Source organism: Myotis daubentonii, chromosome 5 (assembly GCF_963259705.1).
Source record: "Myotis daubentonii chromosome 5, mMyoDau2.1, whole genome shotgun sequence".
NCBI classification, from domain to species: domain Eukaryota; kingdom Metazoa; phylum Chordata; class Mammalia; order Chiroptera; family Vespertilionidae; genus Myotis; species Myotis daubentonii.
This window is the reverse complement of record NC_081844.1, coordinates 108,781,002-108,841,015: the sequence shown is the minus strand read 5'-3', so window position 1 is coordinate 108,841,015 and position 60,014 is coordinate 108,781,002. Positions and strand designations below refer to the sequence as shown.

Below are 60,014 nucleotides of genomic sequence, written 5' to 3'. Positions count from 1 at the left end.
AAAGGGAGAAACAGAGTAGAAGATGAACCAGTGATTTAGGAAAGTGAGAGCAAAGATCAGTTTCTCCAAGTTAATATGGAGATGATATGAAATGCCAAGAAAGTCTCTGAACAGCCCTGACCAGTTTTGCTCAGTGATTAGTGCGTCGGCCCACGGACCAAGGGGTCTCAGGTTTGATTCCTGGTCAAGGGCACAAACCTAGATTGCAGGATCCCCACCCCGGTGCGTGCGGCAAGCAGTCAATTGATGTGTCTTTCTCACATTGCACATCCATGTTCCTCCCTCCCTCCCTTCCACTCACTCTAGGGATCAATGGAAAAATATCCTCAGGTGAGGATAAACGACAAAAAATCTCTGGAAAATACTTATAGTTTGCAATTAAATGGTGAAATTAATCTGAAACAGCAGCAGAGAAGGATACCAAACGTTTTTTTCTCCCAAAATTCAAGATGGAGCAAATACGGCAGATGTTACCCCTCATTGAATCTGGATGCTGGGGCCTTCGGTGTCCCGCATCTCTGTATGTAAACATTTCATCATAAAAAAAGGTCAGGACGGTCACTTACCCTTTCAAGAGCTGTGCTTTGCCGTGGAGCTTCATTTTGGAAATAAAGTTATTTTTAAAATAGATCCTTTTTAATAAGTCTACTTTAAAATAATCTATTTTTTTAAAAATATACTTTATTGATTTTTTACAGAGAGGAAGGGAGAGGGATAGAGAGCTAGAAACATTGATGAGAGAGAAACATTGATCAGCTGCCTCCTGCACACCCCCGACTGGGGATGTGCCCGAAACCAAGGTACATGCCCTTGACTGGAATTGAACCTGGGACCCTTCAGTCCGCAGGCCGATGCTCTGTCCACTGAGCCAAACCAGTCAGGGCAAATAATCTATTTTTTTAAATATATTTTTTATTGATTTCAGAGAGGAAGGGAGAGGGAGAAATAGAAACATCAATGATGAGAGAGAATCATTGATTGGCTGCCTCCTCCATGCCCCCTACTGGGGATCTAGCCTGTAACCCAGGTATATGCCCTTGACTGGAATCGAACCAGGGACCCTTCAGTCACCATGTTGACGCTCTATCCACTGAGCCAAACCAGCTAGGGCTAAAATAGCTGTTGTTTTTTTTGCCTCTTTTTTTTTTTAAATTTATTTTTTTTACAGAGAGGAAGGGAGAGAGATGGATAGTTAGAAACATCGATGAGAGAGAAACATCGATCAGCTTCCTCCTGCACATCCCCTACCGGGGATGTGCTCGCAGCCCAGGTACATGCCCTTGACCGGAATCGAACCTGGGACCTTTCAGTCCGCAAGCCGACGCTCTATCCACTAAGCCAAACCGGTTTCGGCAAATATCTGTTTTTAATAGCAGGAAATTGAAAAACCTGTGTTTAAAATAAGGGAATAATATGCTTTTCACATGTGCATTTACTAACAGAAGTTTATGTAGAAGCATTAGCTTACTGCTAAGCCTTACAAATCCTGTTTTCAAAAGGGAACAATTATATTTAAGAATATGTGTGATCACAGGTGTAACTTTCTAACTTCTGAATCACCCTCTCACCTTAATTCGGGGTCCTCAAAGTTTTTAAATAGGGGGCCAGTTCACTGTCCCTCAGACCGTTGGAGGGCCGGACTATAGTTTAAAAAAAAAACTATGAACAAATTCCTATGCACACTGCACATATCTTATTTTGAAGTAAAAAAACAAAATGGGAACAAATACAGTATTTGTATTTGCATGTGGCCCGCGGGCCGTAGTTTGAGGACCCCTGCAATTCCTACTTTTCCTTCAGATCTTATTTCAATATCTTCTTCAGTGATACCTTCCCTGACCTCTCATTGTTTAATCAAGTGCCCAGTAAATATTTTGTGAATGGATGAATGGCTTTTTTCTATAAAAACCTCGTAACTTCCCTGTTTACAATTCCCTGAATCATTCTGACAACCATCAGTACAATTTCAATATTATTTTTAGCCCTGAAATTATGCCCTTTAGAAGAACCCTGAAAGAACTTACGACTCGGAAAGCTTTAATAAGTCTGTTTATTCAGTCATGGAATATTCAATGTGTTCCATTATGTGAAGAGCAATGGACAGGGTGCCCATGCTCATACCACTGACACTGGAGGGTGGGAGGAGGGAGGGAATAAACATGAAAGACAGGGAGTGCAAAGTGCTATGAAGAAAGCCGAGGCGTGGGGAGGGAATGGGACCTGGGTGTGCTGTTGAGAGAGGGAGGCGGGGAGGTCTGTCTGAGGCAGCGACAGGAGCCTGAACGAAGTGAGTGACATGGAAATGCCTGCGGGAGGAGCATCCCAGGCAGAGGAGACAGAGAATGTACGAAGCCCTCGGGCAAGAACGAGTTTCAGGGAGGGATACCAGGAGGCAGGTAGTGGGGTGATGGCGGGAGAGAGGAGTAACCCCACCTCGGGGAGAGGGGAGACGGTAAACACTCACAGACGTGTGATGTGCGATACCAGGGAAAGGCCTCGGGCTGGGGGTCGGCGCCCGTTTAACACACAAAGCGAAGACCTGCAGGATCCAAGCGGAGGATGGGCTCCGTCTGACGGTGCGACAGGGTCGCTGCGGGGGAGGCAGGGCAGAAGGGAATGGGCGTCCAGGCCGGGCTCCAGATGCAGAGGCTCGGACCCGGGAGGAGGAGAGTGGAGGTGCTGAGACGGGTCAGGACCCGAGGCGCTGAGCCGGCCTGCCCGGGAGGCTCTGCCCCCTCCCCCAGCCCCCAGCTGCCAGGTGGTACCAGGTCCTCAACTCGAGAAGGGCCACCTGTCCCCTCCTCCCGCCCGCGGGATGCACAGAGCGGGCAACGGCGCCACAGGCCTGGAGCCCTGCGGGCCCGGGATGAGCCTAGGTCCGCATTAACCGCCCAGGGTCTCGGAGCCGATCCCTCGGGGCCGGCGGAGTCCTTACCTAGAAAGTATGAGCAGGACGGACTTCACCCGCCAGCACACCTGCCCTGGAGTCGGCCGGCGTCTTCCGGATCAGCGCACTGCGCAGGCGCAGAGGCCCCCCGCCCGCGCGCGCCAGGCTCGGCCTCCCCGTGCGCATGCGCCCGGCCTGGCTCCCGTGCGCCTGCGCCGAGTCGCGGTCAGTTTAGTTGTGAAACCGGGAGGGCGTGGGGCACAGAGTGGTGACCGGCGCACGGCGGGCTGTCCGGGGCCGGGCGGCGCGACCTTCGCCATGGCCGGCATGGTGCTCTTCGGCCGGCGCTGGGCCATCGCCAGCGACGACTTGTTCTTCCCGGGGCTGTTCGAGCTGTTCCTGCGGGTGCTGTGGTGAGGGCGCCGGGCTCCGCCGCGGAGGGAGAGGGCGGGCGGGGGTCGGGGCTGGCGCGCCGTCCGGGAGGAGAAGCCGTGTCCGTGTCGGCAGGTCCCCGGTGCCCAGGGCGTGCCGTGTGTTCCCTGGTCTAGTCCTCTCCACCGCCCGCGGAGGGTGGTGCTGTTATTCCCCCCATTTTACAGCCGCCAAACTGCGGACGGAGGAGATAGGCGTGCCGGGGCGCCAGGTGGGCACTGGCACTGCGGGGCACCTGCAGCCCCCCAGCCCCCCGGCCCCTGCGGCGCGAGCCCTGGCCGAGAGCCGCCGGGACGCCCTCGCCTCCCGAAAGCCATGGCCTGGGGCTCTGCTTCCTCGGCCCGAGGGGGCCGCCTGCACCCTGCATCCTCCCCGCACGCCGCGCGGGCACGCCCAGCACCTCGAGGCGCACCTGCCCCGCGAGATGCGCAATTGCACGGCTCAGCGCCTCCCTGAGCCCCGTGGCCGCCCGCGTTCCGCCGCCAGCAGACAGGCTTGGCGGAGCCTCCCTCATCTTTCCTGCGTGGGATCGGGAGGAAGTGGATCGGGGCCCTGAGGGCTGTTCTCAGAGGGTCTGAGCAAGGAATAGTAATAATACCGTTGGTATTTTTTAAAAAACGTAGATTCTCGAGGGGAAAGAAAGAAAAACACAAAACGTTGGGACCTGCTCCTGCATAGTTTTATAGTTTTCAAAGCTAAGCCTTTCGGAGTTCAGTTCCCACCTTTTCTAGACACGGGGTCATCCTGTCACAGAACTGACAAAAGCATGGGAAGTGACCCCGTCCGTTTCCACTGGGACTGGAATCCTTGGGCTTGAATCCTAACACCGTGTTCTTGCCCGGCGGGCGGTGCCCTCTGCCGCGATAGCCCCAGTGGCAGTCGCTCAGTGCCACCTTGCGTTGTGGTGCACTGAACGGCAGAACGTTGGTGAGTCCACAGTGCGTCTCCTTTCACGTTCACCAGTGTTCACCATCGGTGCCTCTGCAGGTTTGCTGTCTCCCCGCTGGGCCTTTTGTATGAGACACAGGAGGTTACAGTGTGTGCGTATCCGTTTCCTGTTAATCCACAGAAGTAACATTTCTCTCGTTAATAATTTAGCACGCACGCAGTGTGTTGGTTTACCAGGTGTGTGTTTCTGAGCCGTGATATTTGCTTGCTTACGGCTGTAAAAGCCTGTCATGCCTTCTAGCCGACACAGAAAAAGAAGTTGTGTAAGCGGGGGAAGTGTAAAACTCATTTTAAAAAGTCATAGGCTTGGTTGACTTTGTAGATCGTTTATTGGTGAACGTTGTGTTTCAGGGCGAACCTCACCCCGTTTACGGGAACAACCCACTCCTTTGATTTCTTTCTATCGCGTTCGGCAAAGCAGCTCCTTGGGTGGACCTCTGACGCTCCTTGTGCCTCGACAGGTGGCTTGGCATCCTGGCCTTGTATCTCCGGTACCGAGGGAAGCTGGACTGTGCTCGGGGGGTGCTGCTCGGCAATTACATGGTCGTGCTCCTGGTCCTCCTGGCGGTGATCGTGTGCACCATGCTGGCCATCGTGTGCGTCAGCATGAGAGGTAAGAAAGCCGCCTGTGTGGCCGGGGGGCGCGGTCCTGTACACGGGAAGGTGCAGGCTCAGTTCCCGTCAGGGCACACACCCGGCTGTAGCGGGTGTCAGTACTTCATTCCTTTTCGTGGCTGAGTACTATTACCTGGTATGGATATACCTCATTTTACTGATCCATTCCTCAGGCAGCAACATTGGCTGGTTCCCACTCTTTGGCTGTTGCAAATAATGCTGCTGTGAACACTCACAAACATGTTTTTGTGTAGACGTTGGGCCATGCCGTTCAGGGAGTTGACTGGGAGTTCTCCTGGGTATGTGCCGAGGGTGGGATTGCTGCTGAGAACTGCCGGGCTGTTTTCCCAGCGCCTGCACCACTTTTCTTTCCCACCAGCAGTTTATAAGGTTCCAATTTTCAACACTTGTTCTTATATGACTTATTTTTTTAAAAAAAGTTTTTATTGATTTTGAGAGAGAGAAAGAGAAACATCAATGAGAGAGGAAAACGTCCATAGGTTACCTCCCTCATGTACCTCTACTGGGACCCACTCCCCCTGGGTATGGAGCCCCAAACCTGGGCAGGTGTCCTGCCTGGGAATGGAACCAGTGACCTGTTGGTCCATGGGATGACACGCCAACAAACTGAGCCACACCGGCCAGAGCTCTGTGCCTCCTGGTCATCGCCTTCCTGGTGGGTGTGAAATAGCACCTCACTGGTTTTGATGTGCATCCCTGATGAGGAACGATAGTGAGCATGTCTTCAGATGCTTATTGGCCATCTGTTATCATTTTTGGAGAAACGGCTATTTAGATGCTTTGTCCAATTTTAAATTGGGGTATTTGTCCTCTCATTAATGAGTCACATCTATTCTTAATGATAGCTTCCCCCTCCCTGTCACCGTTCGCGGCAGACAGACACTCGGCTGAGGTGGTGGAAACCTCCCCTGTCCATTGCTCCGGTCACAGGAGGAGCCGAGTGCTCTGGGGCGTCAGTAAACTGCTCGTCGAAGGCAGGGCCTGCCGCCGCAGTCGTGGCCCAGGTTTTATCTCTGCTTCATCAGGATGCTTGCAGATTGCAGATGATGGTGAAACCGGGAGGCGTAGCTAACACAGTGGCGAGATACTGGCATTTTGGAATGATAGATTGAAACTTACAAAATGGTAGTTCACAATGAGTGACACAGAGAGAAGTGTTAGTGGCAACGTGTTTCACGGGGAAAGTCTTGGGGTTTGGGTGACCAGGAAGCATGGCATGTGCCCGCTGACGGGGGCAGGCGGCAGAAAATAGGGCTCAGAGGACGGAAGCGTGGGGTGCATCAAAGCAGGGCTGGTCCTGTGGCCGTCAGTCCCCAGTCTGGGCTGTCCATGGTGCTGAGCTGGAGAGAAGGAGCTGAGTGAGTGTGTGCACTGGCTCGAGCGGCATCATGAAGTCAGTGAGCCAGCATTTCTGGGAGATGAAGTATTGAGATTGTTCTCATTTCAGATACCATTATCTAACTGCTTTGCCCTTTCTGTTCAGGTCACACTCTGATTAATACACCATGTTTACAGCTGTAATCATGAGTTCAGATTTGAAGCAATAAATATAAGTTTTTTCCCCAGAAATGTTTTCCTTCGGGTAGTTCTTGGGGAGTCAGGGCCCATTCACACCCCGGTATGAATGGCCACATCCCCCCTGCCCCTCCTAGGCACTGGCACAACGGCACCGTCACATCATGGGAGGGTCGCCTACCCAGCAGCCTCCTCCAGACAAAACCCAGTTTCATTCAGGACATCCCCTCGCCCCTGCACATCCAGTGGGCGTGTCACAGAGCCTGGCCCTCTGCCCGGCTCAGGAACGATGTCCATGTGTCAGGGATTGCTTCAGGAATTGACATGTGACCTGATTGGGGTCATGACATTTGGGGAATTTACTGGGAATTTCTGGAGAAGTCCTTCCTTGTCCCCTAGGACTATCACCCCTACTGGATGATGCTGTGCATGGATGAGCTGCTGCATTCCTTCTGCGGTCAGGCCAGGGATGAGCCAACGCCCAGGAAGGACAGCGGGTGGGGAGGCAGTGTGGTCGGGAGGGCAGGGCGCATGATGCCCGTCCGCAGTACAAACCTCCTGGTTTGTAGCCTCCTTGAGTTGGGTTTTCTGGTACTTGTGTTGAGAAACATCACAGCTGAGCTGAAAACAGTGTGTATTTTATAAAAACATGCTAGTTCAGTTGCCAATTTGTTCCAGATTATTACCATCATATGCCGTAGTATAAATATGTAACTTTAGTGAAACATACCACACAGAAAGTTTTAAAAAAAGGACAAATGAGCCCTGACTGGTTTGGCTCAGTGGATAGAGCTTCGGCCTGTGGACTGAAGGGTCCCAGGTTCAATTCCGGTCAAGGGCATGTACCTTGGTTGTGGGCACATACCCGGTGGGGGGTGTGCAGGAGGCAGCTGATCGATGTTTCTAACTCTCTATTCCTCTCTCTTCCTCTCTGTAAAAAATCAATAAAAACAAAAACAAACAAACAACGACAAAAAAAGGACAGATGGATAAAATATGAGGCTGAGAGCCAGACTCTTTCATTATAAACGCTTTTGTGACAAATAAGGAGAAGACCAGTAGTTGGTAGGAACACGGGCAAAGATCACGAACAGTTAAGTAAACATAAGTAACTCTGACATTGTTCAGCCTCCATCACAGAAGAGAAGTTCGCGTGGATAAAACCTGGCGCGGGCGAGGCCTGCAGCTCATTGTGCTGGCGGGGTGTCGTTTGGCTGAACCTCTTGGAAACCCAGTTGGCTGTGTGTGTCTGTGCCTTCCTGTACGTAAAGGCGGCAGGTGCCTGTGGGGATGGTCACTGCAGGTCGTTTGTAGGGACGAAAGGTCGGAACACGCTCTGCCTGGCGGGGCCCCTGGGCAGGTAAAGGGTAGTCCGTGTCTGTGCGTCTGCTGTGCACCTGATGGGAAGGCTGAGAACGGCTCGGACATAAGGGAAGTCTCCCCTCGGCTAAGGGACAGGACGTTGCGTTAACACATCGTTTGTGGGTAGTTTTTATCGCGCGCTAACAGGTGGCGCGGGCCATTTTTGCTAATTTTTTGCGCAAATGGCAACGATCAGTAAAATTACATAACTTTAGTTCACGTATTTATACGTTACCCGCATTCTACCGCTAGTCTGTAAAAGACGTATTAATACGTGTCCGCGCTCTATTACACTGGTAGAACGTGTAAACACGTTTCCCGCATACAATGTGTTTGCTGCTGCTTCCTAACGCGGATGGATACACTCATGTCTTGTTCACCTGCGGGCTCTGGGAGGCTACGCAAGTCCCTGGTTCACTTTCAGGAAGTTCACTGACTTCGGGCCATCGGTGGAGGCAGGTTCTTTTTACCTATTTGAACTGTTTGCACTTCGTACCTTTACCTGCATTACCTCCACAAAAGCAGGTGTTTTACAAATTGTAAAGTTTAGGTATATATATTTTTAATGTATTTTTATTGATTTCAGAAAGGAAGGGAGAGGGAGAGAGAGAGATAGAAACATCAATGATGAGAGAGAATCATTAATCAGCTGCCTCCTGCACGCCCCCCACTGCGGATGGAGCCCACAACCCAGGCCTGTGCCCTGACCAGGAATCGAACCGTGACCTCCTGGTTCATGGGTTGATGCTCAACCACTGAGCCACACCGGCCGGGCTTGACTGCCACGTTTTTGATAGGACCCTCGATGGAAGAGGTCTGCCCTTCACTGTGTCTGACTGATTCATCTCCAAAGCTCATTGCTCACCTCGTGCCGGAGAAGACTGCTACGGGGTAGCCGTGTTGAATCCAAAGATTTGTGCCTGTGAAGGGTGATAGGGTCACTTCGCCAAGACTGCTGGGGACATCACATTCAGGGGCGTAGCTTTCCTGTTAACCATGACGTGTTGCCTCTCGAGGCATTGCCTCACGCGGCCTCTGCAGCAGCCAGGGCCACACCAGCTATGCTTTTTCTTGAGAAGAAAATAAAAATCTCAGTAAGATAAAGATGTTTTTCTGGGCAGGCATGACTATAGGGGACTTTCTCAGTGTCTCATTGCTTTTCTGGAACCTTAACCAGAACTCCATTTCCTGGTTCCTTGTTCATGGATTTGTTTTATTCACGCAGCAGCCACAGGTTGCCTTGCAGATCTGGGGCTGCTGGGTGTCAGGCACTACTCCCTTATTTGGGACCCCAGTTCCCTGGAAGCCGTGGGTGTGTGCAGATACTAACTTCCTGTTTTCTCCTCGGCGATCAGCTATTGTTCTACAGTAACAGGCTCCAAATAAAGAACTGATTTTTTTCATGCTGCACCCACCGCCCCTCGGAGAGATGCCGATCCAGTTCCCTTGTAAGATTGGTCTTTGTGCCCAAAATGAGACCCGATGGTGCCTAATATATTAAAGGTGACTTTAGCCCGGCTGGTGTGGCTCAGTGGTTGAGCATCGACCGATGAACCAAGAGGTCATGGTTCAGTTCCTGGTCAGGGCACATGCCCGGGTTGCGGGCTTGATCCCCAGTAGGGCCGTGCAGGAGGCAGCCGATCAGTGATTCTCTGTCATCATTGGTGTTTCTTTTCCTCTCTCCATCTCCCTTCCTCTCGGAAATCAATAAAAACATATTTAAAATAAAATAAAATGTGACTCTACATAAATCATTCTAATGGAAGGTAATTTTTGGATTTTAAAAGTGATTTCCTTACCAAATCATTCTTTAGAACTTAGATTTATTGTATTTGTTTTAATCATACGGTATTTTGATGGCACTTAAATTAGTGTTTATCGTAACATTTTCTCAAAGGGAGAGGATTGATGATGCACGCAGGCCTCTATTGATGCTTGGATGTGTTTCACAAACTCAGTAAAAATGTGTCCAAATGCCAGGCTTCTCTGCGTGGTCTCTAACATCGGAATTCCTTCTTCCCAGAAGGGGGGCAGAGAGCCAGGGTCATAGTCACGGGTTATATTTTAGAAAGTAGGTCTAAGCTCAGAGCCTCAGGTTTGTCATTTGTAGCTGGGATGGTGGCTTCTCAGTCATCTTGATAAAGAATAAAGCGCCGATGGTGCCTGTGGCCACGGAGGCTCCGAGAGGTGGTACAGGTGCAGCTGTTTCTTGTCTGTCAGAACGCGGGGACTGCTTAGCTGTGTTTGCCTGGAATCGTTCTGTTTACACTCGTCCCAGCATAAGTATCAACAGCACCTTCTGCTCTCAGAAGTATCCCAATTTGGACCCTGGTTAGGACCCCGAAGCGTTCTTAAACCCTGGTGAGTCTCAGAAGCGAATCTGAGGCTGCCTCTGCCTGTCACGTCCCCCCCTTACGTTGTCACGTGCTCTCAGTCTCAGGCATTGATCAGTTACGAATAGAAACAGCAGGTGGGGGTGCGCGCAGTGTGGACGCGCTGCCGCCTGTGCTGCTGTGGAAAGGAAGCCCTGCGTCTCCGAGGAAGCAGGTGGCCAGCTTGGGTGTCTTCTGTCTTAGGAACCATTTGCAACCCTGGGCCACGGAAGTCCATGTCGACGCTGCTGTACATCCGCCTGGCGCTCTTCCTGCCCGAGATCGTCTGGGCCTCCCTGGGGGCCATGTGGGTGGCAGAGGGCACCCAGTGCGACAAGGTAGTGGTGAGCGCCATCATCGCGACCGTCATCGTCAGGTGAGCGCTCCTGTCATCTCCAGCTTCTTGTCACAGTGCATGTGAGACGTAGGTCAGCAGACTTTCCTGCGTGACGGCAGACAGCCCAGCGTCACTCAGGCCCCCAAACGGCTAGAAACGACCGTGTTGAGGAAATGGTAAACATTCAGAGGCTCCTGTTTATACACGAGAAACCGTTCATCTTCCATTATGCCTTTTTAAAATCGATTTTTATTGATTTCAGAGATGAAGGGAGAGAAAGAGAAGCATCAATGGTTGGCTGCCTCCTGCATGCCCCACCCTGGGTATGTGCCCTACCCTGGCTGGGTATGTGCCGGCAACCCCGGCATGTGCCCTGATCAGGAATTGAACCATGACCTCCTGGTTTATAAGTCGACGCTCAACCCCTGAGCCACACCAGCCGGGCTTATGCGTCTGTTGATGGAGTTTTCTTTCTTACCGGTTCTCATTTTTCTATTCCCTCCCTTCTCATACAAGAAGGAAGAGAGTCTGAAGGCCAAAACAAGGGCAGGCACTAAAGGCAGGATGAGAAGAAATACACTACCCAGAGGGTAATGCGCTCGAATAAGACGGTTGCATTTCCCAGGCTAAAAATGTTTTGAAGGGATCTTGCTCTATCCCTTGTGTTACAAATAAGGAAGTGGACAGCCATGCTGACGGTGCCTTTCCTGGCCTCGCCACCGGGGGCAGCAGAGCCCCTCAGGGCCATCTCCCGTAGAGGCGCCTTGCGCATGGGGACAGCCTGCAACTATTTAAACACCGAACAAAAGGCCTGTCAGTGCGGCGCTTTGGCAAAATTCTTTTGGTTTTACCGAGAAGAACCCTGAGGCCCTGAGGAGTGAGGGCGGGTCCTGGTCGGGCTGCACCTCTGCCCACAGCCCCTTTTCCCTTTGTGACCTTCACTGTCGGCTCTGATCTTCCTGGGCCTCACCAGGGACTTCCCGGGGAAACAGGTGGCTCCCTCAGAGGCTCTGGCCGAGCTGCTGGGCGCCCTCATCGCCTGGTCCTCTCTGTTTTGCAGCTGGGTCATCATCGGCTTCACGGTGGTCATCATCATGGTTGTCTTCGACCCGCTGGGGGGGAAGGTGGCGCGGTACTCCTCTGCCGGCCCCTCCCTCGCGTTTAACCCCGAGGCCAGCCAGTTCGTCGGGGGCCTCAAGACGGCAGCGACCAGCGTGTGGGAAAAGAGGATGAAGCTGCTGTGCTGCTGCGTGGAGCGAGACGACCAGGCCCACATGGCCTTCTCCAGCACCGCGGAGCTCTTCTCCACCTACTTCTCCGTAAGCCGCAGGCTCGGCCCGGCCTCTGGGGAGCCAGTGCTCTGACGTTAGGACGAGTGCTCTGCACTGGGGCCCCCCACCCCCACACACACATAAATGGGCACTGGAGGCGATGGGGGGGGGGGCACTGCTCCCTGGAGCGAGGACAGAGCACTGGGCGCCAACCGGGGGCCCTGCGTGTACAGACCTGCCTCTGGTCAGGGCGCCTGGTGTTGACACCTGTTCGTGAATTAGTTTTTAATGAACTGAACACGTTTTTAAGGGCCTTTACTTGTTGCGAGTGATTTGCCAATTGCTTTTCACCCCCTCAACCAGCTGGTATGAGCAGACGCCAGGGGACACTGGCGTCTCGCTCTGTACAGTGTGGTACAAACATCGGTTTTTCTGCTTCCAAAGGAAGGGCGGGCGTCACCACCCGGGAGTGGTTTCTCAGTGTCTTGGATATGTTCGTTTTGCTTTCACACTTAATGAGTGTCTTTTCATAAAAAGATCCGAAAAGCTGCTCTTATGTTCACTCCTGAGACCACGTCAGGGAGAGTTCTCTTGACATCGCACGCCTGGGGCCTTTTCTTGGCTCTCTGTGTGGGCTGACGGCCCTGTCCAGGCTGGGCCTGTACCCAGCAGCAGCCTCTGTGTGGGGATCAGAAGTGTGTCCCCTAAGTCATCTGAGAGGAGTGCTCCAGCCTCATCTGAGACAGGTGGAGGGAGGAGAGAGGATCAGGTCTTCTTAGAGGAGGCGGTGCCTGCATCACGGGCAGAGCTGAGAGCTGAGGGGCCAGCGCCTGGTGGGTCCCTCCTGCTCCCGGCCCTCGGGGAAGGGCGGGCTTAGACCACTCTGCTGCTCCCCCAGTGGACGGCTCTTCCTGAGGCTGCTGTACCTGGGAGGTGTCAGTCCAGTCGCATACACCCCTCCCACGGACCTGCCACAAAAGCAGCATCTTCAGCTTTGAGAGTTTAACCCTGGGCTAACATTGGCCATCACTGCAAAAGTGGCAGATCTACCCACTTACTCCCCCTTCATCAACGATGGGAAGTAGATTAAAAATAGCAAAGTCACTTGAAGAGACATTTTAAAACGGAGAGAGAACCACACACTACTTATGTTCTCCAGCAGAGTTGTCCGGGGGCAGGAGAATAAAACACACTGAGCTCACATATAGGAGGAGTCCCGAGAGGAAACACTTCTTAAAGCACCTTTTTACATGTGACTGTGCTGTGTGTGTTTGTGTGTGGGGGGACCGTGTGAACTGGGTGTGAGAACTCACAGGCCATCCTGCTGAGCTTTCTGACAGGCCCTGTGGCTCCCGTCCAGGATACAGACCTGGTGCCCAGTGACCTCGTGGTGGGCCTCACCCTCCTCCACCAGCAGCAGGACAGTGTCAGGAGAAACCAGGCGCCGACGGAGGTGGTCAGCCATTCCCCAGGGCCCTCCCAGGTGAGCCCACGCCTCTGTCGGGTGGTAGTTACGACACTGACACCCATTGGTAAATCTTTTTAAAAGAAAACAAATACACAAAAACCTAGCCAGCAGCAGTCCCAGCAGTTGGCTGGGAGTCAGACCTGTGCCTTGTGCTGCTTGTGACTTGGCACCTGTCAGGTGCGGCAGCTTCTTGTCACCTGGAGGCAGGTAGAGGGAGCCATTCCCGGCCCCTGCGCGTCCCCTGTCATCTGGAAGCATTCTCTCCTGGGAAGTTGGCCGTGAGCCTGCATTGCAGACATTCCTCCTGGGCTGGGCCTGACTCCCCTGGGTTACGTGTTGCTCTCTGCTCTGGGCCTGGGGAGCAGGAACCGCTCAGCTTTGCCTGAGGAGAGTTTTCCTGCCGCGGATTTTATGCTTTTGAAAGAGAACTTCCCACGTAAACACAGGGTTTCTCGGCACCTCATCCGGCACCTAGTTCTCAGCTGGTTGGTCCCAGTGGCGTGAAACTCCGCGGGTCTTCGCCTGCATCGGGCAGGAAGTCGATGGCCCCTTGCACCGGCGCCAGGAAAGCCTCAGGGGCTTTGCCGTCCGCTGCGCTGCGCTTGCTGTCTGCCTATAATGAGGGTCCGGCTCCGGCCGCATTTAAGGGCTCCTCTCCCTGTGGACGGCCTCGGCGAGGAAGGGGAGGTGTCAGTGTGTGGACCTCTGGAATGGGGCCCCTAAACCAACAGCTGCTTCTCTCCTCCTGTAGAAAGATGACCTGGACGCAGAGCTAGAGAACTGCCGCCATTACATGCCGATCGCAGCCGCTGCCTACGGCTGGCCCCTCTACATTTACAGAAACCCGTTCACGGGGCTGTGCAGGATCGGGGGTGACTGGTAGGTCGGCAGGGGTGACCTCCACCCTCCTCGATGTCGCTGACTGAGGCTCCCATACGTTGTTTTCTAAAAATAACCTTCCTTCCCTTTAAAAAAGCTTTCTGTTCTGAAATCTTTGAAAACTGCAAGAGCAGCATGAGTTCATGGGTCCGTGACGGGGAGCCACCAGTTGCACTCATTTTTGTCACGTGTGCTGTGGCTCTGTCTGCATAGTTCCCCTGAGCATTGGAGATACAGTTGCAGACACCACGTCCCTTCATCTCTAGGTACTTCAGCCTGGATTTCCTAAGAACAAGAGCATTCTTTTATGTAACTTCAGTGCAGTGATAAAACTCAGAAAATTTATCATTCATCATTAGCTCATTTACAACTTGTATTCAGGTTTTTCCAATTGTCCCAATGACATTTTTTAAAATATATTTTTATTGATTTCAGAGAGGAAGAGAGAGGGAGATAGAATTATCAATGATGAGAGAGAATCATGGATCGGCTGCCTCCTGCACGCCCCACACTGGGGATCGAGCCTGAAACCCGGGCATTTGCCCTGACCCAGAATCGAATCGTGATCTCCTGGTTCACAGGTTGACACTCAACCACTGAGCCGAGCTGGCTAGGCAAAAATATATTACTTCCTAAGGGCCATTCTACGTTCGCCAAACATTTCTGAAAATTGTAAACTTTGGTCCTCTAGTTTGCTCGAAAAACAAGATGGGTTGAGACCCCTTGGGGAGTGGCTCAGGTTGTCTGTGTTTTTAGTTGCAGAAGCAGGACAACAGAATATGATGTGGTTGGAGGCGATCAGCTCCACTGCCATTTTGGCTCCATCCTGCGGATGACAGGGCTCCAGCACAGGGACTTCATTCACATAAGCTTCCACGACAAGGTAGAGTGCACAGCACCTCCAGACTTCTCAGGGTCCAGAGTCCTTTGAATGCTGATGGAAGTTATAAATTACTAGAGGCTCGGTGCACAGATTTGTGCACCATGGGGTCCTTGGCCTGGCCTGCGGGGATTGGGCTGAAGCCAGCTCTTTGACATCCCCAGAGGGGTCCTGGATTGCGAGAGGGCGCAGGCCAGGCCAAGGGACCCCACCAGTGCATGATCGGGTCTGGGGAGGGACCGCGGGAGGGCTCCAGGGCTTGCTCAGCCCATCTCACCCAGTCCTGATCAGCCAGACCCCAGCAGCAAGCTAACCTACCAGTCAGAGCATCTGCCCCCTGGTGGTTAGTGTGCGTCATAGCGACTGGTCGAACAGTCAAACAGATGGTCAGATACTTAGCATATTAGGCTTTTATTATATAGGATTCCCCCCCCAAAAAAAATATGTGTAGATGCCCCTACCGCACCCTCTTCCCAGGTTTTGCATGTCGTTTCGGGGGCTTTTGAGCCCCTAAAGCCCACACAGGGTTAGCCCGAGGTGGAGCAGGAAGCCTTCAGCAGAGCTCTGCTGTGTCGACCGGCCCACCGGTGAGTGAACAGCAGTGAGTGGGTTAGTCCCGTGCGGCGCCTGGAGCTAGTTAACCCTGTTTCTGGGCCTCAGCCCACCCACAGTGGTGGCGTGCAGTCAGGGGACCGGGAGCCCTGGACATTGGGGACTCTGCAGAAGCCTGCTCTGCCAGCTTCTGTGACCTGCACTTGCTGTGGCTCGCAGCTCTGCAGGTGACCGTCGGGTGGTCCGGTGCGGTGGCTCTCAGGTGTGCTGCCGCATAGGGTCTCCGGGAGCTTTCCAACCCCCGGGGGTCCAGGCCACAGGGTCAGGGAACTCCGAGTCCCTGGCAGTGGGACGCAGCTCAGGAGCCCCCGGGTCGGCGTGTTCCTCTCCTGGGAACCAGGGAAATAGAGACGGCAGTCTGTCTGTCCTGCTTGCTCCAGACACCGTAAGCCAGGGCCGTCCTCACAGTATTGCTGTCATTGGCCGATGCCGTGCGAGCCGGCGCTGTGTCTGCACTCCAGCCCGGGGTCAGGCCGGTCTCCTCGGGAAGCAGCAGCAGCAGACCCAGAGGACTGGGCGCGCCCCGTGCCCTGGCAGGGGCCGGAGTCCCAGCTTCACCTGCGCTTGGTGTTGGCGAAAGGGATGCTTGCCTGGCCCAGACCTCTATCTGCTCGCCCGTCAGGGAGGGGGGCTCTGTCCTGCCCGCCAAGGCGTCCCCCTCCCGCCCGGGCAGCTGAAGTCATTGGCGAACAGCCGCTGTCGGGCCAGGCCTGGAGGGACGCCCTCTGGTTGGTTAGAGCGGAGCTGGTGCCGGGCTGCGGGAGGGAGGCCCCACGCCGGGCAGCACATGGTGGGTCAGAGGCGGGGAAGGAAACAGGAACTGGGGCAGGTTCACAAAAGCTTCTGCATCCAGAATAGCATTGAGTGGGGCCGGGGGGCGGGGGGGTGGGGGAGGGCGGTGTGGGCCTCATGCCTGGCCTCCCGCAGGTCTACGAGCTGCCCTTCCTGGTGGTTCTGGATCACAAGAAGGAGAGCGTGGTGGTGGCTGTGCGGGGAACCATGTCTCTGCAGGTGAGGAGCCGGCCTGAGGCCCGGAACGAGGGGCGCGGATGCCGGGAGCCCCGCAGTGACACCCCAGGAGCAGCAGCCCTGCTCCCCTCGGACAGGAAAACCCCGGGAGGGAAAAGGGGAAGCGAGTCCCGGCTTGTGAAATACTCCCTTTGACAAACAGACCAAGTTATTTCCTTTTCGTTGAGAAATTCAGAAACGGACACCAGTGGGGTGGGTCCCCGCGTGAGGAGCTCCTGCAGGCGTGCCCGCTTGACTCCCCTGGCCTGGCCCCCAACCTGGGTGACCCCTCGAAATATTTACTCCCAACACCAGCATGGGACAGTCGGTTCAGCAGCGCTGGCCCAAGTAGCACACGCTGTCCGCACGCCCTCGCGGCCCTGAGTTCCTGTTCGGATGTGGGAGCTGCGAGAACCTCCCTTTGTCCCCAGCCCCGGCATCCGGCCGTGCTGACCTCTGCCCTGTTGGTCTCTTGGCCGTTCTGCCTCATTGCCTGGCCCGTGTCTGCTCTGCTGGCCCAGAAAATGCACTGAACGCAGGAGACTCCAGAACCCCAGCCCCTTCCTCTGCCCTCTGCCCGGCTCTTGGGGCGCAGCTTGTAGCTCGGCTGGTGGCCAGGACGTGGCCCAGAGTCCAGAGCCTTCCCTCCTCCGCCTGCTCCCCGTGGGCCCCCCTTTCTACTAACAACGTGGTGTCCTCCCGCTGGCCTGCAGCGTCTCCTCACTTTCTGCCGGGCGTCTCTGCCCATCTCCTCTGCGTTCCCAGTGCGCGGCCCTTGTTTCTGGCCCAGGCCTCCCGGGCTGGGACATGGTTTCCCACCGTGGTCCCTGCCTCTCGTCTTTCACCGTCCCAATCTGTCCTGAGTGCTGTCCTCAGATCCTCTCTCCAGGACCTGGTCAGATCTCCCCTCCTTCTCGGGAAGCCCCAGCGAAGTTCGTGTTTCTCATCACAGCTCGCTGGTGCTTTCCGACCTGACCCAGCCGCCTTTCCGGCCCCTGGGCGCCGGGAGCTCAGGGGCCCTCAGCTCCGAGCCCCGCAGCCTCGGTCGGTCACCTGGGCAGCATGGGACGTGCAGATGTGGGGCGCCTCGCCCCGTGGTTGGGCTCCCTGGGTCCTAGGGACACACCCGCCTCACAGGCCCCTCTCTGCCCGATTCCCTGGACGTGTCCGCTGCTGGGCACCCCTGAGCCAGGCCCACCACCTGCTTTTGACCCAGGGGGCTGCCGTCCCCACCGTCCCTCAGGGACCCGCCGCCCCGCCTGACAGTGCGACACCCCAGCCGACGCCCCTCTCCCCACGCTCTTACAGGACATCCTCACCGACCTGTCGGCAGAGAGCGAGAACCTGGACCTGGGGTGTGAGGTGCAGGACTGCTTGGCACATAAGGTAGAAGCCCGGGGTCTGCTCTGGAAGGTTCTGTTCAGGTGGAGGGTCAGGACTTGCCAACTCTGAGGCTCCTGTTACCCGCCTAACAAACAGCTGCTCACGCCAGGGGCTGCGCACAGTGGGTGCTTACGTGCTCACAGTGCAGGTTCTCTGGGCAGCCTGTCAGCGGCTGGCGGGGCAGTATTTGTAAGAGGCAGGCTCAGAGCCAGGGGTGACTTGCCAGGAGCCCCCCAGTTCCTGGGGTGAGTGTGGGAGTCCTCCCTTGTCATCAGAGGGGTGCTCTCAAGGTGGGCACCTCACCACTGTCCGCGGCCCTGAAGCTTTTGATGCCCAGACGTCACTTTTCTTTCTTTTTTTTTTAAAATATATATTTTATTGGTTTTTTACAGAGAGGAAGGGAGAAGGGTAGAGTTAGAAACATCGATGAGAGAGAAACATCGATCAGCTGCCTCCTGCACACTCCCTACTGGGTATGCGCCCGCAACCAAGGTACATGCCCTTGACCAGAATCGAACCCGGGACCCTTGAGTCCGCAGGCTGACGCTCTGTCCACTGAGCCAAACCTGTTAGGGCCAGACGTCACTTTTCATTTGAACCGTCTGGAAGCGCCGTTCAGTGCATTAGACGTTCAGAGCGCTGTGGCCATCACCCCTCTATGGCCCGAACTTCTCGTCATCCCATCCACCCTGGTGCCATCGAGTCCCAACTCCCCTCCCCCAGCCCCTGGCCCCCACCATCCACTGTCTATGAATTTGGTTGCTCTTGGGGCCTCCTGTCAGAGGAATCGTTGTTCCTTTCATGACTGGTTTGTTTCCCTGTGCACCATGTTTTCAGGGACCATCCACACTGTAGCATGTGTCAGAATTCCTTTCCTTTTCAAGGCCGAATAATATTCCACTGCACATACAGATACCCCTCTGGCTCATCCATTCACTCAGAGATGGGCATCTGACTACAGTAATGTTGCTGTGCCCGTGGGTGTACAGGGGTCTGCTCAAGTCCCGGCTTTTTCTTTTGGGTGTAGGTCAGAAGTGGGATTGCTGGGTATTTAACTTTTTGAGGAACCTGAACAGTTTTCCAAAAGATGCACGCTTTTACACCCACCAGCAATGTGTGGGAGTTCCTGTTCTGTTGTGGCCACCTCCTGTGGGTGTGGTGGCCTCTCACGTGGTTCCATGTGCGTTTCCCTGGTGACAAGTGAGGCTGCGAAGCAGAGGGTTTTAACACTTGAGGGGAGTTGGAAACGATACCAGGATGTCAGGGGTGCAGGGCAGTGGGCTGGTGCTGTTTCACACGCTTCAGTAGTCATCATTTTAAAAACCAGATGCCTGGCTTTTACAGGTACGTGTTCCAGCAGGAGTGTGGCCGCCGCCTGGGTGGCGGTCTGTAAGGGGGCAGTGGAGGCTTTCGTCCGTCACCATTAGAGCTGGGCGGCGCTGGGAGTGTGAATTGCTTTCCTTTAACCCTTGGCTATTTGTGCCCTGATTCACGAGAGTCTAGTTGAAGCACCGTTGGGCGTGTATGAAGGAAGTTTAAGCCAGAGTCTGGGCTTGGCTGCGGCTCGGTTCCCGCAGGACTCGCCTACAGTCAAGGCCGTGTGACCACAGCTGTGGCACTTGGGCCTGGCTGTTACCACCTGAGGCCTCGGCTCCGGCTACTCTGGCGGCAGCCCTTCCCCTCTGGTGGGAAGACAGCTGCTCCAGGCACAAGGCACGACCTGCCCTCCGCTCTTGGCTCGTCTGTGCCAGCGTTGGCTCTGGCACTGCCCACAGTAACTGGAGTGGGAAGCTCTGCGCCTCAGACACCCTTGGCACCTTGTCTGTGAGGCATGTGCCAGGGAGACACCAGCAGCAGGTGTGGCCCAGTGGTTTGGCTCTGACTGCCCAGAACCAGACAGGTGACAGGTGCCCCGTAAGCGAGGAGGAAGCTGACTGCACTCGTACCTGTTGGGGGAAGGGGGCCGGGTGGTTTGTCAGCAAGTGCTGTCAGCCTTCCCCAGGCTTCTCCTTACGAGGCGGCGGCCGGCCTGTCTGTGGGAGCATTGTCTCCCCGTCGGAGCTGCTTGCTTTTCAAGACGCTGTGAGGTAGCTGTATTTATTAGGAAGTTTTACATTTTATTTTTTGAAATTAAATCAAAGCCTGACCTCCCTAAAATTCACTTCTGATGGTCTAAGTTTTGCCTTTGCAGGAACAGTGGACACTTAATCAGTGTCACTGATTCAGAACTTTAATGCCATTTTGAAACCTGTCATTCATGATCTAAATCTGACCAACCACAGGGACTTGACCAGACTAGACTGGTACATCCACATGGCAAAACACTACGCAGCTACAGAAAATGCCATAGAAATACCCACCGATAAGGCAAGAGGTTCCTGATGTCACCCGCTTGTTCACGTGCCCACCTCCGCACCAGGTGCCAGGAATACAAGAGCAGTGGGCACGGCCACTGTCCGAGACGCTGCTCTCGCTGGGGGCAGGGTCACAAGCAAGTGCAGGGCACCCTGTCGTGACGGAGCCGGCCCTGCCTGGCCATCACTAGCTGCCGCCTCTGTTTTCAGGGGATTTCTCAAGCTGCCAAGTACTTGTACCGACGCCTCGTCACCGATGGGATTCTGAGCCAGGCCTTCAGCGTCGCTCCCGTGAGATTGTCCTTTTCCTTTTCTTTCATTTTCCGTCATTAGCTGTTTGGTCTGTGGCCTCACCTCATTCTTCTGTCCTTTAGGAATACCGGCTGGTCATTATAGGGCACAGCCTGGGAGCGGGCGCTGCAGCCCTGCTGGCCTTGATGCTCAGAGGCGCCTACCCCCACGTCCGGTGCTACGCCTTCTCGCCGCCCAGGGGGCTGCTGAGGTACTGCTTCATTTTCCTGAGTGTAACAAGGCGCCACGCTTAAGTCATGGCGTTAAGACTGGTCTTTTGTTGGCGATTTAATTTTTCATTCTCAGAAGTGTTTTCAAATACTATTTAGTTGAAGAAAGACTAAATAGCCTTTCTTTTAAAAAAAAGTTTTATTGATTTGAGAGAGATGGAAACATCAATGATGAGAATCATTGATCGCTGCCTCCTACACAATCAAGGATGGAGCCCACAACCTAGGCATGTGCCCTGACTGGGAATCGAATGTGACCTCCTGGTTCATAGGTTGATGCTCAACCACTGAGCCACCGCAGCAGGGCCTAAATAGCCTTTCATAGGTCTGTCTGACCATGGCTTTGATTTCCTAAACGATGTAATGCCAAATGGCATGCAATATTTTATTCATTTCAGGCACACAACACAATGATCCAGTATTTACATATATTGCAAAATAATCTCCACGGTGTCTAGTTAACGTTACCATGCATTTTTTTCTTGTGATGACAACTTTGATTACTGTTAGCAACTTTCAAATATGCAATACAGTGTTAATTATAGTGGACTTATTTAAAACTGGACTAGAGGCCCAGTGCACGAAATTTGTGCACAGAGGTGGGGGTGGGGGGAGACATCCCTCAACCCGAACTGTCCCCTCTCGCAGTCGGGGAGCCCTCACTCCTTATTGCTCGCCTGCTTGCTGCTCCTTACCACGTGGCTCACTGCTCCTTAGCGCTGCTGCAGAGGTGGAAAAGGCTCCCGCCACTGCTGCTGCACTCACCAGCTGTGAGCCCAGCTTCTGGCTGAGCGCCCATGGGAGCGCGCTGCCTGCCAGGGAGCAGCTCCTGCATTGGGCGTCTACCCCGATGGTCAGTGCGCATCATAGCGACTGGTCGTTCTGGTTATTCTGCTGTAATGGTCGCTTAGGCTGTTATTCTATAGATGTTTCTACCCTTTGAGTCTCTTCATGCATTTTGCCCACCTCTGCCACCAACCCCGCCCCGGGCCACCACCAGTCTGTTCTCTATCTGTGAACTTGTTTTTTAGATTCCACATATAAGTGAAGTCATGTGGTAGTTGTCTTTCTGTCTGAATTATTCCACCTAATACAATGCCCCCAGGCCTATCCATATTTTATCAAGTGGCAAAATTTCACTATTTTTGTGCCCGAATAACACTTCAGTTGTCTCCGTGTCGTGGCTACTGTAACTAGTGCTGCACCGAACGTGTGGGTGCGTATCATCTTTTCGAGTTAGGGTAGAGAAGGGAAACGTTATTTTTTCTTTTTTTTTGAAATTTCAGCAAATCCCTTTATGAATACTCTAAGGACTTCACTGTGTCACTTGTCGTGGGCAAGGATGTGGTTCCCAGGTCAGTCTGCTGGTGCTTCGTCTGGGGTTGGGGTAGCTGAAAAGACTGAGTACTGAGCATCAATCTGATCTTTCGATAAACAGGCTAAGTGTGACCAACATGGAGGATTTGAAGAAGAAAATCTTGCGGCTGATTGCCCATTGTAACAAGCCCAAGGTAATGTGTGCCTGTGTGACCTGGGGAGGATGTTTCTAAATTCGAAGCCTCAGCCAGTGCAGGTGACGCTACCCTGGGCAGACTTCTCAGACTTCGTTGTGATTTGCTGTTGTACTTCTTAGCCCTTCTTGTGACCCACGATATCCTGATGCCTTTGGTCCCAAAGCTCAGAAAACAAGGCTACCAGCTAGAATTTATGACACAACGGTAGGACTGTCCTGTGGAATATTAGGCAGCCTTTAAGAATGGTGACATGAGCACTAGCTGATGAGCTCAGTGGTTAGAGCACCGGCCTGCACACCAAAGGGCTGTGGGTTCAATTTCCAGTCAAGGGCACATACATACCTGGGTGGGTTCGCTTCCCACCCCAGGTTGGGGCACATGTGGGAGGCAACCAGTCTATGCCTCTCTCCCTCCCACTCGCTCTGAAAAGCAATGGGAAAAGTATCCTCTAGTGAGGATTAAAAAAAAGGAATGGTGATGTGAGCTTATATTTACCAATAGCGAAAGCTATCCATGATGTATTGAAACGTTAAAAAACAAACAGGATATAAATAACAGATATATGAGGTTCGATGAAAAACTTTTTAATCTCCCTTTAACCTTGGTTTTCTGACATTTTTTTTGTTGCTAATCAGAAAAAATACTAAGAATTTAAAATAAACTTTCTCATCAGCTATTCCCCACCCCCAATTTAAAACTATTCGTAGCTAACATTTTTGAGGGAAGAGTAAAACTGGTTTGCAGAGTTACCTGAAAAGAAGTAAGGATAATTTTGCCTCAAAATCTGCATGATTTGGTTTTTAAATATTGCTTCTATATGATGGCTTCTTTGCCTAAGAGACACCCGAGTTTGGGCCCACTGGCCTCCACTCCTAAGATCCGACTAAGCAGCGAGGCATCTGTCCGCGCTCCGAGAGCTGCTGCCACCTCCCCCAGCTCCGGGCCGTGAAGCCTGGAGTAACAGTGCTGCTGCTTCTCGGTCTCGCCCTCTAGTACAAGATTCTGCTGCGCGGCTGCTGGTATGGGCTGTTCGGAGGGAGCCCCGATGACCTTCCAACAGAGCTGGACGGGGACGACCACAGAGACCTGACACTGCCACTTCTCGGGGAGCAGAGCCTGCTGACACACAAGTCCCCAGGATACAGACCCAACGACTCCCCCGTGGGGTCCCCCACCAAGTACCCTCCTCTCTACCCTCCTGGCAGGATCATCCACCTGGAAGAAGAGGGTCCTTCAGGGAGGTGAGCTGGGGGCTGGGACCCTGACCTGGCTCAGTCCACACACCATCCGTAATGGAACACGTCTGTGGAGTTCCACTCGAAGTGCTGCTTTGCCAGTTGATTCCTGTCTTTTTCAGGTGTTCCTGTTACACTGCTCAGTACACTGCAAAGTGGGCACATGAATCAGAATTCAGCGAAATCCTCATCGGCGGAAAGATGCTCACAGACCACATGCCGGACGTCCTGATCAGGGCCTTGGACAGGGTGTCCAACAGGGATGCCTGCATTTCCTGTCCCGCCCCCGGAGGCTCTGCGTAACGGGGACGTGGTGTGGCCACAGCTACTGGAGATCTCCAGGACTGCAGACGCGGACCGTTCTTCTTTGACTTCACATCCAAGCGAACCCCATGATGCCAATGCCATGGTGGGCGTTTGGCAGGCACTGAACGAGTCTAATGACTGACGGTCTGAGATGCCACTTCACCAGATGATCAGCCAGCAGGCTGAACGTGCACAAAGCTTCGCAGGAGCGTCCCCGGGACCTGCGGATCCCACCTGAGAATGGCCCAGGACGGCGTGGGACTTGGGCAGCCAGGTCTGGTCTGTACCCCCACCCCCGCCACTTCCCACTGGCAGGGTCTTGTCCCTGTTCAGAGGAGCCCGAGCTGGGCACACAGGTGTGCAGTTTATTTAGCAAACAGATTCCTGGCTACACACACACAGTTCTCAGCTGGGAGGGCAGAGACTGGGGTTTACTCCTGGTGGCACTAAGGACTAAGGATTAGCCCCGAGCTCCTGTTGGGAATCAAGACAAAACCAGGTCAGGAAAGTGAGGGGAGACAGCTCCTGCCCCACGGCCGCAGCCCTTCCTTGTTTACTCGCTCACCTCGTTTCATCAACCCAGTTGATGTGAACATCCTGCTGGCCCTCGGAGCCGGCCAGGGCATTAATAAAGCGCTTACACTGTCACTGGTGTGTGTACAAATGATGTGCTCGCCTACTGGGCGCTTCCACGGCTGTTTTCCCGGGTGGCTTTAAGCAGTCACCCTTCAAGTTTTTTTTCTGTCCACTGTAACAAAACGGAGTCTTCTTGGCCCTGTGGCTAGACTGAAGATTGCATGGACATCTGATTTCACTCCAACCCACAAAGCCCATAAAATGACGGTAAAGGGATTTCTTTAAAAAGCATAAGCCTGGCCCTAGCTCGTTTGGCTCAGTGGGTAGAGCATCAGCCTACAGACCAAAGGGTCCTGGGTTCCATTCCGGTCAAGGGCATGTACCTTGGTATTAGACTCCTCCCTGGCCCGGGCTTGTGCAGGAGGCAACCAATCGATGTTTCTCTTTGCCTTTTCCTCTCTTCCACTCTCCCTAAAAAGCAATGGAAAAGTACCCTCAGGTGAGGATTAACAACAAAAAAACATAAGCCTGCCCTGACTGGTGTGGCTCAGTTGCTTGAGCATTGTCCCATGCACCAAGAGGTCACCGGTTCAATTCCCAGTCAAGGCACATACAGGAGGCTCAGCTATATTTACACAGTAATAATACAGACACTAAATAATGAGCACCAACCACAATAACCACACTGAGGGAATGGGGAAGGTGCTGGGCCAGAGGTATAGCTGGAAACAAATCCCTCAGATCTCCCACGGTGGGAACGTCGCTGGTAATGGCTGAAACGGAAGAATCCAACCACCAACAAAAGCACAGGATTTAGGCTGACCCCCGGAGAGGGTTTCATCAGTCCTGCCGTGCGATGAGGCCTCCATAAAAACCCAGAGGATGGTCCTGAGAGCTTCCGGGCTGGTGAGCATGTAGCTATTTGGGGAGAGTGGCCCTGGCAGGAGGCATGGGAACCCCGAACTCTCTCCCCACACCTCATCCCATGCATCTCCTCCGTCTGGCTGAGGTACAGCCTTCTATAATAAGCCGGTAATCTGGTGAACAAAAAAAGAAAGCATTTAGAAGGATTTAGATTGTGAGGGCAAATAAAAAAAATCTGTTAAAAGTACTCAAAGTAGTTGCCTCTGGGGAGGGTATAAAAGGGGAAGACTGCTATTTCTGTAGCAAGCTTCTAGAACTATTTGGCCTTTAAACAGCATATTTATCTTTGGTTAAAAAGAAACTCAAAAATAAAAGTCTTCCAAAGCAATAAACAAGAATATCCAGGAACCGGATTCCAGCGTTAACTACTGATGGCACAGCTCCAGGCTCCAGCCAGGGTCTTGAAGGCAGTGTTTCTGCCCCACCACCATGCCAGCTGTGATCCCAGCATCTCATTTCAGCCCAGAGCCCTGGCCTGAGATGCACATGCAATGCGCACACGGTGCCCCAAGGTGGGCATCACGGGAGTATCTCATAGGTCCGAAACTAACCACCCCCATCTGCTGACTCACCCATGTCTCGTCTCTGCTGGAGGGCCCTCCCTGTCCCCGCATGAAAAGGGGATTGAAAATGAAGGTCTTCCACAGCCTAGGAATTTAAAGGCAAGTGAAAACGGACACGCCAGGGGGTCGTTCCCCGAGCTCTCAAGAACTCAAGTATGACCACTCATAGGATTCAAGGATTTATTAAGTCATACATGCAAACATACTGCTAACCGCATTAGCAAAGATCAATGTAAAAACACTCCACAAGTCTGCAAATGTCAATTTAAAAAATGTTGTTCTAGTGGTTGAAAGGTCCAATTTGTGTTCTTGCCAGTGGGTAAGCTACACAGAACGTCGTTAGCACAAGCACAAGGTCACAACCTCCCACCCAAAGGAACATGGTTAGGCAGAGCAACAGGAAGCGTGTCCACACAGGGAGGCGGAGGGGCCAGCCGCGGCCAAGGTACCGTGCTGGGGTCTGGCAAGACAGTGGTGGTAAGAAGGCTCGTAGTTTAAGAATATCTAAAATACTTAAAAAACTGTAGAGATGCAACACGTGATTTTTACATCTAGTTTCTAGAAAACTAAGGAAAGCACTTATTAGCTTTGAATAAAAGAACGTGAAAACAGGAATGCACTTTGACTAACCTACAGAAAAACTAATGCATTATCAAGAAAGATTTTATACAAGGAGGCATATTGCTCATTGAGAAGGGGGTCTATAAGAAAAGCACTAAGTTAGCAACTATGGGAATGACCAGTTCCAAGATGAATTAAATGCCCAATTGTGGGAGGGATTACAGGTTTAAGAAAAAGTAAAATGTTAGAAAAGACTTACTGATTAATACCAACTTTCACCATCAACTGCATTTGACAGAAACTAACCTTTTTCAAATCTTACCCGAGACACTTACTCAGTTTGTTACGCGTACAATGTAGTGTAAATTAATCTCCACTTCATATTTTGTCAAATACTGTCTTCATCCTTTGATCACATCAAGTGTTCCCTACACTCCACCCCAGTGTGCCCGAGAACGCAGAATACTTCATCAGAGGAACACGTGAGGAAGAGTCTGCTCACGATCCAGCAAAAGCTAATCTACTAATTTTTAAAAATCTCACTACGAAATAAAGATCAATCCGAAGAGCTGAGTTGATATGCAGTACAGTTAGGTAGGGAGCGTGGGTTGATAAATTATGAATGGCAACACTTCGTAAAGGAGGCTGCGTGGGGAACTCGTTAGCAAGTGCCCGCCTTCCCTAACTTCAGAGGCTAGTCTTCTCCAAGACAAGGCCTTGAGCAGTTTAGTGCTTAGTGTTCTTAGCACAACAACGCAACTTAGTTCACAAGGAATTTTGGCAACTCTTTATCTGAGCAAAAATAGGGGCTTTTGAAAAATAAGGCTTTAAGAAAGCTTGTCATTTTAGGGCTAAATTTTAATAGAATGTGAAAGTTTGAATCCTTACACTTATTTAAATAAAACCTAAAAATTACTGATTGGTTCAAAATGGTTTTATGGAAAAGCTAATTTGTAACAAAAACTTGGCATTGAGTGCGAAGGCTCCATCGTTTTTGAGCAAAGCATACAAAGGTTCGCAGGGCCAGGGCGCGGGCAGGCCCAGACATTCACAGCAGCAGGCATTTTCTCTTCCTCTTCTTGACGGGCGGCGGGCAGAGAACGGCTCGGATAGCTTCATCGAACACTGTCTTGAGGCCTCGCTGTGTGAGAGCTGAGCACTCCAGGTATTTTACAGCACCTGCCGAGAAACACAGCCTCTTACAGCCACGCGGCCACGGTTCCGATCAGAACAAGGGGAGGCCGCCCCCCAAGACACAGCACAGCAACCCCTAACCCCACTGCTTCTCCTCAACACTATGGGCGGGCTCACCTAACTGGTTCCCCAACAGTCAGCCAGTCCCTGAGCTGGAGGAGCACACGCTCCACTTCCCAGGCTGCACTCCCGTCTCCATCAGGAAAACGAAAGCACGTACAAAGCAAACACGAGAAACGCAGCTGCTCATACCGATCTCCTTGGCCATGGCTAAACCCTGCGGGTAGGTGATGGGTGTCAGCTTCTTCTCCTTCAGTTTCTCAATCGTGTCTTTATCATCCCTAAGATCAAGCTTGGTCCCCACCAGGATGATGGGAGTGTTGGGACAGTGGTGTCGAACTTCAGGGTACCACTGGATGGGAAGAAAGGAAGAGAGTTATGACTCTCCTTTTTGAGCGTCCTTCACCTAAGTCATATCCTCAGTTGCCAAAATGCCAACTGCCCTAGAGTCACTGTGTCCCGACAGCCTTCACGCAGAAGCCACCTGCTCCCAGCCGTGCTCACATTCCACTCACTCCTTCGAGGACCCAGGCGGCCAGGACCAGGGGACTGCCTTGGATATCTGACAGCAAGCAGGACTCCAAGACTAAACCCACAGTAAGCATGGTCAACTCGCGGCCCTACCGGGCAGGCACTACTCATCAGCAAGAGAGAGGGGAAGAGACAGGGATGGTTTCCCCTAAACCCACTTCGTTTTTAGTAAGACGAGTCAAGTTCTTAGGTCATCTCAGAAAATACTCCATACAGGGGTGGGCAAAAGTACGTTGACAGATGTAATACAAGTAAGTAATGTAATAATTAATAACAAACAGCATTTAGTGTACTCACAACTGTCAACCTACTTTGCCTGCCCTGTATACTCAGGGATGAGAATAGAGATCTGAACCAAGGTCTCGGCTCCGCTGCCATCACCCACCGAGCCTTGAGGGGCCCCGGCAGGGGTGCTTCTCGCCGGGTCTGAGAGGTGCAGGGGTGGGGGCGGCGCTGGGCTTCTCTCTTGGACGTTGCACGCAGCACTCTGAGTCAGCCGGAAGCTACAACTCCAGGCACTGCAGTCAGACACTCAGAACACTGCTGGTGTGCTTTAACAGAATTACTAAACCCAATTTAAGTAACTGAAAATGTCAATCAGTGAATGGTATTTTATGTCTTAAAGTTTCTTCCTGAGAGTGACATTATGTAACAAAATAGGTTTTCTAAAAAAAACCCCACTTACCTTTGCACGAACATTCTCAAATGACGCAGGACTCACAAGAGAGAAGCAAATTAAGAAGACGTCCTATAAAAAGGAAACACGGGTGGCGTTTAGAAGATGGTCCGCAGTGTCGAACGCACTCTGCTTTCTAAATGCTGCTGGGGACGAGCCGCTGGACCAGGGGCACGCACTGTACCCCCGCAGCCTGTGTCGAGGGCAAGCTCCCTGGATACACCTTGGCTTCTGGCAGACGGCTCCCCAACAAGGCCCTGCTGAAGCGCCGGTCACGGGGAGAAGGGGAGCGGAGGCGAAACACGCCACCCGTTATTGAGGCTGTGGAGGCATCAGGTCAGAGCCTGGGAGGCCTCTTGCCATCACTCCCAACTCCCACTGGGAGCCTAACGGGGACAAAATCAAGTGTCAAGGCACCACTAGAATATTCCGTAAAACCTGGCCAGTTTCTCAAAGCATCACCTACAAGCGCATGCTTCTCAGGAAGCTCCGCGCCTGCGTGTTAAGCATAAACACCCTCAGATGGTCGCTGGGCTCCAGCCCTTGCTAACTGAGCACATTCCCACGAGGGAGGCTGGCCGAGCGTGTAAGAGCGTCGGAGCTCCCCACGCCTGCACGCGGCCTCCAGAAAGCTTGCGCCCGGGCGGGGCAGGTGCAGAAGAAATGCCTGAAAAATGTGAGGCTACAAGTGAAGCATGTGGGCTTTCCTCCCGTTCTGCATTGTGTAAAAAGTCTAAATACTTACTCGAATTAAAAAATACCGAGTTTCTAAAACGCTAATTTATAAAACATTTTCCTGGAAAGAGGCAATTCTGTTACTTGGTGAAATGCCCGAGTCCCAAGCTAACACTTTCAATCATCCAGCCGCTATCTTGTACCTGAAAGGGAAAGAAACACCCCCACAAACAGCTTTTTATGAACAACATTTTTATGCCAGCACATGCACAAGCTTGTCCAAGAATCACCGCAGCTGATGACACGACAAAGCAGAGTGGGTTAGCTCACCACCCGCACAGCCGCACCCCGGCAGGCCCACGCACCAGGACACCAGCAAAAGGCCCTGGCAGCCCTGGTTAGTCTCACCCTGCTGAGCTCTGGGCCCGCAGTGGGGTTCCTGGCGGAGCCCCGTCTCCATCTCCACCAGCCTGGGGAGAGCCTCCCCTTCCACTCGGGAGGACTGCTTCCATTCAAGCTAGGGGTAAAGGGTCACACCCTATGCGAAGCCCGGTTCAAGCAGACCCAAGAAACGTGAGGCTGAAGAGGAAATCCTAGGAAAACTAAGAAAGGAGAGGAGAGAGCTGAAACTGAAGTCGACTGAAAGTTTTACATACGGCAATCGGCTTGTCTTTGCCCCTGGAGGTTATATCCTTACCGTACGTTTCTCCAACCTAGTAATGCATGAGAACTTTGTTTGAGTTTAGTAAAAATGGAGGAAAATAAAATCAACACAGCCTGCTACTTAGACCTCATCAGAACTGTCTCCACCCTCCCAAGGTTTTGAGCTAACAGCAGCCGATGGTCTAACACAACGGTCGCCAAGCTGACGGACCTCACGGACCACGGGTCGGCGACTGCTGGTCTAACAGGTCTGCTGCCAGAGCCACAGCTGACCAACCTGGGGGAGGAGACGGCGCGCCTTCTCCCACGGCAGCACACGGACAATGTGCCAGGAAGCCCGTGCTCCGCAGGGAAGTGTTAAATGTGTCCTCCCTGCCACTGGCATCCATCAGCGACAGGCACACCTTTCAAAGGGCTCCGTCCCACTCATGAGACGGCCGGCGGAGGCCGCAGCATTCGGGCAGCCCCGTCTGTGGACAGGCCTCTGGGGGGAAGGCTTTCGGGGAATGGGGCTGGGGCCGGACTCTGGGAACAGCTTGCTGCACAGAGACCTTCAACCCCCGGCCCCGCGGATCTGGACAGGGTGACGGCTTTCGGGGGTTTATTAGGACGCTTCCCGCCCCCTCCTTCGCGCCAACACCAATGGAGAGGCTTGCTCTTCCAGCGACAGAGCCTGGCACTCTCCAGGCGGCGGGGAAGGGAATGATTTTCCTTTCATCTCATTCGAGCTCTCATTTCCAGTTTGAAGAGACCATTAAGGTTTCCGTCAGCCCCTGCTGTCATCTGTGGCTATTTGTGAAGATCTGTCCTCCCCAGGACTTGACGTGACGCCAGATCTTCACCGTGACACAGGGACTCCTGGGGACTGGCACGAAAATGCAGTTTCAAGATATCCTCCGCCCACATCTACCGTGCCCTGTTCCATTTTTAAGAACATCTTTTTTGATGAAGAAAGATGTTTTCCAACCTACGTTCCCGTCACACCATCTGCCTGTTCCTCCCCAGCCTGACTGGCTTCACGGACTCCTTCGCCTGCTTCTGAGACGCATGTGCTGGCACCGGCTGTTCAGACCTTTGCTCTCCACCCTGATGCCCAATGTTCTCACGGCCCATCCCTGTGACAAGCCTGTCCCTGTGACATGTAGCTCCTCAGCACAGCCACCTGTGGCGCGGCCACTCGACACTCTCCCTTCCTCACAGGTCACCTGTGTGTCCTGCAGCCTCTGTATTCCACCTGCGCTGTCCTGGGTCACAGGCCACCTTTCCTCTGGACTTGACCATTACTTTCTTTACTCACAGGGCATTTCTGACCACACGGCCGGGCCCAGGGGTGCTCGGTGACTTGACCACCCCTTTGCTTCTAACCCCGTCCTCACTGGTCAGCATCACAGCAGTTTTGCCTGTTGCCTCCCACCAGTCAGTGGTATAATCCACAAAACAAGGTGGGCAGGCCTCTGGGTGGCTGACTCTCACTGCTCCAAAGCACTATAATTTCTCTCTTTCACTTCAGTCTCTTCCAAATGCTTTCCACCTGGTTTTCACTTGCAAGCTTGGAGTATTGTTTTAACACAGGCATTCTATGCCCCAGGAAAATACCAGGGCACATCCACACGCGGAGCAGAGGAGCCCCGCCTGAGAGCAGGCCCGGCGCCCCCGGCCCCGCCACGGCAAGCTTGTGCGGCACAAAGCCATCGCCCAGAGCGCCGCCGTCAGACACGGTCGGTGTGCGGCCATGCTGAACCGGAGGCCAAACGCTAAGGAAATGGAAGGGCACTCACTTCCCAGTTGTGTCTAGGCACAAGCACAGGAGGCCACTGCAAACCACAGCCCCTGGCGTCCCCTCTCCCACCAAGGAGAGGAACTGCCAGCCCACATCTCTAGCCTGACTTCATCCTCACCTTCTAATAAATTTAATAAATGCCCAACAAAGCTACCCTGCTTCTTGCCAGCATCCAAGCCAGAGCAGAGCCCGCTTCCCTGAGCCCTTGCCCAACTCTCATCCCAGTCCCCGAGGTGTGCGTGTCCCTCAGGACAGAGTGGCCGCTTCACTGTGTCCACCCACAGCTGTGCCAGTGACTCCGGCTGGAGGACACAACAGCCAACCTAGCCAAGCTCGAAGCCGTTTGAAAATCACAACAGCTCAGCGCCACACCATGGCTCTTCTTTGTATCTCACGTGGCAGTACTCTAGCCAGGACTTATAAACCCTTTTCAAGTCAGGGCACATACAGAAAACCAACACTGCCATGACACACCTGGTGGCCCACACAGGGTTGGGCCCTGTGACGCTGAAAAGACACACCTATTCCCACTCACACCACTAAATACTGGAACAGGCAGGTAGGCAAATGCAGGTGCGTGGACACAAGGTGAGACACTGGGCTTGAGTGCTATGTGATCCCACCTCTATTCTACATACCAGGTGAGGGGAATATGCAGAAGTTACAAAATACTTTTAAGGAGAATGTAAAGATAATTTATTGAAGGGGAGAAAAGCCTAAGGATTACTTAGTTTAGAAAAAAATAAAAACTTCAAGGGCAAGTTATACTGAAAATGATGACTACTTGCTCACCATCTTTTGGAGAACAAAGTAGAACCCAACGGTTTGCAGACTGAATTTGGCTACACAGAGCGACCAACAGAGAAGGTGCTGGCATCAGTGGCCTCAGGAAAGAGAACAGCTCATTAGGACGCCACAGCTAAGATCATTTCCAAGTGGGTCTGAGCGGGCACGGATGAGCGACAGGAATAGGCCTGTAGGCCAAGGAGCCAACAGCGGGAGACTGTGCTCCGTTAGCACCAACAAGAACCCAGGTGCCAGCCTGGACCGTCCAAGGCCTGCTCCTCCTGACAGGGCAGCACAGCTCACAGGAAGGAGGCTTTGCAGGCAGTGGCACCTCCACTCGGACCCGCCCTCGGCCGCAGGGCTGCCGTCCTTCCTCATCTGCAAGGAGTCCAGGCGGGCGTGTCTGCCTGCTGGCTGGGTGCCCTTCCCCTCTGCTCCCACGTACCGCCCCTCACCCGCTCCGTGTAACACACGGCGCACGACATTACACGGTATTTGTGAGCTACTTGAGGGCAAGAGTCACATCCTACTCCTTCGCTGTCCAAGCATTTGCTAGGAAACAGTTCTTCCCCTCAGAGGGAATGAGACATAAAAGGTTTAGGTCCCAGCCCTCCCTCAGAAGGACAGCACCCCCTCGGATTTCAGCCAACTCACTGCAGCCTGATTCCATCTGTTGCTATCTATGTGTTCTTTAGCACACAAAGCGGAATCTTGCCAAGTCACCTTTGACACACCGTGACTCTCTGAGAAAAAGACCACACCCTGCCCTGAGTCACAGGAGGCACAGTGACACCCTGCCCACCCTTCCAGCTGTGTCCAGTGGGGCAGGACACTCCTGACTCAGTATGTTTGCAAACCATTTAAAATCTAGAATTATTAAGCACCCACTGGTATAGAATAGATTCCTAAACATATTGAAGAATCCAAACCATTTGGTGATTTGGCTGGTTTTTAATACTTTGCTAATTTTTAGTTGTAGTTAACTAAGAAATCATGCAATTCAAACTTCCATTTTACAGTTTTGGTCTGTTACCAAAATCCAGTTGAAGAACAATCAGCAAAAATCTACAGCTCAAAGAAACAGTATTTGGCAATTTCTCCAGCGGGAAACAAAAGCGACAATGACCGTTGCATGGAAAAAGCAGTATTCAGAAGTTTAAACTATCACCACTAAACAGGAAGTTCACTTAAAAACAAAAAGCAAGATGTGAGTAGACTGGAGCTAATTAGTTCTTTTTACCCACACTAACCACTAAGGAAAAGTGATGGTTAAACCAAGCAAAGGATAAACCAATCAAAAGATCAAAGCCTCCTTCTCCAGATGGCTCCCTGACCCTGACCCTTGACCCCTCTGACCATCTGGCTTGCTAGGAGAATGGATGACTTGAACTGAGGTCTCCAGACCCGCACGGGAATGAGGGGGTGCTAACAGCAGCCTCACTGGAGCGGCTGTGATGTGCCTGGGACTGTTCCATATGCTTTACGCTACTGACTCCTCTAATCCTACGAGGAAAGAGGTAAAGACCAGAGATGAAGAACACTGCCCCCGGTTACACAGCCAGAGGGAGAGCAGGGTTTGAACCCAAGGAATCTGTTCACGGCCTCTATACCATGTTTGTCAGTCAGACACTAAGCTTCCAAGATTGTTTTAAAATGCACTTGTAAAAGGAAGAACAAAATGTAACAAGATAAGCAAATGATGCAAGTAAGATACTTGTGTATTTAAAGACCAGTGGCTCTCTCCCTCTCCCTTCCTCTCTCTAAAAATCAAATAAAAATCTTAAAAAAGAAAAAAATCACTTGTGGTCCTTACTGTCTGCGGATAGGAGAGGGGACGTAATCTGTCATAATCTTCTTGTCCAGCAGTATCCCATAAGCCCAGATTCACCGGTTTTCCATCTACCATAACATTGGCAGAATAGTTGTCAAAGCTGTAAAATATGGAGAAAAAACTGTTAGTCTCTAGTCTTGGAGCATAAGGCCCAGGTCCAGGACACAAGTCGCTGTCCCAGCTGGGGTCCCAGAGGAAGCGGTGCTGAGAAGGCCAGGAGGGGGCCTGGAGGCCGCCAGGCCAGCAGATGCCCTTCCTGCAGGCACGAGGAGACACCTGTGAGCTAAGAAGCGGAGGGAACACAGGGCGAAGTGTGAGGGAAATAATGCAGAGCTTGGGAAAATGCCTGCGAAACAAAGGAACGCTACGAATTTAACTGAGAGAAGTTACTGTCAGCAATAAAAAGCTTTGCCTTTACTACAGAGAACACTTCCTCTCCGGGAAGAAACAGAGTGTGAACCTGGTCCCTCTTTCAAATCCCGCTGCTGAGTTTTTCACAGGCATCTGACTCACTCTTGACAAGACGGCACACGGCGGGGCTGGGGCGGGGCTGTGCCTCCACAGACCTGCCGTGCAGGCTGGGGCTGAGTCGAGTCTTGATCATCCATGCCCACAACCAGCGTGCAGAGGGGTTCTGAGAAGCCATCGAATAACGTTTTCAAAGTGAATGTACTGGACTACACATGTTTAAATTACTTTGAAGTTGCTACACAAAAACTGGTTAACTATAGAAGGAAGACCAACAAGCCAACAGGCTAACGGGGAAACGAGGTCGACAATTACGAGTATCACAGAGGAAGTAGTTCATTAAATAAAAACCTGGCATTGAAATTCAAACAAGGGCAGGTACCAAATAGAAACAATAGAACTCCAGAATTCATCTTTACATACTTTGAAGACTAAAACTTAAGGTCTTACTACACTGGGGCAGCAAAGTCAAGGTCTAAAGTGCTAATGTGGTCTAAAAAATTTAGTGACCAAACTAGCTTTCATAGAAGGTCTGATGTGTACTAATTCTGCCTCAAGAGAAAAGGATAGATTATTCGCTGAATGGTGACTTCCCCACCCCCGCCGCCCGCCCCCCTCACTTCCAATTTGGGAAAGAATCGGGTGCTGTCTCATACTAAAATAAAAAATACATTCTAGGCCCTGGCTGGGTAGCGCAGTTAGTTAGGGTGTCATCCCAATATGCCCAGGTTGCTTGTTCAATCTCTGGTCAGGTCACCTAAGAGAAGCAATAAATGAATGAATAAGTAAGCGGGACAACAAATTGGGTGTGTGTGTGTGTGTGTGTGTGTGTGTGTGTGTGTGTGTGTGTTGCTTCCTCTAAAAATCAATCAATAAACAAACATTAAAAATACACCCTAAATAAATTAAAGAACTTGAACCACAAAAATCCTAGAAAATTTACTAGAGAATATTTTTGCATCACTCATAGGAGACACTATACAAAGTAAAAGACAAATGAAGAGACAGGGATTAATATTTCTTATATGCAGAAGTTCCACCGGTAAGAAAAAATTTCAGTAGAAAAATAAGCAAAAATTTCAACAGGCAATTCACAGAAGACTATGGACAGTAAACATTCAAAAGATTTTAACCTCATTGATGATCAGAAATGCAAACGGTGAGGTAACTTTTTCAATTCATGAGGACCACAACATGTACTAAGGGCCTGTTTGCATCACAGCTGGTCAAAGAGATAGCCTTTGAGACGGCAAATGGGTAGTACCTATGAAAATTTAAAATCTGGTACAATTCCACATGTGCACAAACACACATGCATGTTTAACACAGCACTGTGTGTAATGCCAAAAAACTGACCAGGGTTCATCAGCTATAGCAGTTCCAAGTCCTACCAGCTGTTAGTGACTCAGCTCTCTACATTTGTGGATAAGGACAGTCCCTACCATAAGTTCCACTGACATTAAAATATGCAACAAAACACGTCAGGGAGCACCTAAGTGTAAGCGTCGTGCTCGCAGAGATGGCACTGGAGGTGTTTCCTCTCCCCTAGGAGGGAAGCCGGGAAAACAGCTCAGCTTGACCACAGGGTGGTGCTGCGAGGCCGGGCAGGCTGCGTGGGGCTCCCTAGTAACCCCGTCAGCAGAAAAGCACTTTGCCATCTCCACCCAATTCTGCTGCCAACAGGGAATGAGCAGCTCAGTAGCCAATTCCACCCTCCTGTACGCTCACCCCCAAACACACCCTGGTTTAAATTCCAAAGCCCCTTAACTCAACAGTGACATGTAACCAACGGAGAACTTGCCAGAAAAGGCCAATTACAACATAAGGGAGTATGTCACGTTCCAATTCCCTGAGCCTGCACACACAGCCCAGAGAGCCAAATTTATCTGAAACATACATTACCCAGCCTCCATACTTCAGTTAGTTTAAATTTCTTGTATTTCCTAAATGTCTAAAAATCAATTAGGAAAGCTGTGTGTTTCATCACTGTGTCGAAACTTTTACATTTTATTAAGTATTTTTTTTACCTAGACTTTGGTGAATGTTTGAAAGGAAAAGCAATCATACCTGTTCATGTAAATAGCAAAACAAAGATCAAAGGTGTCTGCAAACATCACAGATGAGTTAATGTCCAGTTTAACTTAAATACTTACACAGTGGGGATATATTCTCCGGGAAATGCATTGGTAGTATAACTGATCAGCAGGCAAGTTTTACCTACAGCTCTAGAAAGAGAGAGAGAAAAAAAGGTGTAAGTTGCTTGGTTAACATGAATGTAATCCTAGTTTTCATTATTCTGTTAAGATAACTTATAGAAAAATCAAGGCGTATACACCAGTACCTAGCATTGAAGAAAACTGTTTCTATAACCTTTTATTTAACATTACACATGTATTTTTATCCTGAAATTTAATGTAAACAAACTAGAATTTTTCAGAAAGGCAGAGTTAGGAGCCTTCACATTCTGGTGAGGTACGTGATATCAGCACTCATAGTCAGGAAACAGCTCTTAAATAAGGTTCAAGAGAAACACTATCTTAAAATTGAAATTCTTTACGGTGACCATCTGGAGAATATTTCATCCAAGAATCTTCAATTCTATCCTGAAATTATTTTTATGACACTAATCTGCAAACACAGCTTTCCTCTGCAACTTCTAATCTGTTGCTAAGTAATAGACTTTGCTGCCTCTGAGTGGCAGCTCAAATTCCACCACCTTCCTAAAGCCGTCCCTCTGGCAATCAGCAATGACTGTTCTCTTAACAGAGTGCTTAGTCATAACCACCACACAGAACTATTCTCACTTCAACTCATCTGTATTCACTGCCACCTCCCCACCCCCTGTCCTCACACATCACCACAAGCTTTTAGAGCAGCTAACACAGTATAAGCCAGACACTAATGAATAGCTCAGGGATGCTGGAGTAAACTTCCCAGCAGCTGCAGGGGGGAGTAAGCAAGAGACTGTAGAAAGACTCCACGGAAGGAAGACCTCTGAGCTGGTAACAGGTACAGTGCATCAAGCAGAAGTCTGGGACTGGAAGTCTCCCAATAATTGAAAAAAATTTTTTTCAAGAGAACATCACCTAAAATTTAAAGTTACTGCACCGTTAGCCAAATTTGTACATTCATAGGCTGTCTTCAGGGCTTCGAGAGCCCATGTCCCTGGCCTCCTAATAGTTTAGCAAATGCCCACCTCCCTGCCGTCCTCAGCAGGCTGACCATGAGAACACGGCATTCTGAGTTGTAAGATCTGCTGTCCAACCTCCACTACTATAAATGGAATCACCATGCGAAGTTAGGTGCTTTTCTATTTTCCCTGCACTCTTAGTTTAAGGCAAAAAACCTCTCAACCAGGGCCGATTACAGGCCCATCCAGTCGTGCCAATACTTGTTTCACTTGTAACATTACGTAGGGCTTAACAAAAGTTGGAACTCCCCACCCTAAAGACCTCACAGAGTCAAACATTATATCATCAGGAGGTAACTTCCAACTCCTAAAGGCTTTCTAAACAGAGATGACTCACTGGCCATACATTTGTTAAAAGCTTAGCATGTCAAAATAAACCTGTAGGAGCAGGAGCCTAAGATTTGAAGTCATTGCCCTGGATTTGAGACCCACCCATGGCCAACTCTATCACTTACTGGCTGGAATTTTGGGGTAAGTTTCAACTTCCTTATGCCTCCAGTTTTCTCAACTGTAATATGGATACAAAACTACCACTCCATCACAAAACTATTGTGAGCATTACTTAATTCAATTTCAACCTATACCAACAAATTGTGTGCTATGCCAGGAAGTGTATTCGGTGCTGCAACAAATAAGACCCCATGGAATTTATGCAGTTAATTAAAAAATGAAGAATACAGTCATGACAAAAAATTATAGGTGCAACAAGTGTTATCAAAGATGCTCTGGAAACAGCAAGAGATCTAACCTAGTCTTGGGGGGCAGTTAGAGGAGGCTGCAGTGTATGCTGAGACTTAGGGGAAGGAGGGACACAATAGGGAGGAATATTCTAGACAAAAGCAACAGCATAAGAGGAGACCCAGAACTAAAGGAAGCCCAGAATAACTTCTTGCTAGGAACATGGACTTTATCCTACTTGGGAAGTCAAAGAGGTTTTTAGTTGCCAAGAAACCATTAGATTTGCATTTTTAGAAGACTCTGGAACGCGCTTGGAGAGAAGACTGAGGAAGCTGGGGCCCAGAAGCAGGAAAATAAGGAAGTAGCAGCAGCTGCTCCATTCCAGTAACTACCCCTGGTAATCTGGACCAGGAGGGGCTTTCAGGGTGAAGAAGGGGGCATTTCAGGAGCTGCCTAGACTTGAGGCAGGACAAGCATGGCTCGGCCATGGGTTAGATGTGGCAGCTGAGGCAGAGAGCGGAGTCTAAGGCTGTGATAAATGAACCTCTTTTCAAAATTACAAATGTTGTGCAAAAATGTTCATAGTTATTGTCACTTACTGACCAGGATAAGCAGCTATAAAGATTTTAACTTTCATCTTTGCCCATGTGGCTCAGTTGGTTGGGTGTCGTCCTGTACACAGAAAGGTTGCAGGTTCCATTCCCAGTCAGGGCACGTGCCTGGGTTGGGGGCTCAATCCCCAGTAGGGGGCGTGTAGGAGGCAGACAATCAATGTCTCTCTCCCTCTCCTATAAGTTTTCTCTCTCTACTGCGACCAGCAGGGCTAGAGAGCAGACCAGTTCCTGAGTAGGGGCGGCTGGGGATTGAGAAAAAGAAAGAGATAGTAGGGAAAGCTGGGACCCGGTGGGACACTGCCCTCTGATGGACCCAGAGCTGGTGCAGCACGTTTATTACATACAGTATAATTTCAGGAAGTTTTACTAGCGTTTAAAACAAAGGAAATTATGTGAAATCATGGTTAAAGATCAAGCTGCAATTCTTCATTCTTGTGGCTTCTTTGTAATTGTCACTCCTGGCTGAGCCTGGATAATTGCGTCCGTTCCTTGTGCCTGGCTGAACTTAGATAATGAAACCCACCCCTTGGCACCTGAGCTAAGGGTCAGGCTGACAACATACCTGCCTCTGACACGGTATGTTTTCCAGGACATGGCTCTGCCGACACCAGTGGACTCAGCAGATAATTAACTCATGTACCTTCCCAAGCGCTCTCTACACTCTCCCTTCCTCACTAAAAATCAATAAAAGATATATTCTAAAAATAAAATTTTACTTCCCTGTTAAAATGTACTAGCACTTCCTTTAAGATCCTGGCCTGCCCCAGACGGTTTGGCTCAGTGGATGGAGCATCGGTCTGCGGATTGAAGGGTCCCAGGTTCGATTCTGGTCAAGGGCATGTGCCTTAGTTGCGGGCACATCCCCAGTGGGGAGTGTGCAGGAGGCAACTGATTGATGTTTCTCTCTCATCGATGTTTCTAACTATCCCTCTCCCTTCCTCTCTGTGGAGAATGAATTTTATATATATATATATATATATATATATATATATATATAAAGATCCTGGCCTAAGTTTCTTCTCTATATCTGAGGAACAGAGCCATTACTGTAAAGATAGCCAACTGTGCTTTAAGCACTCTGAACTTTTTTTCCCTGAAACTTTGTCTTCAGCTGAGACAGTATCTTTTGAAAGGTTGAACTATAAAGGAATTCAAGGTAAGGACATAACCTGATGTTGACTGAAGTTTTATTAGCAATCAGTTATTTGCTACAAATCTGCATTCTATAAGATAATCATTAAATTATAAAATTATAACTTTTTTAAAATATTTTTTTATTGATTTTTTACAGAGAGGAAGGGAGAGGGATAGAGAGTTAGAAACATCGATAAGAGAGAAACATCAATCAGCCGCCTCCTGCACACTCTCCACTGGGTATGTGCCCGCAACCAAGGTACATGCCCTTGACCGGAATCGAACCCAGGACCCTTGAGTCCGCAGGCCAATGCTCTATCCACTGAGCCAAACCGGTCAGGGCAAAATTATAACTTTTTAAATAAGTACAACCTTTTATTTAAATACTTAATTTTTAAAAACAGATAAAAAGAAAAAGGAAACAGCTATTTACCTCCTATTAGTATATTTATTCACTCCTTTTAAACACATCCACAAATAAATGCCCAAAGCCAAAGTCAACACTGGCTCTAGGAAGAATCACAGCTTTCCCCACAGGAAGACGGAGCCGCATTTGGTCAGAGAATTTCAGGAAGTTACTATTTGCTTTGGAATTTCCAATTTTATGTGTTAACTGCTCAGTTCAACCTCTTTTTAATCTTTGAAAGATTAAACTCTAGAAAGTGAACGTGAGTCTACTGGAAGGACTTTCACATGAGCACTTTCTTTAACCTACCTGTGCACCTGCCCCATCTAAGAGAAATTAAGATTAAACCCAGTAACTTGTTCCTATTATGTTCATTTTTCCATTAGAATTTAAGGAAACTTTACTTAAACATATTTTGGACAAATTTCAGTGTTAATTCCTGAAATCTATAAACCAGAACTTTCACAAGAGAGTATTTTTTCCCACTTATTACCAGGAAGGGGGTTGGGGGGGAGAGTGAGAAACATGGATGTGAGAGAGACACATCAATTGATTGCCTCCAGAACTCACCCTGACCAGGGATAGGGATTGAGTCTGCAACCCTGGTATCGAACCTGAGACCCTTTCATGCACGGGCCGACGCTCTAATCACTGAGTACACTGGCCAGGGCCAAAACTTGTTTTTTAATGATCAATAATCTAGAAACATCAGCAATTTCTTCATGTTAAAAAAAAAAAAAAGTAAGGTATCCAGGTAGCTAAAAAAAATTTAAAGACCCTGAATTGAAAGGCCTCAACTTGCACTGGGAAATGGGAATGAGGACTCTAACAGTAAGCCTTCAGTAAATGCATAACTATGCACAGAATATGTTCAGAAAATATATGAATTCATAGTCATTTCATGATACAAAAACACAAAACCCAAACAGAAATTCTGATGTTCTACTATTAACAAGACATCACAACCAACTTATAGAAAGCCACCAATTATCACCATTGGAGGCTTCAAAAAAATCATATTCTGTGTAGTTTCTAGAACATTCAAAGCTGAAGACACTACCTACAGCAGAGTTCAAGTCTGAAGCAGCCTTTACTCAGACCGCCCTTCCAGAACCACCAAGCCTAACCCTGGGGTTACTTGAGTCAACTGAAGATAGAGTTCAAACAAGAATTTTTAAAAATATGTTTTTATTGATTTTAGAAACATCGATGAGAGTTAAACATCAATCAGCTGCCTCCTGCATCCCCCCTACCAGGTATGGAGCCTGTAACCCCAGCATGTGCCCTGACTGGGAATAGAACCCGTGACACCTCCTGGTGAGGGGACAATGCTCAATCCACTGAGCCACACCAGCTATACTCAAAACAAGAATTTATATCTAACTGTCTATCACCCTCAGTCAGTCTCCTTCAAAATCAACTTCTCTATTAAGTCATCTTTAAACATTCCCTCCAATAATGGGAAGACATGTGACAAAGCAAACAGCAAAATGTTGATTACAGAATCCAAGTGGTGGGTATCCATGTATACATGTGGTTCACTGGACAATTCTTTCAACTTTTCTATATGTTTGGAATTGTTCCTATTAAAGATGCTGGAGGAATAATATTCATTCTGATGACATCTGTTAACTGCCGATCAGGAACCGGTAGCAGGGTTCCTGACAAAGCATCTCCTTTCTAGGAATTCCACAGTCAGACGGAGCTACTGGCGATGCAGAGGTGAAAAGCAGTTAAGTACCAAAACAGTAGATGATTAATGCAAAGACAGAACATCATAAAGGGTGGGTTAAAGGTTTTTAAAAATGGATTCCTGACCCTCCTCCACTAAACCAAATTTTTACTGAGATTATAATTTGAAATAGCAGTCAGAGGGGAGGGCTATTGGGAAGCTGGGTGAAAAAAGTAAAAAGATTAAGCAGAATAAAAAATTCAAAATTAAAACTAAAAGAACTCAGCTCAGCTAGTGTGGTTCAGTGGTTGAGCATCAACCTATGAACCAAGAGGTCATAGTTTGATTCCCAGTCAGGGCACATGCCTGGGTTTCAGGCTCAAACCCAGTGTGGGGGTGTGCAGGAGGCAGTCGATCAATGAGTCTCTCTCATCATAGATGTTTCTATCTCTCTCTCCCTCTCCCTTCCTCTCTGAAATCAATAAAAATATATTAAAAAAAAAAAAAAGAACTCAGTCACAAGCAACAGTATGGTGATTACCAGAAGAAAAAAGTGGGGCTGGGGGGAGGCTGAACACGCAATGTAATATACAGATGATGTATTATAGAGTTGAACACCTATATTTCATTAACCATCGCCCTAATAAATCCAACTTAAAAAATTAGTTCACAAAAGAAAGAAAATTAATCATATACGACCTAATCATCCAATAGGAGAATGACTGAATAAGCTATGGCTATAATAAAGGATGACACATCAAAAAAAAAAAAAAAGGCATTATGTGTCATTTTACCAACCAAGATCAGTCGTATACTAAACCTGAATTTGGAAGTCAGTGAGGATTTCAAACATCTCTACAACAGGTCAAACACATGGCACCCTATGCCTCAAAACGAAATACTTAACTCCATGAAGCTTAAAAAGAAAAAGATGCCCTGACCGGTTTGGCTCAGTGGATAGAGCGTCGGCCTGTGGACTGAAAGGTCCCAGGTTCGATTCTGGCCAAGGGCATGTACCTTGGTTGCGGGCACATCCCCAGTAGGAGGTGTGCAAGAGGCAGCTGATCGATGTTTCTCTCTCATCGATGTTTCTAACTCTCTATCCCTCTCTCTTCCTCTCTGTAAAAAATCAATAAAAATATATCTTTAAAAAAAAAAAAAGAACAAGATGATTCCATGGGAGGCATGATACATACATGAATTTTTCATGCTCAATTAAAAAAAAAAATCCCTGGGCAGCAATATCTAAATTAGAGGCTGGGCTGAAGGGGCTACTGGCCCAATCTGGACACCAGTTTGTATAATGAGTGAAATGAGGGCTTCAAGTCGTTCACTCCGAGCCTTCTAGTCAACCACAGCCAACACAACACGATTGAAAGTGGTTTGTAAAGATCTGAATGTGAGATGCTGTCTTACGGAAGTAAAGCTGAGCGAACATCTTAGGGCAGGGGTGCCCCAAGTAAAAGCGGCAGGCCCTGTGTTCAGGAAGGACTGCCTTCTAATAAAAACGTATCAAATTTTATCTCATAGTTTAGAGTCAATGCAATTAAAATCACAATATAGGAAATAATCTGTTAGAAGAATATGGATTAATTCACCCAAGTTATAACATGGTCATGACATAGGACTTAATGAACCCAAAGCGACGTCACGTCTACATGCACACCCAATTAAACACTGGAAATAAAAATAAAAACAAACAAAAACTCCATGGTTATGACACAGCTTCTAACCAGAATCGCCAAGAACATATTGAAAGTGAGGAAGCTCGAAATGTGTGGCACCTGTTTGCCTTCACGGCCTGAAATCCCACACCTTCACTGACTCCTCAGCTCCGTGAATCGCAGGCCCACACTTAAAGCTTTACCGATTTGTGAGTAAAAGAACGTTCCAGCTTTATCACCAGGAACACATTTCATTTGGGTAAAAGCAGGAAAATAACTTTTGGTATGGGAAACTGGCATCTAAGTTTTGTTCGGAAGTCATATTCCCCACACGCTGTCCGCTAAATAACAGACACAGCTTCAGGTATTTTTGTGAAGGTGCATTTCACTTGCACGATCACTTAGCCCCCGTCCACATCCATGTCAAATGCAGTTTTCAAAAAACTCAAAAACTCAAGGCTAGGAGCTGTGTCTTAGGCCCAACACTCGCTTCCCAGAGCCCAGCGGCGCCGGGGGCATGAGAAGCGGCGACCGCAGCTGGGTCCGCGGGCCCGTGCGGAGCACCTGGGAGGCGCTTAACACCCAGCACCTCGTTTAACCCGCACAACTGCCCCCGGAGGCCGCCCTGGGGGATGAGTGATCGCTCCCGGGCTTCCCCCTAAGTGTGGGGGGCGGGGTCTGAAGGACGGACCGACCCCCAACCAGGCATCCAACAAGTCCTCTGCCAACAGCAGATCTACTTACTCTGTAAGGAATCAACGAAACCTGTCTGCCGAGCGTATGGTGTAGTTTTCAACATTTCCCAGTGGGAATGTTACACGCTGCGGTACTATATTCAGACGCCAGCGATTGGACTTCTTTTTTTAAACTCAGAGAAACCCTTTCCAACGAAATGCGCCGGGAACTGCTAGCCCCACGGAGGGGCAGCAAAGCAGGCGGCCCCAGCCCTGCTGACGAGCCGGGGGCGCCGCCATCGAGGGGAAGAGCGAGGCCAGCAGCTTCCTTCCATTCTGCCCGGGTCCGAGCGGGAACCCGCCGCGCGTCCTGCGCTGGACGAGCCGGGCCGCCGTCCCGCTCGCGGCTCCCCCGCCCGCGCCCCGCCGCTCGGGCGACGCCGAGACGCGCGCCTGTGCTCGGATCACACTGGGGTTCTTGTCTCGACGGGAGGCAAGGGCTGCATCACACAAGCCTTGTGTTCCAGGCCCGTGACCACCACACAGGAAAGAAAAGCAAAGCCAAGCCAAGCCTGGAGCCCGGGCCCCCCGCCCCGGGGCAGCCGGCTCTGCTACACCCCAACCCAAGGCAAGGAGCCGGGGCCAATGCCCGTCTTGTCCTGCCCACACCACACTCGGGAAAAAACAAAACCACACACACAACCGTTTTAATCACACCCAGCTCCTCGCGGACAGAATCGGAAAAGTTTCTCCACGCCAAGAGCCAAGAGCAAAAGCAATCATTTCTCAAACCCTCCAAGCGGCGGAAGTGCACACCCCGGTAAATCAGTTTCGGGTCCCCCAAACCAGCCGGGCAGTACCCGTCGGTGGTGACCGACGGACCGACCGCCGGGCCGCGCGGAGGCTCGCAAGGGGGCCCCGGGGTTCGTGGAGAAGCCAAGCCGGCGCCCCTTTCTAGGAAAGGCCATCAGCTCCCCCACAGCCTGCGAGGCGGAGGCCGGGCGGTCAGCGGGCGCGGGGAGACAGCGGAGGGTGGAGTTCACTTTTCCCTCCGGCCGCCGTCGGCGACTCCCTCCCCCACCAGAGAGAGAACAGGGCCGGAGCCAGGCCCGCGCCGCGGGGTCCCGGGCAGGGGGGCGGCCCGCACCCCGAGAGGCCGGAGCCCTGGCCCCGCGCGCGCCCGCCCCGTCCCACCCCGGTCCCCGGCCTCCCGGCTCCCACCCGCGGCCCGGCCCGCGCACTCACCCGTCTCCCACCACCACACACTTGATGGCCTGCATTTGGGCCGCTCGGGGGGCCGCGGCAGCGGCGGCCGGGGGCTGAGGAGGGAAGCGGCGGGCTCGGGGCGCGGCGGGCGGGCGGGCGCGCGGCTGCAGGCGGCGGGGCGTGGGGTGCCGGGGCCGCTGTCCACGCCGCCTCGCCCTCCTCCAACGGGAAGCCGAAGCCCAGCAGCGGCCACCACCCAAAGCTGGGGAAAACTGCAGAGAAACAGGAAATGGCCGCTCCACTCATATCCGGCCGTCCCTCCCCGCGCCGGCGCCGGCGCTCCCAGGCTAGGGGCGGGGCGTTCCCGCCCGCGCGCTCCCGGAGCTCCTCTCGGCTTCGGGCGCGCTCGGCGACGTTCGGCAGCGCTCGGGCACGGGCCGAGGACGCTCGGGCCCGCTCGGGCGAGCTCGGCTCCGGCCGGGCGCCAGGGGCGGAGGGCGGGGCGCGCAGGCCGCCATCTTTGCGCGCTGAGGTCGTGGTCCTGCCCCGCCCCGGAAGGCCAGGATCGGGCCTGGAGAGCAGCTTGGAGGGCAGTCTCTTTATCCGCGACCCACTCCGGTTCGAGGCCTGCAGAAGGGCGTCGGTCTGTCCATCCTGTGTGTTAGCTGTAACTTAAGTGATGGGAACACCTTCTAGAAAATTCGGAACCCAAAACCATAAAGAAGACCGTACATCGCACCATTATTCAAACATTATAGGTTCGTTCAACCGAAAAGGTGCTGAACTTTGTCCCCCTGCGTGTATGCGTTTTCGATGATTTTTAATGCGTCGAGCATCTTACTGTCCTGTGCTTTTGTTGAACAGAAATGCTAACGTCCACGGCTGAAGGTATTTGGAAAAGCACGGCTTACGGGGCCATTTCCGGCGGGAAAAGAAGACGGGGCCTGGGCGAGGAGTCTAACCACCTGCAGCCGCGCCCGGAGGAGGAAAAGGCAACTTGAAGTCCTGGAGCTGACCAGCTCTTTCATGGAAACAGTTTGGGGAAGAAAGATGTAGGTTGTGGAAGAATTTACACGGGTCCGGCCGGCCTGGCTCAGGGGTGGCAGGCTGACCTGGGACCCGGGAGGCCACTTGGATTCCGGGTCAGGGACGTGCCCGGGTTGTGGGCTCCATCCCGGGTGCAGGAGGCAGCCGACCCATGATTCTCTCTCATCATTGATGTTTCCTTCTCGCCTTCTCCTTTCCTCTCTGAAATGAATTAAAAATATATTTTTTTAAAAGAGTTTGCACTGGCCACGGATAAGCGGGTAGGGGAGGTGCAGCGTCTGCAGGAAGTGTTTGCTCCCTGGGGCGGGTGGTGGGTGCCAGTCCGGAAAGTGCACGTGGAAACAAGAAGCGGGAGCTCGGGGGTTGGATGGCACCTGGCTGCTCCCTCCCTGGATAATGGCGGGAAAGCCACCTGAGGTCCATCCCAAGTTCCTACCCATACTCGGGAATGGGACCAATCTCGCTAGCTGGCCCCCAGCTATTAACAGCCTGGCTGGCCCTTTCACTCAGCCCTCCGTAAGTTTTTTAAAAAGGAGTTTTTATTAATTTCAAAGAGGAATGGGGAGGGGGAGAGAGAAACATCAATGATGAGAGAGAATCATTGACTGGCTGCCTCCTGCACGCCCCAAACTGAGGACTGAAAGGTCAGGGCACCTGCCGGGGGTTCCAACTGTGACCTCCTGGTTCGTAGGTCAACTTCAATCACTGAGCCACACACCAGCCCGCCGGGCCCTCCGTAATTTAATTCAGAACATCTCGAATTTTTTTTCTCTTGTCATTTTGTACCAAGTCCTGGAGATAATGTGCTGTTAGCAGACCATTCAAGTGCCAATAGTTTGGTGTATTTTTTTAAAATATATTTTTATTGCTTTCAGAGAGGGAGAGGGAGCGATAGAAACATCAATGATGAGAGAGAATGGTTGATTGGCTGCCTCTTGCATGCCCCCTACCGGGGATTGAGCCCACAACTCGGGCATGTGCCCTTGACCAGAATCGAACCCGGGACCTTCCAGTCCCCAGGCCGATGCTCTACCCACGGAGCCAAACCAACCAGGGCAGTTTGGTGTATTTCTGCTCAGTTATTATTTTTATATACATAATGAACATGTTTTAAACAAGTCATACTGAATCATCATTAGACCATATTTAATGGCTGCTTACTGTTCATTCTATTATGCATATGCACCTTAACTTAGCCACTCCTCTCTTACCGTACAGTTGAGTTGGCCCCATTTGCTAAACAGAGCTGGGCTGAACATGTGCAAGAATCTATATAGGATTTATTTATTTATTTATTTATTTATTTATGTTAATCCCTCACCAGAGGATATTTTTCCCATTGCTTTTTAGAGAGAATGGAAGGGAGGGAGGGAGAGAGAGAGGAGCATCAATGTGAGAGAGACACATCAATTGGTTGCCTCCCGGACACCCTGACTGACTGACCAGGGTGGGAGGGAACCCAAAACCTAGGTAAGGCCCTTGACTAGGAACTGAACCTGTGAGCCTTTGGTGCTCAGGCTGATGCTCTAACCACTGAGCAACCTCCAGGGCATTAAGTTTCCTTCTTTAATCTATGTTCCCAAAAATGGAGTTCCTGGGTTAGTAGGGGAGAATTTTTTTAAAATATATTTTATTGATTTTTTACAGAGAGGAAGGGAGAGGGATAGAGAGTTAGAAACATTGATGAGTGCCGGGAGCCGGTCCATCCTTGCTGTTTCAAGGGACCTGGCATATATGGCATACGGTTCTTAATATGTTTGCTCACCTTCTTGGCCCTGTGTTTTAACCAAGGTCACCTCTCCGAGAAAGGTTGAATCCCCAGGTAGGGATTTTCCCCTGAAGTTAGGGAGGGAATAAAACCCCTCAACTAAGTGCCAGGCGGGTAATTAATCACTTTAACTATGAACAATCATGCTTAAGCTACATAATCTTTACTCCCTGGAATGGAGATAAGAAACGCCCTAACCTTTGTAATAGAGATTGATAGGATTGAATCAACTGGTATAAATACAGATGTAACAAGACAGCAAGAGACAGAACTCAGAATCTAGAGACAGACTCAGAACTTAGAACACAGAACTTAGGAGACAGGGCTTGGAAGACAGGACCAAGAGAGACAGAGCCTAGGCACAGAACCTACACAGAACGTTCTCTAGAGACAGAAGAACTTCGCTGGTGAGAGCATGCCGGAGGATCCTGGACAGGGACTGGCCTCGGAGCCTGGAGGCGGAGCCTGGCGAGAGAGCATGGCAGGGGATCCTGGACTGAACCTGACTGCGGAGATTGGCAGGAGAGCCTGACTAGAACCTGGTGACTGAACCTGACTGGAGAACCTGGACAGAACCTCTCTGGAGATCCTAAGCAGAACCTCTCTGGAGATCCAGACCAGAACTTGGCTGGAGATCCGGGCTAGAGATCCTGGCTAGGCTGCTGATCAACTGAACGCTGTCTCTGTGTCATTCCTTCTTCGCCGACTCCGTCCACACCTTTGGGGACCCCTGGACCTGCTGGGGTTGGACCCCGGCAGATGAGAAACATCAATCAGCTGCCTCCTGCACATCCCCTGCTGGGGATGTGCCCGCAACCAAGGTACTTGCCCTTGACTGGAATCGAACCTGGGACCCTTCAGTCTGCAGGCTACAGCTCTATCCATTGAGCCAAACCAGCTATGGCTGTAGTGGTTTTTTGAAATCAGATCTTTTCTCCACAAGTTGTTTTAAACATTTTTGTCTTGTAATTATTTCACAATAAACATGTTCCCAGGGCAGAGGACATCTCCTTCTTGCTCTGTTCATAAAAATCTCCCTTGAAAAGGAGGTAAAATGTCAAGAGCTGATAAAAATGTCCAGTACATCTATGGCAAACTTAAACCACTAAGTGTAATTACCCTCATGTCCTTAGGACAGAAGCGAATAAAAGTGTGGGCCTCCGGTCAGTAATTTAATTCAAGTGCACAAACATTTGAGGGCTGCCTGCGTGTTATGCCTGGACAGCAAATGAGCCAGATAGCGACCTCGTTGCCAGGATACCAGGCCCACTGGTAAGTGCTGTAAGTGGGGTACAAATATAGTGCTTATCACAAGGCAAAAAACTATATTCACGCTAATAAAAGGGCTTTCCTCAGAGGGATGAGAGTTGAGAGATGGGTCTGGGTAGGTTTATGGTGGGTCTTGGAGCAAGAAGAAAGGAGTTTTCCACCGAGAACAAAGTCCTGGACCTTAGAGTCCTCAGATGTGACACTGGGAGAGCCAGGCATGTGGGTTGCTCCAGGTTTAGATCCAGAGATAACCGCCGGCTGGGTTACAGACCACCTTGAGGATGGGCTGTATTGGACAGGACATGAGTTTTTGAGCCAATATGTGGCACAGCCACACTCAGATCATTATTTCTCTAGATTGATAAGATGAACGCCTACCATATAAAAGATTGGATCGTGCCGAAACCGGTTTGGCTCAGTGGATAGAGCGTTGGCCTGCGGACTGAAAGGTCCCGGGTTCGATTCCAGTCAAGGGCATGTACCTGGGTTGCGGGCATATCCCCAGTAGAGATGTGCAGGAGGCAGCTGATCAATGTTTCTCTTTCATCGATGTTTCTAACTCTCTATCTCTCTCCCTTCCTCTCTGTAAAAAATCAATAAAATATATTTAAAAATAAAAAATAAAAAAAATAAAAAAGAGTTTGGATCGTTATCATAAAATAACAAAAGTAATGTACAACCCACATATGGAAAATAGCTTTCATTTAAAACAAGTTCATTTAAAACTTCTCCAAGTTTGGCTTTGAGTGTCTGTTTGTAATGTTCTCCATGGCAACAGATGGTCCAAAATAGTTAAAACTAAATATGAGGCCCTGTGCAATTCTGCATGTGCTATATAGTTATTTCTCAAGTGCCTTTTGTGTATGCAATCATGTCCCTCATTCAAGGTCAATCAATTATGTTCCGATCCCTGTCTAGGTGTTAGAAGCGTGAAATGAACCAAAACCCTGCCATCATTCTACAGAAAACCTACGTTCTAGTGGGGGAGATGCTTACTAGGTAAACGGACATATAGTATTCATTTCCAGGTTAACATGATGGAATTACATGCAAGTATCTAATTTCACTTCAACCCAAAGCACCACTAGAATTTCAGGAAAAGGATTTCTTTTTTAAAGGCCCCATAATCCTAGAACAGAAATTATAGAAAAAAAGACAAGAGATATCAGAAGCTGGAATGAGGGGTCAGACTGATGGACACTGATGTAGCCACCTAGACCAGCCGTGGGAAAAGCTGATCAACACCGTGTGCTGGGGACGCAGCCCCAGGCACCTATGGGACTGGGGGGAAGGAGAGTGGGATGAGGGAGATGGGATGGAGCGGAGAAGCAGCAGCAGGCAGTGCACATGGCTTCCTAGCATGGACCAGGCAAGGGGGCCGCCTCCGCCTTCCCCTTCCCCTTGCCCTTGCCCTTGCCCTGCAGAAGACTGCAGGTTCCCTCCAGGCAGGGAAACCCAGGGAGTATTCCTAGCCTGGGCTGAGTCCTGAACCTCTTCACCCCCACCCTCAGACACTTGTCCTCAGAGTAGGACGACGAAGCGCGGAGGGCTCTACTCAGGAACAGATATCAACACGGGGAGAGTCCTGGGCTGGTTTGGCTCAGGGGATAGAGCGTCGGCCTGCGGAGGACTGAAGGGTCCTGGGTTCCATTCCGATCAAGGGCACATGCTCAGGTTTCAGGCTCGATCCCTAGTGTGGGGCGTGCAGGAGGCAGCCAATCAATGATTCCCTCTCATCATTGATGTTTCTGTCTCTCTCTTCCTCTCCTTTCCTCTCTGAAATCAATAGAAATATATTTTTTTTAAAAAAACAAGCAAACATGGGAAAAGTCTCCACAAAGCCTCCTAACTCCCCTAGAGCTCCCCGTTAACTTTTAGTTTCCCACCTCTGATTGGCAGCAGACATAGATTAAAGGTTATATGAGCCAAGCGTCCAGAATGGGAGCTCGAAATCAAATAACACACACACACACACAGAGGAAATTTGAGGAAAAACAAAAATACTTTAGGGAGAAGGAAACTGTTCGTAAGGCTGTCGATAACTTCATTGATAATTCATCAGGAATAAGAAGGGAGCACTACTTTAAAAAAAGAAACATTCAGATGATTTAAAAAAGAACTCAGAGATTCAAAGCAAGCTGGCAAAACCAAACAAAAAACCAGAAAGGCTGGAACATCACGGTGAGGAAACCTCTCAGGAGACCTGGGAGTCCTGGAGGGAGAGAACGGGACACCGGGAGCCGGGAGCCGAGGAGGGAACCAGCTCAGGAGGCCCAGGCCTCTTAGTAAGATCCTGCAACAGAAAGGAAAGAACGGCGGGGCTGCAGAGGAGGAAACTTCCCGGTGGACGCGGAGGGCAGGAGTTCGCGGCGGGAAAGTGCCAGCGCAGGGAAGGAAACGCCCTGAGCCCCCGAACCCCCAACCCCCAACCCCGCATTGTGAAACAGCAGGCCAGGCCCGATAAGATCCTACAAGATCCACAGAAAGAGCCGTCATAAGGAAACAGAAAGTAGAAAGTGGAGCCACGCCTTCACGATTCTGAACAAAACTGATTTTCAACCAGTAACTGCCAAAGCATTGATCAAGTGGGCGGGTAAAATGAGGACATTCCAGCCACGTCAGTTCTCAAAACGGTTTTACCTCCCACACCCCGTATCCCAGGAAGCTACCGGCACAGGGGCTCCTCCAGGAGGAGGAAATGTACCAAAAGAGGCAGAAATGGGAGGCCCCGCACAGCCGCACAGCCGAGGGGAAGGGCTCTCCCCCAGGGCGACCCTCGTAGGACCAGCCCACTTCGATCCTCTGTAGCCATAAGCCACACCTGGCCTGCGTCCCGGCTACGACCCTCAGGGTGACCTGCTCCGCAGGTGGCCGGACAGGGACCTGATAACGGGGAGAAAGAACCCTGAGACAATTAGGGAAGTGCCTCTTCTTTCTTTTTAAAGAATCCAGATGTATTTCCAACTTTAAAGTCTGAAAAAGTAAAACATTTTGAATCAAAGATTCGAAGACATGAATCGTGCCCTATTTTTTTTAAAAAAAGAAGCACCTTTATTTTTATTTATGTTTATGTTTTTATTTTGAGGATATGTTTACCAAAGCTGGGTACAATGAAACAAGGAAGGGCTTAGGATAGAAGAAGCTACAGAGAGCCTGGCACCATCAGTGTGTGAGTCTGACCCAAAGGCGGGCTGTTGGCTTGGGCCCCAGCCTGCGGATCCACCAGTTTTGTCGCTGGAGTCTGGACAGCAAGAGTCGTGCCCAGAATCAGGCAGGAGAGAGGTTAGATTACCTCACACCCTCCAGACCCAAAGCCAGCTGCTGCTTGCTCCTTTGTTTGCTAAAGTTTGCGGGGGTGGTGTGTCACACCAGGAAATGTCCAATAGAATATAACGCAAGCAAATTAATAATAAAAATAATGCAAGCCACACAGAATGTCCCAGTCACAGCATTAAAACAAAAGTAAAAGGAAATAAATGCAACTAATTTTTAAAATATATATATTTTTTATTGATTTCAGAGAAGAAAGGAGAGGGAAAGATAAAAACATCAATGATGAGAGAGAATCATTGATGGGCTGCCTCCTGCACGCCCCCTACTGGGGATCAAGCCCACAACCCGGGCATGTGCCCTGGGACCTTACCTGGAATCCAGCCCGGGACCCTTCAGTCCACAGGCCAATGCTCTATCCACTGAGCCAAACCAGCTAGGGCACAACTAATTTTTCAAAACCAACTTATGGAGGTGTGATAGACATACAAAAAGTTGTACAACTTTATGAGTTTGGAATAATGTGATTAATTCTAATAAGTTTTATGAAACTCAAGATAGCTGAATATTTTCATTTTAACATGTAATCAACGTAAAATTATTGAGATGTTTTGCACTCTTTTTTTTATAGATTAAAGTACTACATAGGTTATGTTGCACTCTTTTTAGTACCTTGCTCAACGTCAGGTCTCTGGCAAATGGCACTTTGAATGAAAGTAGTTTGATGCCAGAGCCTGCGGTCTTAGTCACTACACTAACTACTCCATGTATTCATTCTTTCCGTGTAAAATTTGAAAGCGCTGGTCCTTGCCCTCAAGGAGCTTCCAGGATAGTAAAGCCACAAGTGCTGTCGCAAAAACAAACCATTCCTGGTTTGGAAGAGAGAAGTGAAGTAACTCAGACTGGCCCAAAGGAGGACCTGGTCTTTGGCCTGGAGGGAAGGCAGGGTATTAGTTGGGTTTCTCTAGTCGTGGCAAATGGTATTTTCCAAGTTGGCCACAACCAACGAGGTCTCCTATCCTCCCTGTCCCTCCTACAAAGTAGGATTGACTCTCCTCCCATTGAGAAATGAGCTCTGTGGTCCCTTCCCTTGCAGCTGGGCGGGACTGTGTCTAGGGTAGAAAGTGTGAAGGGCCGTGGTATGCCAGGGGTCTACCTGGGGCCTCCTGGCAGCTTGCTCTTGGAGCCTAGTCATCAAGTTGGGAGGAAGGCAGGCCACGTGACAAGACCACATACAGGTGCTCTGAATGACAGCCTAGCTGAGGGCCAGCCAACAGCCAGCTTCAATTGCCAGAGTCTGGAGGGAGGAAGTGCAGGGTAATAAGAAATATATTTGGTCTTTGTCCCCAGGTCCAGGCACGGCACGGAGCTCCTAATACCCCTGGGAGTTCCTGAGTGATAGGAGTGTCTTATATGACTCAAAGACAAGATGACCTTTTCAACTGTACCTGAGTTTATGCTAATGAGGTGACTCATACGGGTCCCTAATAGCTTCAGGGTGGAAGCCGGTTGCCAGATAAATGAGGGCTGGAACCTTCAGCAGCACGCCCCAGCCCCCACCTCGGGGAGAGAGACAGGATGAAGGTCAACCAGGTGACCGGTGATTTAATCAATCCGCCTGTGAAATGGAACGCCATAGGAAAACCCTGAAACAGTGAGGCTGCAGGAACTTCCGGGTTGGTAAACATTAGTCCTGGTAGGGCCGTGTGCCCAGAATTCACAGGGAGAGGGCATGGAGCTCTAATTCTAATTCTCATTCTCCCCAACCTCGGACCTTGTCTTTTCAGCATTGATTGAAGTATAACTGACATAAAAAAGAGAGAGAGAAGCATCACTTTGTTGTTCTGCTTACTTATGCATTCACTGGTTGCATCCTGATGGGGATGGCACCCAGGACCTCAGACAATGCTCTAACCACCTGAGCTACCGGCAGGGCCCAAAGCTGTCCATGCTTCATGGATACGAGGTGAGTGTGGAGGTAAGTGTACACTGGGGAAGCCATTATCGCCATCTATGTCATGAGCATACCCATCACTCCCAAAAGTGTCCTCCTGCCTCCTTCACTTTGTGTGTGTGTGTGTGTTAATACTTCGTTGTTTTAAATTTTTTTCCAGTTTTTTAAAATTTCATTTTTAAAATTTTTCAAGTACAATTGACATTCAGTATTATTTTGTATTAGTTTCAGGTGTACGGCATAGCGGTTAGCCAGTGGTTCTCAACCTTGGCTGCACATTAGAATCACCTGGGAATCTTTTTAAAATCCTGATTTCTGGGCCTCATCCTCCGGAAATTCTATTTCTTTGGTACTAATGTTGTGGCCCCACCCCATAACAAAGAAACAGAATTTCCGGAGGATGAGGCCCAGAAATCAGGATTTTGAAAAGATTCCCAGGTAATTCTAATGTGCAGCCAAGGTTGAGAACCACTGCCTTAGTGTCTCCAGGCTGCCTTCTTGTCCAGAGAAAATTATGGCCCAGAGACTGACCAAAGTAACGCAGCCTCAAGCGGAGCTGAGACTGAAAGTCGCCTTCCCTGCCGAGAGGAGAGACTGCGAGTTTTTAACCAGATAGCGCGATGACAATTCACATGATAACAATGAAGGAATTTGTGGTCTCTGTCCTGGCGCCCAACACATTTGGTTGTGCCCCAGGGGGTCCATAAAAAGGAAAGTTACAAGTTACCCAGACACTTCAAGGGTATGTTATCATAGATGCAAAAAGACAGATAGGCTCAGTTAGGGTAAAGGTTGACCTTGTCAGTGAAGATACTGGCCTAGGACATAACTGCCCACCATAACTGCTTTTATTTATTTCTATTTTTAAATATATTTCTTTATTGATTTCAGAGAGGAAGGGAGAAGGAGAGAGAGAGAAAAACAGCAACCATGAGAGAAAATCATTGATCGGCTGCCTCCTGCACACCCCCTACTGGGGATTGAGCCCACAACCCAGGCATGTGCCCTTGGCTGGAATCGAACCTGGGACCCTTCAGTCCCCAGGCTGATGCTCTATCCACTGAGCCAAGCTGGCTAGGGCATAACTGCTTTTAGTTAAAGTTTCATTTCAGACCATCCTTTGTGGTGACTTTAGGTCTCTGAGTTTACAAGACCGCCATGCAGGCCTCCCCTGAGCTTGTCAGGTCAGCAGGTGGCCCCTTTCATCCACATCATATAAGCGTCGTCACGTAGTATTTGCCCTCTGCGTCTAGCTTATTTCGTTCAGCACCTGTATCACAAATGGTGGCATTCCCTTCTTTCTTTCTTTTTTTTTTTTTTTTAAATATATTTTATTGATTTTTCACAGAGAGGAAGGGAGAGAGACAGAGAGCCAGAAACATCGATGAGAGAGACATCGATCAGCTGCCTCCTGCACATCCCCCACTGGGGATGTGCCCGCAACCCAGGTACATGCCCTTAACCGGAATCGAACCTGGGACCTTTCAGTCCGCAAGCCGACGCTCTATCCACTGAGCCAAACCGGTTTCGGCCATTCCCTTCTTTCTTAAGGCTAAATAATATTCCATTGTATCCTATTCATCTGGCTGTTCATTTATAACAAACCAGTAGTCCTAAGTATGGTGGTTTCCTAAGTCTGTAAGTCATTCCAGTGAATTATCAAACCTGAACCGGGGTTGAGGGAGCCCCTGAATTTACAGCCAGGCTGCCAGAAGTCTGAGTGGCCCCATGACTGTGGCTGGCCTCTGAAGTGGGGCCCTCTTGTGGGACTGAGCGCATGAGCCTATGGACTCTGATGGTAACTCCGAGTAGTTAGTGTCAGAATTGAGTTGAGCTGTTGGACATCCAGTTGGCTGTGCTGGAAAATTCAGGAAGCCTTCCAGACGACAGCAGCCCTAGCCGCCGTCCGACTGCAAAAACCAGAGCGTCCCCAGTCAGACGCACGTTAGCCGAGCCCACTCAACCCCCGGAACAGAAGGGATGAAAACAAAACAATTGTTGTTTGATGACATTTATACGTTTACTAGATTATGGGGCGATCTGTTATGGAAACATGGTAACTAAGGAGTATCAGGGATTCCAGGGGGGGACACCCCAAAATCAGAGGTGAAAGGATGAGAAGGCGAAAGGCATGCTGATGGGGCATCCTCCGCTGTGGTTCTCGGGTTGATGGGGACAGAAAGCTACTCTGGATTCGGGGGAGAGAGAGAGGGATGTGAAGAACACTGGTGAGCTCACAGAATCAAAGGAGAAGTGGAGTAAAGAGGACTCAGAAATGAGAGGGTCCAGCCCACGCTGGGACACTGATGTCACATGAACTCAGACCCACCTGCCTGAGGATGCCACCCCACTCAGGTTTCCCTTCCTGGCACAGGGAGGGGGATTCTGGTTGGTACGGTTTGGTTAGCTACCCATCCTGTTGGGGGAAAAAGGGAGGGAGGAGCCCGGTGACTCACAGCCCACCAGAACCACAGGAACGGGGTAGAGGAAGTCCCCCCGAAAGAATGGGAAGTTGTGGCTGGGCAGGCAAAACCAAAGGCTATCTGCTGAATTCATTAGGATTAGGCTCAGTGCGCATGACAGAGACCTAAGTGACAGCGGCTTAAACAAGATCAGTTGATCTCCCCCTCCTGCGTCAAAATCCAGAGGCAAGGAATTCGGGTCAGTATGCTCTTGTTACCCGGGGAGTCTCAGGGCCCAGCTCCTTCCTAATGTTCCAGGATGGCGCTCCAGGGGCACATGCACGTTCCAAGCACAGGACGCAGAAACCAAGGTGAAAGGCAGCAAAGAGGGTGAAAAACTTCTTGCATCCCATTGGCCGGAACTTAGTCACCTGATCATAAAGCTGCATGCAGGTTGGGAAATGCAGGCCCTGCTGAAAATCCTATGACCCCTCTAAGGAAGAGAAGAGTGGACCCCAAAGGCAATGATCAGGTCCTGCCACACCCACCACATGCCATCTGGCTGCCTGGTACTCGCATGCACACACTTAGTGTTTTTAATGTTCCCATCCATCATGGGGTAACCGTCATCATCTCACACTCAGCGAGAACACACACCGTCCTCAGGAGAGAGACACAGAAGCAGGTCCAGGTGCTGCCATGGCTCCGAGTCCAGGGTGGCTTCCTTCAGTCCCACCTCAATGTTTGCGACCCGGGGACCAAACCAAAGTTTAACCGGCACCAACTCAATTCTGACACTAAAAAGAAGGAAAATGCCCGGCCGTTCATTGGCCAATGCTCAGTGGTTGAGTGTTGACCTATGAACCAAGAGGTTGCAGTTTGATTCCCGATCAGGGCACAGGCCTGGGTTGAGGGCTCCATCCCCAGTGGGGGGCGTGCAGGAGGCAGCCGGTCAATGATTCTCTCTCATCATTGATGTTTCTGTCTCTCTCCCTCTCCCTTCCTCTCTGACATCAATAAAAATACTTAAAAGTTGTTTTTTTTTTAATGAGGAAAAGGATAAGAAAAGAGATCTAAAAGATTTTAAATAACAATAATATGATACGCAAGCAAGACAACGCAGATGGATACCAGTACATTCCCCATTTCCAGTCACAAGCCTGTGGCCGACACTCATCGCTTCCCCTTCTCACTACCCTTTCTGACATCCCCTCGCCTTTGGCCAGCATCTAAGTCAGTTAATTTCTTCACTCAAAACTTCATTGCTCAAAGGTCTGAGCCCTCGATGGTCCAGCCTAGAGGGATTCTGGTATCTTTTTAAATCTTCACCTATGACTGGGTAAGAAATGACTCCCAAGTTTAAAGGTGTGTAAAACAGCAATAAATAACAAAGGGTCATGGAGAATGACCATTTCCCACCCCCTTGTCTACAGTTGCCATTTAAATGTAGGCAAATGTCTCAAGTCTCTTTTACAATGTATCAGTTCCCTTTCTCTCTCTCTTTTTTTTTTTAAGTTTTTTTTTTTTTAGTTTCACAATCTTGATTTTGCTGGCTGCATCATTGTGGATGTCCAATATGTTCCTCTGTAATTAGATATACAGGCCTGATAGATCCAGGTTCAATTTCTCCCCGCAATTATATTTCATCAGGCGTTACATGCCTAGTTGTTTCATTTTGTGATGTTAACAGTCATTGATGATCATTGCTAGATTCATTAATTCATTAAGGGCTACAAAATGGTGGTATTCTGAATCTAGCATCCCTGTTTTACATTTTGTGTATATATATTGATTTCAGAGAGGAAGGGAGTGGGCGAGAGAGACAGAAACATCCATGATGAGAGAGAATCATTGATCA

The 60,014-nt window shown here is 50.3% G+C and overlaps 2 protein-coding genes and 1 long non-coding RNA gene across 9 annotated transcripts; 1 reads left to right on the top strand and 2 right to left on the bottom strand.

The window, feature by feature from the left end:
* Positions 1-2,031: 2,031 nt before the first annotated feature.
* LOC132236016 (uncharacterized) lies at positions 2,032-4,766 on the bottom strand. The gene is made up of 3 exons (XR_009453143.1): positions 4,631-4,766; positions 2,936-4,374; positions 2,032-2,590 (listed from the first exon to the last, which is right to left on the bottom strand). It is a non-coding gene; the product is annotated as an uncharacterized LOC132236016 (long non-coding RNA).
* On the top strand, positions 3,170-24,568 carry DAGLB (diacylglycerol lipase beta). 4 transcript variants are annotated; one of them, XM_059699306.1, is made up of 15 exons: positions 3,170-3,300; positions 4,729-4,880; positions 10,357-10,528; positions 11,550-11,808; positions 13,121-13,243; positions 13,980-14,107; positions 14,864-14,990; positions 16,527-16,610; positions 17,916-17,993; positions 20,555-20,635; positions 20,719-20,846; positions 22,152-22,220; positions 22,304-22,376; positions 23,373-23,620; positions 23,737-24,568. In XM_059699306.1, exons 1-15 carry the CDS (start codon positions 3,206-3,208, stop codon positions 23,915-23,917), a joined length of 1,998 nt encoding a protein of 665 aa, XP_059555289.1. In that variant the 5' UTR covers positions 3,170-3,205; the 3' UTR covers positions 23,918-24,568. The 4 variants fall into 4 exon arrangements, with proteins under 4 accessions (XP_059555289.1, XP_059555292.1, XP_059555290.1 ...); XM_059699309.1 differs by lacking the exon at positions 13,121-13,243; XM_059699307.1 differs by lacking the exons at positions 22,152-22,220; positions 22,304-22,376 and adding an exon at positions 21,583-21,718.
* A 1,581-nt stretch (positions 24,569-26,149) lies between these two features.
* On the bottom strand, positions 26,150-46,714 carry RAC1 (Rac family small GTPase 1). Of its 4 annotated transcripts, XM_059699313.1 has the most exons (8): positions 46,482-46,714; positions 42,732-42,935; positions 37,362-37,433; positions 34,723-34,840; positions 30,337-30,393; positions 29,015-29,077; positions 27,991-28,150; positions 26,150-27,723 (listed from the first exon to the last, which is right to left on the bottom strand). In XM_059699313.1, the coding sequence occupies exons 2-8, from the start codon at positions 42,761-42,763 to the stop codon at positions 27,593-27,595; spliced, it is 633 nt and encodes a 210-aa protein (XP_059555296.1). In that variant the 5' UTR covers positions 42,764-42,935; positions 46,482-46,714; the 3' UTR covers positions 26,150-27,592. The 4 variants fall into 4 exon arrangements, with proteins under 4 accessions (XP_059555296.1, XP_059555295.1, XP_059555297.1 ...); XM_059699312.1 differs by lacking the exon at positions 42,732-42,935 and having other exon boundaries at positions 46,486-46,713; XM_059699314.1 differs by lacking the exons at positions 42,732-42,935; positions 46,482-46,714 and adding an exon at positions 35,254-35,374 and having other exon boundaries at positions 37,362-37,410.
* Between the last annotated feature and the right edge of the window lie 13,300 nt (positions 46,715-60,014).

Bases quoted from the DNA above. Each gene is read 5' to 3' on its own strand.
- DAGLB (XM_059699306.1), top strand. From the start codon at position 3,206: ATGGCCGGCATGGTGCTCTTCGGCCGGCGCTGGGCCATCGCCAGCGAC. The intron at 11,809-13,120 runs GTAAGCCGCAGG...GCTCCCGTCCAG, and splicing joins TCTTCTCCACCTACTTCTCC to GATACAGACCTGGTGCCCAG. The intron at 14,991-16,526 runs GTAGAGTGCACA...GGCCTCCCGCAG, and splicing joins ACATAAGCTTCCACGACAAG to GTCTACGAGCTGCCCTTCCT.
- RAC1 (XM_059699312.1), bottom strand. From the start codon at position 46,520: ATGCAGGCCATCAAGTGTGTGGTGGTGGGAGACGG. The intron at 30,394-34,722 runs GTAAGGACCACA...ATGCATTACTAG, and splicing joins CCCTCTCCTATCCGCAGACA to GTTGGAGAAACGTACGGTAA. The intron at 29,078-30,336 runs GTATGTAAAACT...TCCTTTTTATAG, and splicing joins GCAAAGACAAGCCGATTGCC to GACGTCTTCTTAATTTGCTT.